The sequence below is a fragment of the Loxodonta africana genome, unplaced genomic scaffold (assembly GCF_030014295.1).
Source record: "Loxodonta africana isolate mLoxAfr1 unplaced genomic scaffold, mLoxAfr1.hap2 scaffold_155, whole genome shotgun sequence".
In the NCBI taxonomy this organism is placed as follows: domain Eukaryota; kingdom Metazoa; phylum Chordata; class Mammalia; order Proboscidea; family Elephantidae; genus Loxodonta; species Loxodonta africana.
Window position 1 is genome coordinate 22,276 of NW_026974906.1, and position 72,089 is coordinate 94,364.

The 72,089-nt window shown below is 41.5% G+C and overlaps 1 long non-coding RNA gene across 2 annotated transcripts; it reads right to left on the reverse strand.

Moving 5' to 3' along the window:
* Positions 1 to 15,596: 15,596 nt before the first annotated feature.
* LOC135229208 (uncharacterized) lies at positions 15,597 to 45,807 on the reverse strand. 2 transcript variants are annotated; one of them, XR_010319991.1, is made up of 3 exons: positions 41,351 to 45,807; positions 23,737 to 24,237; positions 15,597 to 16,977 (listed from the first exon to the last, which is right to left on the reverse strand). It is a non-coding gene; the product is annotated as an uncharacterized LOC135229208 (long non-coding RNA). The 2 variants fall into 2 exon arrangements; XR_010319992.1 differs by lacking the exon at positions 15,597 to 16,977 and having other exon boundaries at positions 19,237 to 24,237.
* Positions 45,808 to 72,089: the final 26,282 nt, after the last annotated feature.

Here is a 72,089-nt window from a genome sequence, read left to right on the forward strand (position 1 = left end):
GAACATAACTGGGTCAATTGACTGCTAAAAACAAAAAAATTCTCCATAAAATTTAAGCAGGACTTGTACTCTCAAAATCATAAGAAACAGATTTTAAAATGCTATTCTAATCCAAGAAATAACAGGGACACTTTTTAAATAAATGGAAAGATAATAGGTGCTATTTGCAAATGAAAATTTTACATGTTAAAAGTACAATTGTAGAAATCAAAAATTCAGTTGATATTTTCACAATAGCAGAATGGTGATGACAGAGAAAAAAACTAAATACTTGAAATAAGATCAGTAGAAAATATCCATTCTGCAAACAGAGAGCAAAATATGGAAAAAAAATGGACAGTGCCTCAAGAACTAGACAAAAAGCTTATTTATTGGAACTCCAGAAAAAGTGGACAAAATGTGTGGTGAAGAAAATAGTATTTGAAAAAATACTGGCTGAACACTTTCCAAATGTGGTGAAAGACATAAACTTACAGATTCAAGAAGTTCAGCAAACCACAGCAAGTTAAAGAATTCCATGCCCCAATACTGTATTTGCACAAAAATATTCTGCGGGTTATAGGTTTTTTGCCAACCCAGTGGGCCTTACCCCACATCCCAAGTATATTTGTAAGTACATTACTCTAATTTTGTTTTTTTTTTTTTTTAAACAGCAGCGTGTAAAAAGAAAAAAACAGTATACTGTACTCACAGACACACCCGGGAGGGGAGAAACAGTTGACACATATATATATATATATAGAACATGGGTTACTTGCATAAAAATACCATACATCATAATCAACTGCAGAATAACAAAGGTCAAGAAAATACTCAGGAAGGAGGTAGAGAGAAAACAACACATTTCACCTGAGAAAAATAATTTGAATGACTCTGTATTCACTATCAGAAGCCATGGAAGCCAAAAAAATAGATTGTGAAACATCATTTTTTCAACCCTGAAAGATGGAAATATTAACCCAGAATTCTATGTATCATGTATCTATGTATCATTACCTTCAGGAGTAAAGCACAAATAATGCCATTCTTGGGGGAAAGAAACCTGAGAGAATTCATCACCAGACTTCTAAGTGAAACACTAAAGGAAGTACTTCAGGTGGTAGACTTGGAATTTCAGTTGTATTTATGGAAAGCAGAAAACGTGGAAACTATGTGGTTAATATACTACGTCAACACTGTAGTTACTGCACAACATGGCGCTGGACAAGCCTCTTTGGAAAGTTTTTCCAGTCTCTTGGAAACGCTTGGAAATATGTCCTGGCAAATCATTATTAGAGAATGGAATTAATTTTGACAATACCTGAGAGATGTCTGCAGTCAAGTCTCGTGAATAAACTGGAAAATAAATTTACTGACTGAAACTAAGGTGTGGTAACAAAACATGAGCCTCAGTTCTCGTGTGGCCATGAGCTGGCTCTGAAGGCCAACCTTCCCCAGAGAGGCACTTCAAGCACATGGGGGGCAACGGCTTCCTGTTGTTATTGCTAGGTGCCATCGAGTGGGTTTCTGAGTCATTGTGGCCCAGTGTAAAAGGAGAACTGCCCCGATAGGGTTTCCTGGTTTGTAATCTTAACGGAAGCAGTTCGCCAGGTCTTTACTCCTTAGAGCCTTTTGGTGGGTTCAAAAAACTAACCTTCGGTTAACAGCCGAGTGCTCAAATTTGGCACCACCTGGGCTCCTTGGAGCAATGGCAGCACCACAGAATTTGGTAGAAACCTTCCCATAGGCCTTCTCTGAGAGGTAACCCCTTGCTTAAGGACCAAGTTTAGGTTTTATATATACTCATTCTACATAAAGTCTAGATAAGAACTACAGTGCTTCCTTGAGCGGACAATATGTATATGCCCTCCATAAACAAAATGTGTCAAGGGCAAAGTTTAATATTAAACCAAGGCATTTCCCGTCAGTCCTTACCTGAGAGGGTCTTCGTGAGAATTTCCTGAGACTCTTGGAAAAGGACTTAGTAGACACTGCTTCTTTTTACCTCTTTGCTCCTGAACAGAAACCTCTGCTAAGAGGTCATGCGTAAAGCTCCAAACGCCTCTTCTTATCCTGAATGTAAGCCGTGTAATAAGACCAGGAACTAGGCATTCAGCTGGGTGAAGAAACCCAGGAGTACTTCCTGTCTTCAACACCTTCCAGTTCCAGCGAAATCCTGTTACAAGTCACTAGATCAGCCCAGGAGCTGGAAGACTGAAATTCCTGGTCCTCTGACAACTGGGAAGGGCAGGGTGGGGTTAGGCAGAGCCTCCTTGACCATCACTTGCCCCAAGAGGCTCTGGAGGCTGCTTCATGTTATAAGTCAAAGGCCCTTCCAGCCCAGGCACATAAGAGCAGGGGAAGACTTTGTCCATTGAAAGAAAAGATGGGTACAGGAGTGGCAGGTTTTAGGGCACTCAGCATTGGTCAGCTTTGCGACTTCAGGACATCCTGGCCCATGGTCGCCTTCACGACTGGGCCTTTATAGCCTCTTCACCTCTCCGTCCTTCCCAGTTCTCTCCCAGCACCATGAGCTGTGGCTTCTGCTAGTTTCAATGATTTCAGTATTTCACTAGCTCCTCACCCCACTCAGGGGAGGCAGTTTTGCAGACTGCAGGACACAAATCCACAGTGCTGTTTACGTGTCCTTCAGCAGAAACACTTCCGAGGGTACAAGTTGGCCTCAGAGATTCTGAGACCCAGGCAGAGAGAAGCCCAGGGGGAGGGTCACTGGCTTCAGGAAGTGTCAGCACTCTCAAGGGTCATGTCCCTGGGGTCGTGCCCAACTGCAGGAAAAACAAAGTGGGCTCTGAGGCTCCGTGTGCTGACCGTCCAGTACACAGGCCCTGGAAGCCTTGGAAGGATTCTGTCTTAGTCTAACCCAGCACTGGGGAAATCCTCACAGGGTAACAGTAGTGATATGCCTGGGGATCTTTATTCTAAAAGTCTCAAAGCAGTTGATACAGTCTTGTGAGGTGGGAGATGAGAAAGCTTGGGACCACCGAGAGAGGGTGGAAAAGAAGGAAGACTTTATCACTCCCCCTGTTCAAGTTTTTTTTTTTTTTTTAATTGCAACTGGGGCTCCAAACAGGTCTTTGTTGTTAAAGTTGTATTTCTCTGTGTTAATTTATGATCCTTAACTCAAATCTAGAGTTTCGAGCTCATTTTGATAATTCCTCTTTAGTCTGTAGAGACAGGAGTCTGCCTTCAGCCAGTGGTGAGAGTGGAAGAAATAAAGTCCCTAGTCCAGACTGGGGCAGGCTCTGCTGCTCCGCAAACTAGGGGTGCGGTCCCTGAAGAGCCCTTCTGAGGACAGCACAGGAGGGGCGTCCAGCCTGGAGAAAGGGCAGAGGGGGGTGGGGGATTGTTTGTGTGAGCAGTGTGGCCTCTGTGGCTTCGCCTTCTCCTCCTGGAAGTGCAACCTGGGGCCCTTCACGTGCGGAGCCAGAGTCCTAGGGTGACCACAACTCTCCCACCCTTTCTGGGTCACCCTCTGGACCCAAGTCCCCATACGCCTCCTCTGCCCTCCTATCCCAGCATAAGCACTGTGACTGGGCTCAGGGGTGTACCCTGGGACTTGACATCGGTAGCCTCAGGCTTCCCCTAGTTCTGGTGGGACCTGTGAGCCTAGCGGGTCTGAGTTCAGGGCAAGGCTGGGTGGGCTGGGACTCTCGCGAAAGGCTCCTGCAGCCAGCTCCTTCCTGATGCACGTGAGATTGTGGTGGGGCAGCCTCCGACCTGGCACCTCCCCTAGGCGCCCCTCTCCACACAGCCCTGCCCAGTTCCCTCCCCCCCCCAACAGCCCAACCACCTCCTCCTGCCTCCTAGTTCTAGAGGAGTGCTCTTTTGATGCGCATTTGCAACTGGCACCCCATGGCCCTGCACAGAGTCAATCCAGCTAATGACCTCAACCTGAAGTGCACAACTTTGAAACTGCTAGATAGGTGGGAAATGAACAAAAAAAAAAAAAAGAGGAGAAACACTTAACAACAGTTACAAAAAAAGTTATATGGGACTGTATTCTCACATCATGGACTCAAAGATGCTGGGTTGTATTTTTGTTTGCAAACAAGTCTTAGATAAGGGAATTGGTGCCAGGAAAAGATGTAGAGTCTGACTTTGGAAAAATGAGGGAAAATCTGGGATTGAGTAATTGACGTGGATGAGACTGAAAATCGTGATAACAACATAACATTTAAAGATGAAATCCTAGCAGCCTAGAACATGCAGTGGAAATTTTTCTAAGTAGCACCAGAAAAGACCTTTAATCACTACACAAAATGGATCAGTAGTTCAAGATCTCCCTAAGAAAATAGGAGGCCGAGACCACTTTCATTCAGGTTACAGCAAACAGGCAAGAAACAGAGCATTTTAATCTTGTGCAAAGTCAGAGAAGAAGAGAAAAAGATGAAATGCTCCTCTACTTCATCCTTAAGGCTAGTTTAATATTGACACCAAATTAGACAGGGATGGTAGAAGAAGAGTTACAGGGCAAGCACACCAAGTAACTGGGATGCAAAAACCTACATAAAATACTGGCAAAGGAAATCCAGCAAAGTATAAACCAGGTAATACGCCATCATCAAGGGGGTTTATCGTCAGCATGCAAGCTTGAGTGAACATTAAAGATTTAATAATTTAATTCACCATAAGCATAGATGGAAGAAGAAAAGACATGCTCACCTCAAGAGATGGGGACAAAGCAGTTGATAAAATCCAATCACACTGAGAGATAAGGACTCTGAGCAATCATGGACCAGAAAAGGAGTTCCTTAAGTTGGAAAGATACAACTGGCATGATAGTTCATGGTGAAATGTGGGACATTCTCTTTAAAATTAATTAGCATTAAAATAAGGATGCTTTCCCAATTTGAAGACTGGCGTCTGGCGTCTTAAACATTAGAAAGCAGCCATCTAAGGTGCATCCATTGGTCTCAACCCACCTGGATCAAAGGAGAATGAAGAACACCAAGGACACGAGGTGATTACGAGCCCAAGAGACAGAAAGGGCCACGTGAATCAGCTACTACATCATCCTGAGACCAGAAGAACTAGATGGTGCCCGACTACTACCAATGACTGCCCTGACAGGGAACACAACAGAGAAACCCTGAGGGAGCAGGAGAACAGTGGGATGCACACCCCAAATTCTCATAAATTCATACTTAATGGTCTTACTGAGACTGGAAGGGTCCCAGTGGTCATGGCCCCCAGACCTTCCGTTGCCCCAGGAAAGGAACCATTCCCGAAGCCAACTCTTCAGACATGGATTGGACTGGACAATGGGTTGGAGAGGGATGCTGGTGAGGAGTGAGCTTTTTGGATCAGGTGGACACTTGAGACTATGTTGGCATCTCCTACCTGGAAGGGAGATGAGAGGGTGGAGGGGGTCTAGAAGCTGGCGAAAAGGACACGAAAAGAGAGAGTGCAGGGAGAGAGCAGGCTGCCTCATTAGGGGGAGAGTAATTGGGCGTGTGTAGCAAGGTGTATATGCGTTTTTGTGTGAGAGACTGACTTGATTTGAAAACTTTCACTTAAAGCACACAAAAAAATATTAAAAAAATAAGGATGCTTTCTATCATTATTTATATTAAATATTTAACACTGGAGGTCCAAGCTAGAACAAAATGACAACAAAAAGAAGGAAAAGCTGCAACTGCTATTATTCATAGATTACAGAAATGCCTCCACAGAAAAATTTACAAACCATTGAAATTAATGCCAGTCAATCGTAAATATAAACTAAAAAATAAACTGCATTTCTATGCATCAGCATCAAGCCGACTCTGTTGTAGCTCTTAGTGAAAGCAGAGGACACTGATAGGGAAATAGCAGGATTTGGGTGGGCTAGACAAGGAGGGGAGAACACTATTTTACACCAGGCTTCATGTATAACCATGGGTATTTGTTAGTCATCTAGTACTGCCATGAGAAAAAAATAACACAATTGGGTGGCTTTAAAGAACAGATATTTATTTTCTCACAGTTCGGGAGGCTAGAAGTAGGAATTCAGGGCATGGCTCATGTCTACTTCAGCTTCTAGCAGCTTCCAGCCACCCTTTCCGTTCCTGGCCTTGTAGATTATCTTCCCCTTTGTCTGTCTCCCTCTTCCCCTGTTTGTGTCTGTGTCTATTCTGCTCTTTTTGTAACTCAGAAGGGATTAGGTTTAGGACCCACCCTACACTGGTATGGCCTCATTAAAATAATTTTAAAAATCCCCTATTTCCAAATCAGGTCACATTTATAGGTACAGTAGTTAGGATTTCAACGTACCTTTGGGGTTACACAATTCAGTCCATATAGTACCCTCACCAGATATTCTAGGCTGAGAGTACAAATATGAGCAGCTGAGAGTTCTATTTTTTGTCTATATTAGTTGGCTATCACTTGTCTGAGTCCACCCATATAAACTTTGGAGCAACTTATTATGAAGGACCAGGCCAACCTTTATTAGCCATGTCCATTATGTGGAAAAACACACACATTCCCATCAGTGAAGCCCTGAGAAATTCATCGATAAGGGTGGAACGGGGTTGGGACCAAGAATTGTTTCATGGCGTTGGTAACATGGCATAGCTGTCAGACATCTACGTAAAGATGTCAGGTAATAATACTGACAGCTAACACTTACTGGTGCCAGGACTCTTGTGAGGGCTTCTCCTTTCTTAAGATACTTGCTCTGCATGATACCCATGTGAGGAATGTATCATTATAAGGCACATTTTACAGATGAAGAACTCAGTACAGAGAGTTACGCTGACATTTGAATAGAAGTCATGAACCAGGAGGAGTTGAAATGGATGGAGGTGTAAACATCACATCCTCAGCTACAGACAGACAGCAACCGACTCCCTGAGGCATCCTAGAGAGAGGGTGTCAATAGAGAGAGAGGACTAAGCACTGAGCCTGGGGGCACTCTGACATCTAGAAGCCGGACAGATGAACGGCAGCCAACAAAGCTCTCTGAAGTCCAGTGTGGTTCCTGGAGCATGGTCTGTCCTTTCTCTTGACTGCATTTTACCAGTTCCCCTCCCACCCGCACTGGGTGTCCCCTTCACAATGGCAGGGACAATGGGTACTTTCACCATTGCGTCCACATGATGTAGACTATTCCTGGCACATGGAATCTTTATCTGAAATTCCACAGCAAATCTCTAGAGGCTGACGTTCTCATAGCTTCTGTCGCCTCTGCAGCCCCTGCTTCTGTCTGTCCATCTGCTGGGCTGCACCACACGGAACCAGTTATGAAATTCAAGCCCATCTTGCACTCGCCAAGGTCCTACTCACACAAAATTTGTATTAGCTTAAAAGAAAAGGTGTGTAGATAAGATACACAAGGGATTTAATTGCAGAAAACGAACCTTAAAATGAAATGGCTGGGAATGGTGGCCTCCCTTTATAAAAAGGCGTCTCTGTACGGACTACGGGAAAATGCAGTGAAGATATGGGTCATGGGAAAAGGAGCGTTTGTAGCAATCTGGTAATCACTCAGACCACCTGTAAAAATGTTTTCATCCTTTTTCTCATACCTTACACAAAACGAAATTCCAGATGGATAGAATATTTAAAATTAAAATATGCAACCATAAAAATTTTAGAAGTTTTTATTTTCTTTTTATTGATAAAAGAGAAAGACTTTTTAAAAATCCCAAAATATGAAGGCTAAAACTGTTAAGATCTATAGATCTTTGGCATATCAAAAAGTATATGAAGGGAGTAAAAATACAGGCAAAAAGCTGAAAAAAGGTTTGCAGGCTAAGGATTTGAATAGAGATTTCTCAAAAGCAGATACAGAAACTGTCAACAAGCACAGGAAAAGAAGCGTAACCTCATTAGTCATCAGGGAAATGCAAATCTAAACTAAAGTGCACTACTATTTCAAAAGCAGTAAGATGGCTAAACTCAACAGGATGGACAAGTGTCGGCGACGATGTGCAGAAGCTGGAATACCGCTGGTGGAAATGTAAAATGATCCAATTGTTTTGGAAAACGGTTTGGAAATTCTGCAGAAAGTTAAACATAGAATTACCACACAACACTGCAATTGCACTCCTAGGTCTGCACCCCGGAGAATCAAAAGCATATTCACATACAAACTCACACAGAGGATTCCTAGTAGTGTTATTCATAACAGCCAAAATGTGGAGAGAACCCAAATGTCATGACCTGATAGACAGGATGTGGTATATTCATAGACTGGAATATTACTCAGCCACAAAAAGGCACCAAGTACTGATACATGCCACAACATGGACGAACCTTGAGAACATTACGCTAAATGAAAGAAGCCAAACACAAATGACCGCAACGTGCATGATTCCATTTACATGAAATGTCCAGAACAAACCAACACAGACAGAAGTAGATTAGTGGTTGCTACGGCGTGGAGGAAAGGAGTAATGAGGATGACTGTTAATACGCCTTCATTAACAAGGGCCTTTATTTACTGGGCACTGAAAATATTCTGAAGCTAGACAGTGGTGACTGTTGTGCCAAGTCTGCCCATATACTAAAAGCCACGGTATTGTGCATATTTTCAAAGGCAGTGTTACGGCAGGTGAATTGTATCTCAATAGAAGTATTTGTGATTCCTAAAAGACTAACTTTTCAATTAACATATAGAACCTATAAATCAGTAGGGAAAAAACGATCCAATTTTAAAATGTCTCCCTCCAAAGCAAAGGGAAGGGGGTACATTCCATCCACACAGCTTATTTTTTTATCTCTTCATTATTCAACTTCTATTCTCACCTTATGTAACTCTAAATTATACAAATAATTGTCTCCATTTTCCTTATCCCTGTTTTCACTATTTAACTAAATAAAGACAGCAACACAGTGTTTTTTTATAAAAACCCACCCACATTCACTCAAATAATTTTTTAGCACTTCTTAGGCACCAGGTACCAGGATACTCTGACAAACACAACAGACAAGTTCCTGCCTGCATGGGCCTTCTATTTTTGTGAAGCAGGCAGATCATAAACCAGCCAACCAGCTCTTAATGTAACCTAACATTAAGGAGGGAAACGTAATTTTGGAGCTATCTCAAGCTGTTGTCTCTCTCACAAAGATTTCTCCGAATCTAGTGAAAAGTAAACACCTCGAAGGAACTCTGTGGGGCCAATAAATGTGAAAAAGCCATTACATTTCAGTTTTGTTTTGTTACTTTCACCTGGTACTTTGTCATCATTTTTTAATAACACGATTATGGAGCTGACATCAAACTCTCACCACTTGGCTGAAAGAAAAAACCAAACCTGTAGCCATCTAGTCAATTCTGACTCAGAGACCCTATACGACAGAGTAGAACTGCCCCATAGGGTTTCCAGGGAGCAGCTGGTGTTAGGACACAATTCCCTCTTATAAGAATCTGAAAGCTGTTCACTGTGGATGTGGGAGGGACTCAGTAACACTTGCAGAGATTTCCACGTGGGTGGGGTGCTCTAGTGTGAGCATCGGGGGAATGGACCCCATGTGCACTTTGCAGCCTTCTGCAGATTATGACACAACAAACATTCACTCTTCATCGTCCTACATCTTGGAAGAGAACAGAGGGAATTGTTAGGCAGGACCCTTCAAAAATGCAGGGCAAGAAATTTTATTGCAACATTAAATGGAAAATAAAGTCTTCCTACATTTTTCCTCCTTCCCTACCTCATTTCAAGGAGATAGCTGGACTCACAGTGTTGAAGTTCTGAAACTTCAAGACTCTGAAGAGTCTGTGGTAAAAGCCTCAGCTCACTGAGGTGATCACACTGAGTGAACTGGAGCCCAGGGGAAGAGTGACAGTCAGATAGTAGTGTCCTAGACATTGGGAGGAGTAGGAGCTCCTTCTTGATAGTGCCCTGGGGTAGGTTACAGCACCTCAAAGGCTGATGCAGGCACATAAGTAGACAAACCCTGTTATGCTGTTGACAGCCCCACCAAGGTTCTCATGCTCCAGCTGAGAATGGAAACAGCAGAACGAATGCTTCTAGAGAGATCACCCACATAGGCTGAGGCAATGGGTGTGTTGAAGGTCTTCTCCAAGCACTGGTCCTTCATTAGACCCTGGGAATTACTGCATATCTGGATGAGGGAGTACCCTAAAAGTAAGTGAGGTTAAAAACTCCCCTCAATTTTGTAAGCAGGTAGTTCTGAACCTCAATTCATTTTATTTTTTAAAAAATCATGCTTTTTTTCATACATGATTTTGTGCAGACTCGCACATAAAATTCGTATTACTAATTCATGCAGTAAGTCAACAAAGATTTCCTGTATAAACAGCTACATGTCAGACCCTAGGCCAGATGCTCTTGGTGATGAAATGACTTAGAGAAGTTGCCTCACTGCCTGGTAAGAGAAACGGCAAAGTCAACAGGTGTATCAGTCACGTATTGCTGTGTAACAAATGACTCCAAAAGGTAGTGTCTTAAAAAAACAACCATTTACTAAGCTCACAATTTTTCAGGTTGTCACTTTGGGGTTCTTCTGATCTGGGCCAGCCACAGTGGCTCGCAGCAGGGCTTACTCATGTGTCTACAATTTGATTCCAGGTCACCTGCGAGCCAGTTTCATAAAATCAACTCAGTGAAACCGCTGGATCCTGTTTCCAATGGTCCCTCATCATTCAGCAGGCTGGCCTGGGGTCATTCCCACAGGTTCTCAGGGTTTAAGAGCAACAAAAGGGCAAGACTCAATGTAAAATCTTTTCAATTCTCTCCTTCTATCATCTCTGCTACTATTTCAATGGCTGAAGCAACCGTAAGGTCGGCCTTCAACAGGTAGAAGAAGACTCCTACTGCTAATGAAAGGTGTTCTGGAGTCTCATAGAAGGCATGGGCACAGAGAGGGGAAGAATGTGTAGTAAATGCAATTGTGTTTTATGCTGTGGTAAAGGGTTTCCTGGGTACAATGGAGTACAGAGCAAGAAGTGGACTCATCTACCAGGAGAAGATTCAGGGAAGACTACAACCAGGAAGTCATGCCTGAACCAAGTTGGGAATATGACTGAATAGTTAAGGGATGAAAAAAGGCCGAGCATCCAGGAAGCCCCAGGTATTTTCCACAGGCTTCAGTAAAAGGGGAAGGATGGCTTGATGAGAAAAGTCTGAGGAAACAGGGTAAAAGCACTGGGGGATTTGTTACATTTGTGAACAGGCACAGATTATCTTTTCTTCTATTGTTTCCCTACCATTCCTGCCTCTTCTGTCCTTTTCGGTCACACAAAACAAACCCCTACCATCCCCATGTTGGAATTTTTATTTTCCTTGGAGAAGTCTCCTCCTTCCTCATCACCACCCCAACCTTCTTAATTTCTTCCTCAAATGGTCTCCCCATTTGCTGGTTTCTCTTCTAAATGGCCTCCTAAACAAAAGCAGAGTCTGTCATGGGCTTTCCCCAAGTCAACTCCCAAACTTCCCATTCTGGCTGACCACAAAATTCCTGAGTCTTAGGGCTTTTTGGTAAGTCATAAACCTCATCTGTTCCAGTGGGGTCAGTTTTCTTCACCTCCACGCTTCACCAGGGAGAGTAGGCCAGCAGATGGGAAGGGAGAGAACATCTCCTAGTCAGAGAGCAGAGCCTGTGTGAAGACTCAGAGACTAAGGAGACCTAAGAGGGGCTCAGAGTGGACATTTTATAACCAGAGCTGGAGAGACATGATTCCAACAGAGTCAAATGAGAGGACTGGGAGAAAGCAGCTGCCCATGATACTGTTATCATTCCCTGTGCTCTCTTTACCCACCAAGGGATAGTAACTCCTTACACGGCACCGAAAAGTTTCAATTCATTTTTAGTATCTAATCTCCTTCTTCCCACATTGGCACTAGCACTTCTCAAGCGCCTACCTGACAGTTTCATGTTTTTCTGGTTGCCGTGTTTAGCTTCAAACTGGGCCCATGGAACTCAGCAGTGTCAGCAATGATGTCACACAGGATTACGGAAGCCTTGGTGCTAACTCAGATCTCAGCTGCTTTTTGAAAAGGGTGCCAACCTCAGGTCTTGTGGGAGAGAAACTGTAGCTACTGAATCAAGGAAATTCAGGAGCAAGCCAGAGTCCCCAGGTTATTAAAGCTTCCTGCTGGGAGAAGGGATAAAGGTCCTTCAGACCATTATGTTTGGACATCTTCACCCAAGCAGGATGAAACAGTGATACACGAGGAAAAGGCCTTTCTCTAAGACTCCAGATAAAGGTGAGGAAAAGTTGTCCCCGATTGATGAGTGCTACAGAACAAAAGGTCTGACTTCCACCAGAAAAGAGAGCCATGGTAGGACAAGATGAAGGATTTGGGGTGAATGGATAAGGTCATAAGGAAGATTCTCCTGAGAAAGCACATTCTGTCATTTAGTGGATAATTAACCAAAGTTTATTTTGTCAATAAGAAATGTAGGAATAAATGAGGGATGAAATGAAAGAATTCAATTGTAAGTTTGAGAGCTTTCCAGAATAGCTGCAGAAAAGGCACTCTTTTGTTCTGGATCTGAACATGGTGGAAGGGAAGGAAGCCAGTGGGCAACTGGGGCAGAGAGTATAGGATGGTGGAAAGGGTGGGTTGCAAGAAGCGTACTTCATTATTATATTTTCTAATGAGATGGAATTAATATACCATGTGAAGAACTAAGGAAATTTCTCAGGAGGTTCTGGGAGTGGTAGGTTGAAGAGGCCAGAACCCACATCATTGAGGGCAGAAGAAGGGCTGTAGACTCCTTCCTAGATCCAGGAACTCCCCTTCCCCTCCTGTGTCTCCTGCCCACCTCCCTCAAGAGCCTAACAACCCCTAACCACAAACATGGCTACAGGATAGAATTTTTTATTTTCCTACTTTTCTCAACCTGAGCTTCATCTAGGATCAGTCATGTATCACTCTTTTCAGGCCAGTTTTGTTGCCCTCCCTACTACTATTACCTCTGCTGTCCTCCTCCACCCAGTGCTGCCCTCCACTGGCCCTGCTTCCTGCTGCTTCCTGCTTTTCTGACTGGCCTCTAATACCCTTTGAGAGATCCCCCACCCCATCTTCTGTCTGTCACTGGAGCTTACACTCCCCTCCCAAACTCCTTCTCTTTCTTCCTTAACTCGCCAATCCTTCCCTCAAACTCAGAAAAAAACTGACCCTTAAGCTGACATATACAAGCCCCGCTCGCCCACACAGGAGGCATGGTTGTGATTCAGCTACTAAGGTTTGTGCCATCAGACTCTCAAATACGGACATCTGTTTCTGCCTCACGCTGAAGGACATGGTAATGGGCTTCTGTTCAGAGAAAGGCAATCTTAATCTCCTGGTGTAGGCTAGTTAAGGGTACGAGGAGAAGTTTTAAATCACACATAAAAGTACAAATTACGCTGTCTCTTTAAGTATAATTCCTTCTGTGAAAATCCTTCCCTTAAAAGGAGTATGAAAACAAGTTACAAAGAGGAGACCGATTCTCCTGTTTCAATGTTTACACTCTAAATTTACTAAAAAAAATAACTTTCATAGAAAACACCTTTTAGAGAAACCATGTATTATCATGAAGGTGCAGAGGATGAGGTAACTTCCATATTCCACAGGAGCAAATTCACTTCCATCCAACAAACGCAAAAAAAAAAAAAATTTTTTTTAATGTGGCGATCCTCTGTTTATATTATAAACTATCACAGGATAAACCTTCGGCTGCTAACTAAAAGGTCTGGCAGTTGGAATCCACCAGCTGCTCCTTGGAAACCCTAAGGGGAGTTCTACTCTGTCCTATAGGGTTGCTATGAATTGGAATCTACTAAAAGAAAACTGGGAGTTTTATTTTTAAATCAATGTATTATAATTTTTGGAAAAACGATAGACTTTTGCTATAAGGTAGTACCATCGCTGAAATTTTCTGGAGGAGACATTATTGCCCAGAGTAAATTCCCTAAAGTATGGTCTGTGCCTGGGGAAGAAGAAAGAAACCATGGGGACTGTGGAAGTGGAGGATGGTGGTGATGGAGAGGCCTCCAGGGATGCCTAGACCAGAGACTTAGGTCACAGTTGAGACACCAGAGCCCAGAGGGCTCATGTAAATTAACTCTCCATTATTGCAAGTCTCAACCCAAGAGGAAAGTGTCACTCAGGGTAGAACATGAGAACAAAAAGCCCAAGTTCCAAGCCCAGGAGGATTCCCCAAGTATCAGCGAGGCCTTTTGCATCAGCTTCCACTAGGCAGAATTCTCACTCATCAAATTACTCCAGAGATCCATAGGTCAAGTATGAGTATTCTACCCAAGTGTGTAAGGTCAAGGGGTTAGCCATGGTCTGGCAGACCAGACCAAAACATCTCACACTCCTGTCGGCAAAAGGCCCCTGGTCTTGAGGCCGAGTTTTTGAAGAAAGTGAGTGCCATCAGGTCTGCCCTCAGTCTAACCAACACTGAGTCCCTGGTCAGCATCCTGGAGTCCTGGCAAGAAGAGCCAGGCACCTCCAGGAGCATCTGGAGGAGGAGACAGGGGCTGAACAGGCTACCACACCTACTGGTGCTGCTACACATGTCGGAGACCTGGCTGCAGAGGGTGCAGGCATGGCCTCAAGGTCAAAGGAGAAAGCACCTGAAGACGTGCTAGGACACTTAGACTGAGAGGAGCAGGATGTCTGGACTGCAAAATATGCACCCTTCAGGGAAGAACTTCATTCAGGCTTCTTAAACCCACCTCACCTGGAAGATCCACTCTTTTAGCCTTGTGCCCCTTCCACGACCCCTCAAGTACATGGAGAGATCCAGCCCTAGAGCACCAGGGTGGAAGAAGCCCCAGGATAGCTGTCCAAAGACATGAGGTCCACTCCAAAGCTCCCCCCGCCAAGGAGAGAAGAGGACAAGACTCACCTGCAGATGAGGTCTCAGGGCCCTGAGAATGAGCACAATGTTTGTAAGGAAAGAGAAATGGGATTTCAGTGGGACATGGAAGTCTGAGAAAGAGCCTCTGCAAAGATAGCTCTAAGGGAGGTGTGATTGTGAAGGTGGGCTGGTCACTGAGTTCTTTGTAGTACAAGGTAGCAGACAGAAGCCAGACTCTGGGGGGAACCTGCCTGCCGGTGAGCAGTGGGCTTAAAACCCTAAACCAATGAGAATCGAATCCCTTCCCAGCAGCTTCTGCACAGATCAGTGATGTTTGCTTGGTCTTTCTCTTTTCTGTGGTCTAACCTGATGTGTCCTGAGATCAGAGAGTTGGAATAGAAAAGCCTGACTGAAATGAAATGAGCAAAGAGAAGACAAGGCCTCCTAAATCTGGTGAAGACAGAACACAGATAACCAAAGGTGAGGATGGGAAGAAACAGATTGAGTTCCAAGTCCCATCCACAGTATCCCAGGGCCTGGGAATCCCTGGAAGTGCCAGAGGTGTGTACTCCCTGGGAGATGTGACCCCAAGTGTCGGAGGAAGCCCTACGGAGCAAGGAAGGGAGGGCAGGGACTCTAGGATGGGCACTTCCATACAGGCTGCCCATGTGAATTTCTCAGAGTGACCATGACAGATCCTGAGAGGGACAGTTTGAGGCAAAGGAAAGTAAGTTTTCTGAAGAGGGGTGAATTCCACAGTCTCCTGATAATGAAACAGAAATCCCGTCCTGCTCAGAGGTACTGAGTAGGAGGGATTGTGAATTCCCATCCTGCACAGAGTCTGGCTGGGAAGTTCGACTGTCTAAAGACAATGTGGCCAAAGTCTTCTTTATCTTTCAAAGATGTATCTTCAACTTCCTGCAAATTCAATCCTGGAAAAAAGCCTAGAATATACAAGTGTGGGTTTTTCAGGAGAGCAACAAGGGGAGAAGGTGATAGTGGCATATCAGAGAAGGAGAACAACAGTCTAATAGTCCCTGTGTTACTTAATGAATCACACATGGTGTCCAGCATTATTCCTTATCTGTAGACATGTAAATGCAGTAGATGTTTTAGCAATAACTGAATTAATCCTCACAGAATTCTTTTTGGCCATTTCCAGGTACAGAGACCAGAAGAAGTCATTAGTTACAAGAGCAAGCAATAATTCGCTGGTCTGAATTTTGTTCAATTTCTGTGTTTGCCCTTCATAGATTGATAAAAGTCTCTGAATCTGGCATTGAAGACAGTGTTTTCTCTGTTGTTATGGATTGAATAGTGTCCCCCAAAACGTGTGCCAACCTGGCCAGACCATGATTCCCAGTATTGTGTGGTTGTCCTGCATTTTGTGATCTGATGTGATTACTTATGTGTTGTAAATTCTAACCTCTGTGATGTAAATAAGGCGGGATTAGAGGCAGTTAGGTTAATGAGGGAGGACACAATCTACAGGATTAGGGTGAGTCTTGAGTCAGTCTCTTTTGAGATACAAAGAGAAGAGTGAGCGGAAATGAGAGGGACCTCATACCACCAAGGAAGAAGTGCCTGGAGTGGAGCACGTCTTTTTGACCCAGTGTCCACGCGCTGAGAATTTCCTAGGCCAGGGGAAGATAGATGACAAGGACCTTCCCCCAGAGCCACAAAGAGAGAGAGCTTTCTCCTAGACCTGGTGCCCTGACTTCAAACTTGTTGCTTCTTAAACTGTGAGAGAATAAGTTTCTGTTTGTTAAAGCCATCCACTTTTGGTATCTCTGCTATAGCCACACTAAAAAAAAAACTAGATAACTAAAAAACACATATATAAAATAGTCAAAAGAAAAAAAGTTTCAAATACACACACATACACGTATGATGTTATTAAACTTTAAAAGCTTTTACATTCTTATAACACATTTAACAATAGAGATTTGTATATAGAAGTTATAATAAGAGCCATCCCCACATAAGTATATTATACCTGCTCCCCTGAAGTGTCCAGTGTCCAAAGATACATATGTACCCTTTTACACACTTCTTTTTGCCGGGACACATGTAAGTACATTCATTTGTTTGTTTTTATGGAAATTAGGTCACACTCTATCCATGTTTTTCTCTGAATCACTCTTCACTTGGTCAATATCATGAGTCAGAATCAGGGCAGGGGCTGACTGCAGAACAGATGATCAGTTGCTCATATTCACGTTCAAGTTGAAGCTGAAGAAAATTAAAACAAGTCCATGAGTCAAAGTATGCCCTTGAGTATATCAAACCTGAATTTAGAGACCATCTCAAGAATAGATTTGATGCACTGCACACTAATGATCGAAGACCAGATTAGTTGTGGGATGATAGCAAGGACATCATATATGAAAAAAACAAAAAGTCATTAGAAAGACAGGAAAGAAAGCAAAGACCAAAGAGGATGTCACAAGAGACTCTGAATCTTGCTCTTGAATGTACAGTAGCTAAAGAGAATGGAAGGAAAAATAATGTAAAAGAGCTCAACAGAATACCTGAAAGGGAAGCTGGAGAAGACAAAGTATGATAATATAATGTGAACAGATCTGGAGTTAGAAAACCAAAAGGGAAGAAAACACCTGGCATTTCTCAAGCTGAAAGAACTGAAGGAAATATTCAAGCCTCTAGGCGCAATACTGAAGGATTCTATGGGCAAAATATCGAACAACAGAGGAAACATCAAAAGTAGATGGAAGGAATACAAAGACTCAATACACCAAAAACAATTGGTCGACGTTCAACCATATCAGGAGGTAGCATAGGATCAAGAGCTGATGGTACTGAAGGAAGAACTCCAAGCTGCACTGAAGGCATTGGCAAAAAACATGGCTCCAGGAATTGATGGCGTACCAAATGAGATGTTTCAACACAGGGACGCAGTGCTGGAGGTGCTCACTTGTCTATTCCAATATATTTGGAAGACAGCTACCTGACCAAATGACTGAAAGAGATCTATATGTGTGCCCATTCCAAAGAGAGGTGGTCCAACGCAATGCGGAAATTATCGAGCAATGTCATTAACATTACATGCAAGAAAAATTTTGCTGAATTTAATTTAAAAACAGTTGCAGCAGTACACAGACAGGAAACTACCAAAAATTCAAGCTGGATTCAGAGGAAGACATGGAACATGGGATATCATTTCTGATGTCTGATGGATCTTGGCTGAAAGTAGAGACTATCACTAAGATGTTTACCTATTTTTGTTTACTATACAAGCACACTCAACTGTGTGGCTCATGACAAATTATGGATAGCTTACCAAAGAATGGGAATTCCAGAACACTTAACTGTAGTCATGCGGAATATCTATGTAGACCAAGAGGCAGTCATTTGAGTAGGGCAAGGGGATACCGTGTGGTTTAAAATCAGAAAGTTATGTGTCATGGTGGTATCCTTTCACCATACTTACTCAATCTGTATGCTGAGCAAATAATCTGAAAAGCTGGTCTGTAAGAAGAAGAACATGGCATCAGTTTTGGAGAAAGATTCACTAACAACCTATGATATGCAGCTGATACGACCTTGCTTGCTGAAAGTAAAGAGGACTTGAAGCAGTTACTGATGAAGAGCAACCACTACAGCCTTCAGTATGGATTACACCTCAACATAAAGAAAACAAAAATTCTCACAACTGGACCAGTAAGCAACACCATGATAGAGAAAATACTGAAGTCATCAAGCATTTCATTTAACTTGAATCCATAATCAATGCCCACAGAAGCAGCAGTCAAGAATTCAAACAATGTATTGCATTGGGCAAATCTATTGCAAAAGACCTCCTTAAAGTGTTGTGAAGGAAAGATGTCACTTTGAGGACTAAGGTGTGCCTGAGCAAAGCCATGATATTTTCTATCACCTCACATGCTTGAGCAAGTTAGACAATGAATACGGAAAACCAAAGAACTGATTCATTTAAAATATGGTGTTGGCAAAGAATACTGAATATACCATGGACTGCCAGAAGAATAAACAAATCCATCTGGGAAGAAGTACACCAAGAATGCACCTTAGAAGCAAGGATGGCGAGACTTCGTCTCACGTGCCTTGGACATATTTTCAGGAGGGACCTGTCCCAGGAAAGGCTCATCATGCTTGGAAAAGCTGAGGGTCAGAAAAAAAGAGGAAGGCGCTCAACAACATGAACTGACACAATGGCTGCAAGAATGGGCTCAAACATAGCAATGATTGTGAGGATGGTTCAGGATCAGGCAGTGTTTCATTCTGTTTTACACAGGATCGATGGCCTCTAACAGCCACAACTAACATATGTAAGCATATATGGGTGGGTGGGTGTGTGTGTGTGTGTGTACCCATTGCCGTCGAGTCGGTTCCAACTCATAGTGACCCTACAGGACAGAGCAGAACTGCCCCACAGAGTTCCCAAGGAGCGCCTGGTGGATTCGAAATGCTAACCTTTTGGTTAGCAGCTATAGCTATTAACCATTATGCGACTAGGGTTTCCATATAAAAAAAAAAATTTTTTTATATATATATATATATATATATACACACACATACACACACGTATATATACACACACTCTTTTTTTTTATATATATATGTGTGTATATATATATTCTGTTCACCAGTTTTGCATCTCTAGAGATCCCAGGCTAAGACATTTGGTACCTACACTGGTTCCAGAGGAACCAAATCTTAAGGATGAGTTTTCTGAATTGATTCTCAAGTCTGGCTAATCTTAAAGGCACTGATGACTGTCTCCAGTAGTAAATAGGCTATTGCTAATCCATGGTGGGAGGTGACAATAGAAATACGCAAAATACTACTACAACTGGATCAAATATTTGTGAGAGACAAGGCTCTGCCTGATTACATATTTGATACTTTTCTATAATTTTGTCAGAATAAGAATAATAAGGAAGCTGCTTGGTTGGTCCTGCTTTTGCTAGCCACACTGGTGAATGAAAGAAATGGACTCAAAGCTCAAGCACCACATACAAGATCTGAAAGCTGCCACTTGTGCCCAGAAAGAAAACCATATTTCTTATACTAACAAGGCTAATGCTGCCAAAAATAAACTCAGATTCTTATCATAAGAGTGACTGAATTAAAGCACCAGTTGAATATCCAACCTCAAATGGTTTCTGAAGTTAAAGTAAGGGCACTGATTGGGAAGAAATGGGATCCTGAAACTTGGGATGAGGACATATGGGCAGATAGTCAGGAAGCGGGGGACAATGAACCTCCAATTTCTGTTGAATCGCTCTTCCTAACAGAACCAGACCTCTTACTCCCATCTAAAGAGATTCTCTAACTTTGCCGGCTAAGCCACCCTTCCCAGTAAAACAATTATCCCTTCCACCTCCATCTGATGAGATTACCCCAGCTGTGCCTGAAGTGTCTTGTTTGAGTTGTCTCCTGGGGTGGTGTCTGGGGCATTGCCTGGGGCATCACCTTAGGCAGATGCCTTATAAGACACGGCTGAACATCCCACTGCCTCTGCCCATTTTTGCTTCTAGACCTATACCTAGACTTCAGTCCCAACAAGCCCCAAAAGGTGAGCTATGAAGTGTGACCCAGGATAAGCTATGCTAAACTCCAAAAGAACTGCTTGATTTTTCTAATATATACATACAGAAACCTGGTGAATATGTGTGGGAATGGCTATTTTGGGTGTGGGATAACGGTGCAAGCAACATAAAGGTGGATTAGTCTGAGTTTATTGATATAGGCCCAGGAAGCATAGATTCTTCATTCAGTGTTTCAGCTTGAGAGGTTAGAAAAGGATCTCATAGTTTATTTGGCTGGTTTACTGAAGCATGGATTAAGTGGTGGCCTAAAATAAATCAAGTGGAAATGGCAGATCTGCCATTGTATACTGTAGGAGAAGGTATCCAAAGGCTGAGGGAAATTGGAATGTTAGAATGGATTTATTAGGCTGGACCCACAGACCCACACACGGAGTGCCCAGAGGGCTCTCTTTTTACCATAGCAGTGAGGTACAAATTTGGGAAGCAAGCCCCAGCATTATTGAAGACTTCTGTGGTTGCTATTTTATGTAAGTAAGAGTCCACAGTGAGAACTGCCCTAACTGAATTAAGACACCTGACTACAATGCAGTTGACTGGACCCCATGGTGGTAGCATCCAAGTGGTGGCACTCAATCAACAAAGACAAGGTGGGTGTGGTTACCATAACAGACAGTAGAGTCAAAGCAGTAATCAGAACAGTCTGCTCGCATGGATTTATGGCATTGGCTACTTAGTCATAGTGTCCCTGGGAGCGAAAGAGCTGGGAAATGTACATCTCCTGGTACCTAGCGTCTTAGATATCTAGTGCTCCTGTAACAGAAATACCACAAATGGATGACTTTAACAAAGAAAATTATTCCCTCACAGTCTAGGAGGCTATAAGTCCAAATTCAGGGTGCCAACTCCAGGGGAAGGCTTTTTCTCTCTGTCACTCCTACGAGAAGGTCTTTGTCACCAATCTTCCCCTGGACAAGAAGGTTCTCAGCACAGGGATCCTAGGTCCAAAGGATGCACTGCTCCTGACACTTCTTTCTTGGTGCTACTGAGGTCCCCCTGTCTCTCTGCTCTTTTCTCTTTTATATCTTAAAAGAGATTGACTTAAAACACAACTTAATCTTGTAGACTGAGCCCTGCCTCCTTAACATAACTGCTTCAAATCCTCGATCATTAACATCATAGAGGTATGATTTACAATACATTGGAAAATCACATCAGCTGACAAAATGGTGGATAATCGCACAATACTGAGAAGCATGGCCTAGTCAAGCTGATATATACATTTTGGGAAGACAGAATTTAATCCGTAACACCTAGTATGCAGCTATCGACCTGTTAATGCCTTTTTCTCCATACCTGTTTCAAAGTATCACCCGAAACAGTGTGCCTTCTCTCTGACCTAAGTATATAAGGACCAAATAATGTACAGGAATCTCTGTTACATTTTCTCCATCTTACCATTATTTGGCCTCATACGCAGACCCAGTCACTTAATTGTGCAGCAGAATGAAGAGATTAAAGCCCCAACATTCTTGCCAGTGGACCAGGAAGGTAGCTGCTCAGACATCAGAGAGCCTCAGAGAGACAGAGACCAGGCGGCTCAAGAGGGGGATACCATAAAGTTGTTTTTCATACCCCTCCCCACTCCCACAGTTGCATATGCTTTGCTCTGACCCTAAGAAGTAGATCAATCCTTTGAGAACTGCATTATGGGTTAGAACACCAACAAGGTCCCAGACTGAGTGACACTCCCATAGATTACATCCAAATATCACTGCAAAGTCTTCAAAATCTGAACTGACATCTGAGCCACAGCACACAGAAGTTGGGAAAGAACCTGCAGCCTGAACATAACTGGGTCAAGTGATTCCTAAAACAAACAACATCGACATTTTCTGTAAGATTGAAGTAAGACACAGTCTTGGAATCACAGACAAAAACTTTAAAAAGCTACTTTAACCATGCTCAAAGAAGTAACAGGCACAACTTAGAAAAATAGAAAAATACATAGAAACCATTCACAAATGAAAATTTTAGACAGGAAAAACAGAAAAATAGGATAAAAAATTCACTTGATCAGCTCTACAGCGGAATGCTGTTGACAGACAAAAGGATCAATGAGATGAAAACAGTTCAATTGAAAATATCCAATCTGAAAACAGAGAACAAATATTGAAAAAAAATGAACAGAGCCTCAAAAAAATTCAAAAATATCTAACATTTATTTATTGGAATTCCATACGGTGTAGAAAAAATATGTGGTGTAGAAAAAAGTATCTGAAGAAATACTGGCTCAACACTTTCCCAATTTGTTGAAAGACACAAACTTACAGATTCAAGAAGCTATGCAAACTCCAACAAGTTAAACTCACATAATTTTATGCCCAAATGCCTCATTGTCAATTGTGGAATAACAAGGACCAAGAAAATATCTTCAAAGAAGCTAGAGAGAAAACAACTCATCTCACACAGGAGAAACAATTGGAATGACTCTGTATTCATCATCAGAAGCCATGGAGGCGAAAAGGCTGTGAAAACAACATTTTTTCAACACTGAAAGAAAAGAAACATTAACCCGGTGTTCTATAGGCTGTTATTTCCTTCATGAGTAAAGGAAAAATATTGACATTCTCAGGTGAAAGACGCTTAAGAGAATTCATCGCCACCAGACTTGCTCTAAATGAAACACTAAAGGAAGTTCTTCAGGTGGCAGGCTTGGAATTTCAGGAATTATGGAAAGCAACAAAGTGGAAAGTATCTTCGGAAGTTCGCCCTCCACCAAAGATTAGACAGGTCTATAAAACAAACAACAACACACGTGAAGAAAGTGTTTCTTAGTTCAATCATGTGTATGAGACCAAAAGTACAAAACCAGCCCAAAAGCACTGAAAAGAGGGCAGGACAGAACAGGAATCATGGCGGATGGAAACGGGGAACTGGAGCATAGGAGAGGACAATATTGACACATCATGAATATTGCAACCAATGTCACAAAACAATTGTGTATAAATGGTTGAACAAGAAAGTAATTTGCTCTGTAAAGTTTCAAATGAAGCACAATAAAAAATTAAAAAAAGTGGTAGGTATCTCGGTAAACATATTATGCCAACCCTGTTGTCACTGCACAACATGGCGCAGGACTCCCCTCTTTGCAAAGACTTTCTAGCCTATTGGAAAAACTTTGGAATATACTCTTGGTGGCACATTAGTATTAGAGAATGGGGTTAATTTTGAAAATATGAGATGTCTGTACTCATGCCTGGTGGATAAACTGGATAATAATATTTTCAGAGCGAAATGAGATGTTCTAACAGAAAAATAGGCCTGAATTCCCACGTGGGCCATGAGCCTACTACTCTGAAGGCCTTTCCCAGAGAGGCATTTCAGGCACTTCTAGAGCAGCAGGAGCGCTGGGGAATGCAGGTGTCAACCTCCCCCAGGGCCTTCTCTGAGGGGTAAGTACCTGCTTTAGTACTGAGCTTAGTGGTTCATAAATTGTCATTCTGCATAAGGTCTTCAGGTTCAAGTCTGTAATCCAGCTGGGATTCTGTGTGTGCTGCATCTCTGCATCAAAAGAACATGCTTCTAGAAGCAGAATGCCAGGAGAGAGGCGGTTGGGCAGTTGGCGTTGGGGGGTGCTGCGCAGACAGGGGTGCCCGAGGGAGGCACAATATAGTCATTCTGCAGGAGGTCTAGTCCTTCTGCACAAGAATTAGAATGCTTCTCAATGCACAACAGTTTACATGCAGGACATAAACAAAGTTACTGAAGGACAAAGTTGAATAGTAAACCAAGCCACTCCCTGTCAATCCTTACCTGAGAGGGTCTTCATCAGGACTTCCGGGGATGGAGAAGGAAACAGCAAACGCTGATTTATTTTACCTCTTCCTTCCTCAAGAAACAGGAACTGGTGTTAAGATGTCAGGTGTCAAGCCCCAAACTCCTCTTCTGGTCTGTATTTAAGCTGTATAATAAAACTGGGAATCAGGCAATCAGCCATGAGCAGACAGACCCAGAGTATTCCCAGTGCCCCACATCTTTGAGCTCCAGTGAGATCCTGTTCTTAGTCCCTAGATTAGCAGAGGAGCTGAAAGACTGAAATTCCGTGTTTTCAGGCAACTTGGGCTTCAAGCAGGCACTTATTGCTAAAGTCGTATTTCTCTGTGTTAATTTATGATCCTTAACTCAAATCCGGAGTTTGGAGCTCATTTTGATAACTCCTCGTTAGTCTGCCTAGACAAGAGTCTGCTCACAGTCAGTGATGACAATGGAGGAAACAAAGTCCCTAGCCCAGAGGAGGGACTGTTCCCCAAATTTAGGGAAATGCCCCTGGGGAGCATCAGCGAGGTGCACTGTGGCCTCTGTGGCTTTGCCTTCTGCTCCTGGAATTGCACCCTGGGGGCGTCCATATGCAGACGCAGAGTCCGTGGGTGACCACAACTCCTGCCCTTCTGGGTCATCGTCCGGACGCACGTTGCGATATGCTTCCTGCCCTCCTTCCCAGCGTAAGTGCTGCGATCACACGTGGCAGAACCAGTTCCCAGGTCCAGACCCTAGGTCTTGTCCTCCTTGGCCTCAGGCTTCCCCTAGTCCTGGGGGAACCCGCAAGCCTGGCGGGTGCGAGGTTAGCACCCGGCTGGGCGGGCTTGGGCCTGTCTCAAAAGGCTCATGGTGCACGCAGGTTCCGCCTCCTTGGAGTCTGCGGGCTTGCGGTGGGCAGCCCGGCATCTCCTGCCTCCCTCGGGCGCCCTCTCTGGGCAGCAGCTCCCCTCCCCCCGCCCCGCCAACCACCGAACAGTCGCACTGCCTGCTTTCTGCTTCTAGAAGCGTGTTCTTTTGATGCACACATGCAGCACACACAGAATCCCAGCTGGATTACAGACTTGAACCTGAAACGCACAACTTTAAAACTACTAGACTGGGGTGGGGGGCGGTATTGGCAGTGAAAAAAGGAAAAAAAAAAAAAAAGAAAGAGAACAATTACAAAAAAAGTATTAGAAGACTGTAACCTCACGTTATGGACTCAAGAAGGCTGCGGATACACAACCGCGTAGATAGCATACTGTTGTATCTTTCTTTGCAAATAAGTCTTAGATGAGGGAATTTGGTACCGGGAATAGTTGCAGAGCCTGACTTTGGGGAAATCTGGGATTGATTAATTGGCTTGCATGAGGCTACAAGCCCTGATAATCAATATTTAAAGATGAGATTCGAGCAATCTAGAACATGCATCAGAATTTTTTACAAGTAAATTAGCACCAGAAGAGGCCTTTAACCACTAAATAAAATGGGTCAGTAGTTCAAGATCTCCCTACAAAGAAAATGGCAGACCTAGATCGTTTCCAGTCAGGTTCCAGCAAACATGCAAGAAACAGTCATTTTAATCTTGTACGCAGTCAACAGAGATTAGAAAACCATGAGACACTCCCCTAACTTGATCCTTATGGCTAGTTTAAAAATGATAACAAATTAGAGAAGGAAGGTAGAAGAAGAGTTAGAGGACAAGCACACTCAGTAACTGAGATGCAAAACCCTACATAAGATGCCAGCAAAGGAAATCCAGCAAAGGGTAAACCACGTAACATGCCATGATCAAGGCGGTTTATTGTAGGCATACAAATTTGAGTGAACATTAAAGATTTAGTAATTTCATTCACCACATGCATAGGTGAAAGAAGAGAAGACATATGCTCACCTCAAGAGATGGGGGCAAAGCAGGTTGATAAAATCCAATCACACGGACAGATAAGGACTAGGTGCAAACATGGAACAGAAAAGGAGTTCCCGAACGTGGAAAACTACAACTAGCATGATAGTTCATGGTGACGTGTGGGACATTCTCTTTAAAATTAATAAAAAATAAAATAAGGATGCTTCTATCATTATTTTTATTAAACATTTAACACTGGAAGTGTAAGCTAGTACAAAAAAAGTATAACTGCTATTCATAGATTATAGGACTGTCTCCATTGAAAACTGTAGAAAATATTGGAATTAATAGTAATCATAAATAAAAAATAAATTGAAATTTCAATGCGTCAGCATCAAGCGGACTCTGTCATAGCTCTTAGGTGAAAGCAAAGGACACTGATAGGGAAAGAGGAGGTTCGGGTGGGCTAGACCAAGGAGGGAAGAAAATTATTCTGCACTGGGCTGAACTTATAAGAACGGGTATGTGTGTTAGTTACCTAGTCCCTCCATAACAAAAAATAACACAACTGGATGGCTTTTAAAGGACAGAAATTTATTTTCTCACAGTTTAGCAGGTAGTAGTTCGAATTCAGGGCATGGCTGTAGTGGGAGGTCCTTCCTTGTCTACCTCAGCTTCTAGTAGATGCCAGCAATCATTTGTGTTCCTGGCCTTCTAGAAGCATCTGTCTTCTTTGTCTGTCTTCCTTTTCACCTGTTTGTGTCTGTGTGTATTCTGCTCCTTTTATAACTAAGAAGAGTTAGGCTTAGGACCCACCCTACATTGGTATGACCTCATTCACATAATAAAAGCAGGCCCCTTATTTCCAAACAAGGTCAGAATTACAGGTACAGGGGTTAGGATTTCCACATACATTTTGGAGGGACACAATTCAATCCCTAACAGTTGATTTACCAGATATTCTGGATTGAGAGTACTCACATGAACAGCTGAGAGTAGTTCCAATTCTTTGCTACATTCAGTGGCTGAAACTTGTCTCAATGGTCACCCATAGGAATGTTGGAGCAATTTATTGTGCAGGACCTGGCCTACCATTCCTAATCATGTCCATTGTGTGGAAAAACACACACTCCCATCACCGAAGTCCTGAGAAATTCATCGATAAGAACGGAATGGTGGTTGGAACCAAGAATTGTTTCATAGCCTAGATAACATGGTGCAGCTGTTAGATATCCACATGGAGATGTCCGGTAATAAAACTTCACCCCACACGGAGATGTCAAGAATAATACCAACAGCTAATGCTCATTGAGTACCTACACTGGTTCCAGGCACTCCTGTGCTTTTCCTTTCATGTTTGCTTTTCATGATGGCCATATGAGGAATGTATCATTATAATGCATAAAGAGGTCAATACAGAGAGTTAGGCTGACATTTGAATATATGAGTCTGGACCCAGGAGGAGTTTGAATGGATGGAGGTATAAACCTCAGGTCCATAGCTACAAATAGACAGCAGTAAACTCACTGAGGCATCCTAGAGGGAGGGTGTCAATAGAGAGAGGAGCAGGCACCAAGCCCAAGGGTACTCTGGTATCTAGAAGCCTGCCAGGTGAACAGCAGCCAACAAGCCTCTCTGAAGTCCAGTGTGGTTCCTGGAGGGTTGTCTGTCCTTTCTCTCAGCTGCATTTCCCCAGTGCTCCTCCCACCTGCACTGGGTTGTCCCCTTCATGACGACAGGGACAGTGTGTACCTTTCACCACTGTATCTGCATAACATAGACTACTTCTGGCCCATGGAATATACTGACTGAATGAAAAATAAACAAAGGATAAGTACGTAAAATCCTTCGTAGTTGATACCTTGAAATACATTAAGGGGCTTCATGAGTAAGAGGGAGAAAAATTGATCAGGGCTGCTTCTGAGACCATCCCTTAGGCGTAATGAGTGTTAAACAACACTTAAACAAAGAGATTTAATGGCAGAGATGTATGTTAAAAAGAGGTAAGTATAGGTTGAAGATTACTAGAAACATGTACATTATTGCAACTATAGTCAAATCGCTAAAAACCATATACTACATGCACACAGAATATTACAAAGTAATTTAATGCCCTCATTAAAAAAAAACAAAAAAAAATTACCATGAAAAGACTAATGTTGAATGAAAATATCAGGATGTAATATCTGTGTTAATATACATAAATGTGTGTGCTAATACACACATAAAACCAGTTGCCACTGAGTCAGTTCTGATTCATGATGACACCAGTGTGCCAGAGTAGAACTGTACCCCATAGGGGTTCCAATGGCTGAGTTTTCGGAAGTAGGCTGCCAGACCTCTCTTTCACAGCAATTCTGGGTGGACCTGAACTCCAACTTTCTGTCAGCAGCTCAAGATATTAACCATTTGCATCAACCAGAGACTCTAATACACATACATGCCAATATAAGCAAGAAAATAGACATATCGGAACGTTAATAATTTATTCTATGCATTACGTATGTTTTCTTGCTTTTTTTTTTTTTTTTTTTGCATACTTTCCCATTGCTTCCAAGTTTTTGAGGAATAGAATGTACTTCTGGAAAAATTCATGAGAGATTTTTAAGTAATGAAATAATTAACAGAAACAGAATGAGTAAATCTGTGGCAAGGCAGCCCATGAACCCAAGATTACAGTAACACTGGTATGAAAAGCAGAATTGTGGAGTCCTGAAGCTCAGTGGTTCCATGCATCCATCAGGAAAGAGGGAAGAGCAAATAAACAAGGAGAAAATACAGTGAGCCAGAGGAGTGGGAGCCCTCTGTTGTGGGCACAGTTTTCTCATGAAACTTTAGATGGACACAGTGGGTGGGATTATCCACTTCCATCATACAAACATTTTTATTACCCTTGATTTTAACAGAACTATGTTATAAAAACAAATAATAAAATAAAGTATAATAAAAGAATAAATCTCATCAGTGGACTACTATCATTTTCCCCAGCCACTGAGGAGGGCAGGAGACACACAAGGGAAAGAAGATGGACCAGTGTGAAAACTCATGCTAAGTGGGGAGGAGAGTGTTTCTGAGACAGGCCTTAGCTGCTACCACCTAGGGAAGTAGGCAGCCATGCACAACCAACTGGAAGAAATGGTACATTATTTCTGAGACCTACTCCAGCTCATAACAAATTATGGATAACATGGGGAAGAATGAGATTTCCAGGACACTTAACTGTTTTTATGAGAAACCTGTACATAGAACAAGAGGCAGTCATCTAAACAGAACAAGGAATACAGCATGGTTTAAAGTCAAGAAAGGTGTGCATCACCGTTGTATCCTTTCACCATATGTATTCAACCTGTATGCTGAGCAAATAATCTGAGAAGCTGGTCTGAAGAAGAATAAGGCATCAGGATTGGAGCAAGACTCATTAATAACCTGAGATATGCAGATGATACAATCTTGCTTGCTGAAAGTGAAGAGGCCTTAAAGCATTTACTGCTGAAGATCAAAGACTACAGACTAACAGCCTAACAACTGGACCAATAAGCAACATCATGATAAACGGAGAAAATGTTCACGTCATTAAGGGCTTCATTTTTACTTGGATCCACAATAAACACCCATGGAAGCAGCAGTCAAGAAATCAAACGACACATTGCATTGGGCAAATCTGCTGCCAGAGGCCTCTTAAAGTGTTCAAAAGTACAGATGTCACCTTGAAAACTAATGTGCGCCTGACTCAAGCCATGGTGCTTTCAGTCGCCTCATACGCATACGAAAGGTGGGCAATGAATAAGGAAGACCACAGAAAAATTGAAGGCATTGAATTACGGTGTTTGCAAAGAATATTGAATATACCATGGACTGCCAAAAGAATGAACAAATCTGTCTTGAAAGAAGTACAGCCAGAATATTCCTTAGAAGCAAGAATGGCGAGGCTTCATCTCACATATTTTGGACATGTTGTCAGGAGAGATCAGTCCCTGGAGAAGCAGGTCATACTTGGTAACAAGTGGCCACAACAATTGGCTCAAACATAACGACGACTGTGAAGGTGACGATAGGTAGTTTAACATACATTTTGACCCATATGAATTAAAATTTAAACAATTATTTCATGCCTTTTTGTAGGGGTTTTAGAATATACAATTAAAATAAATGTAAACAATTAATAGAAAAAATCTCTGAAAATAAAATTTAATTTTTTTAAATCACTGCTCCATACCCCAGATCTAAATGGCTTGATATAAAGCACTGGTCTTTGTGATTCACAAAAAGGAGGTGCCAATTCCTGGAGGGGGGATGGGAGGATAGAGAGAGTTGGAAGCTGGCAAAATTGTCACGAAAGGAGAGACTGGAAGGGCTGACTCATTAGGGGGAGAGCAAGTGGGAGTACGGAGTAAGGTGTATACAAACTTATATGTGACAGACTGACTTCATTTGTAAACGTTCACTTGAAGCTCAATAAAAGTTAATATAAAAAAAAAGCCCAGCCCTGACCAATGTTTGCTTAAAAACTTTGAAAGTTTGTTCCTCTCTAAAATAAAGCAGGATCTAACTTTAAAAATAAATAAATAAATGTAAACAATTATTAGAAAAAATCTCTGAAAATAAAATTTAATTTTTTTAAATCACTGCTCCATACCCCAAATCTAAATGGCTTGATATACAGCACTGGTCTTTGTGATTCACAAAAAGCAGGTACCAATTCCTGAACAAGAACTGAAGTGACAGGAGAAACCCCCCATGCTGTTAGAGCCCTGAGTATGGGCCCTAATCCAATGATCTGTCTTCATTAATTCCTTTTTATTTCATCTCTGTGAAAGAGGGGAGGGAGAAGGTGAGAGAGGGTTACATGTGCCTATTCTGTTCTTTAGCATCCAGTTCACTGCCAGGAACAAGTATTCGTAAGAGTCTAAAAAACGTTAAAGTACAAATAAGGAGGAAAACCTCCTAGTATATATATGTATTAGGTGGCACAAAGAGTTAAGTGCTCAGCTACTAACTGAAAGGTTGGCAGTTTAAATACACTCAGAGTTGCCTTGGAAGAAAGGCCTGGCAATCTACCTCCAAATAGTCACAGCTATTGAAAACCGTATGGAGGGCAGTCCTACTCTGAAAACTCACGGGGTCGTCATGAGTGAAAATCTACTCAATGGCAACTGGATTGGTAATCTATATATGGCATAAATGTTCGGAAAATTAGTTTCTGAACATATACACGGCATACAGAATACACTGCACATTAGTATTATGTGCCAAAACCCACTGTCATCAAGTCGATTCTAACTCACAGTGACCCCAAAGGACAGAGTAAAACTGCCCCATAGGGTTTTCACTGAAGCAGACTGCCACATCTGTCTCCTACAGAGAGGCTGGTGGGTTCGAACCACTGACCTTTCAGTTAGCAGCCAAGTTCTTTAACCACAGAGCCACTAGGGCTCACTGCTGTCATGTACAGTGATTACATAAGCAAATTCTGAAACAAACTGCCTGGGTTTAAATCCTAACTCAATTTATCAGCTGGGTGATCTGGGCACGTTACTTTACCTCTCACTGCCTCAGTTTCCCATTTCTAAAATGGGTCTTATTCAAAAGGTTGTTACGCAGGTTAAAGAAAACACACAAGGCACTTAGAAAAAGGCCTTACACACAGAATGAACACAATAATTGTTAGCTTTCATAATTATTAAGGGAATACAAACAAACGGCTAGGTTGAAGGAACTTCCATTGAGAAAGAGTTGAGTTCCAAAATTCATGTGTAAAGTCATTTACATCAACTGTTAAAGTTGTATGTTTAGATTCAAGTGATTACTGAGGTGTGTTATGATCTTGAACAGAGTTCTGGTGACTATACAGGCAGACTCTGCATGCCCTTCTCCTGCACATCCATTCCATCTCCCTTGGAGCCCAGACATCATGTTATCAATTAAACCCCTCCCACACTGGTGGTGTACTGTTTAAGAGCTATGGCTGCTAACCAAAAGGTCATCAGTTCAAATCCACCAGGCGCTCCTTGGAAAGTCTATGGCACAGTTCTGCTCTGCCCTATAGGGCCGCTATGAGTTGGAATAGACTCAGTGGCAATGGGTTTTTAACGGGTGTGAGGTAACTGTTCAGTGCTTAAAGACGTACCAAAAGCAACCACTAACACAAAAGTATAGTAAAAGGTTCTTATTTCAGAGTAGCAAAACCTTAGTTTCTAACACAGTGGTGAATTAGGGTGGACTGTGGATCAAGAGGAGCCCTGGTGGCATAGTGGTTAAGAGCTCAGCTGCTAACCAAAAGGTCAGCAGTTCGAATCCACCAACTAGTCCTTGGAAACTCTATGGAATAGTTCTATTCTATGCTATAGGGTCTCTATGAGTTCGAATCAACTAGGGTCTCTATGAGTTGGAATCAACTTGATGGTGACAAGTTTGGTTTGGTGGGTGTCATGGATTGAATTATGACCCTAAAAAATGTGTGTCTCAACTTGGTTAGGCCATGATTCCCACTATTGTGTAGTTGTCCTCCATTTTGTGATTGTAATTTTACTTTAAGAGGATTAGGGTGGGATTGATTGTAACACCACCCTCACTCAGGTCACCTTTCCCTGGGGTGTGGCCTGCACCACCTTTTATCTCTCCAGAGATAAAACGAAAGGGAAGCAAGCAGAGAGTTGGGGGCCTCAGACTATCAAGAAAGCAGCACCAGGAGCAGAGCATGTCCTCTGGACCCAAGGTCCCTGCACCTGAGAAGCTCCTTGACCATGGGAAGGCTAAGGACAAGGACCTTCTTCCAGAGCCGAAAGAGAGAGAAAGCTTTCCCCTAGAGCTGATGCCTTGAATTTGGACTATTAGCCTACTTTAGTGTGAGGTATTACATTTCTCTTGGTTAAAGCCATCCACTCATGGTATTTCTGTTATGGCAGCACTAGATGATGAAGACAGTGGGTCAAGGTGGAAGGGGTGGATGAAGGACAAAAAAAGAAAAATGGACAACAGGAGAAATATAAGAATTCAGAGAACTGTGAAAATTTAATTCCTGAATATACTTTCTTTCTCCTCCCTATAACTGGAAGGACTTTTCTCATATACAGCGTATATAAGTAAATCCTGGCAATATTTAAAACACTTAGATTTTTGTAAAACTCATTCTCTGAAAATTCATGGTGGCCCCATTAATTTATGGCTTAAAAACAACTCAGAACTAAAAAGAAGCATGAATAAATAAATAAAGGCACTGCTGTCATTTGCGGGTGATGTTCTTTTCCTGCTATCCACAACCCACACACTCGGGTTAATTTTCCAGGGTCAGTGTTCATAGACCATCCTCTTCTCTTACCACCACCCCACCACCCTTAATTATTTAGAAAAGGCAGGGCCAGTCAGTGTTCCAAACATCAAGTTTTCTCTCCAAACTGCCAACTGGCACTTGGGGAGCAGGCTACATTCTCAGCTGTCAGCACTTCCACTAGCCCGTGCAGATAAGGAATGTGTCTCCACTGAACTGTTCATTGTAATTAAAAAAAAAAAAAAAAAAAAAGTAAAAAACTGTTTCTTAAAAAAAAAAAAAAACAAAACAGGCATTTCCCTATTACCCACCCACCCCACTCTCCCACACCCAGTGCACTCCCACCACACACACACTCAAATATTTCCTACCAAGGGTGTGTCCCAAGCACGGGGTCTGGCTCCACTCTTCTTTTACATCCCTTGGAGGCCTCTGGAGAAACCATACCTTTGGTTGGCAATTCCCTGAACCCTGCCTATTCAAGCTGGCACTTATTCAAAAAGGCAGGTGAGTCTTCAAGTCAGGTTTTTATAAGGAGTTTAAGAGGAGCCAGGTGATATGCCTACTCACCCTCAAATTTCTCAAAGGTAATAATTTCTTGAGATGTTTACAATGTCTCAACTATGGGTTAATTAAATCCCTTAGGATGGTGGGCATAGGAAAATCCTCCATCTCAATGCCCCCCATTTCGAAAAAAAAAGAGAGGAATCTCCAAAATTACAAATTTCAATTTCTACATACTTGATTGAACTAAGGAGTAAGTTCCTCACATGTGTTATTCTTGGTCTGAGTCCTGGTGGTGCAGTGGGTAAGAGCTAAGCTGCTAACCAAAAGGTCTGCTGTTTGAATTCACCAGCTGCTCCTTAGAAACCCTATGGGGTAGTTCTACTCAGTCCTATAGGGTTGATAAGAGTTAGAATTCACTGGATGACAATTGGTTTGTTTGCTTTTCAATCTTTGGCTGAAAGGTGGACTTTGTTATCAATTTATTAAATCAACTGGTAATTTGCTGGATATTTCTCATACAGGAACTTATGATGTCTTCAAATCCAGCTAATCAGGTTTAGGGAGAGAGAAACTTCTCTACCTTAGCTTCCCTGCCACTCCCACACCTTTTTCATTGATTTCCATGCCCTGTTTAAGTAACATCACTCATCACTTCTCACTGTCTAGGTTATCTGAGCCAATTCATGGCAGTCAATTCCACCTGAGCCCTAGGATACCCTCATTTACATACTCTGCCCTGTTCCTTCACCAATGGCTGACCTCACATCTCCACTGGAATGTCTACTAGGCATCTCAAACTTAATGTGGTTCAAATAAAATTCTTCGTCCAAGTGTCTTATCTACCTCCCAGTCTTCCTTATCTCAGCAAATGTTCTCACTATCCTCTGGGTTGTTCAGGACAAAAACCTAGAAATCATCCTTCATTTCTCTCCTTTATTCAAATCTTGCATCCAATCCATTGACATATTCTGGACTCTTGGCACTACCTTAACATAAATCCTGACTCTATCCACTTCTCACTACCTCCACCTTACATCCACCATCATCTCTTGGTTAAAACTGGACTCCATGCACCGATCTTCCCTCTTACAATCTACATAACAGCATCATTTCAGTGGCTTCTCATAGCAATTAGGAAAAATTCCCAAATCCTTCCCATGGTCTTTCATGATGCGGGGCTTGCTCACCATACTAACCTCATTTCCTAACAGTCTTCCCTCGGTTCACTCCACACTAGCCATGACTTATTTCCTGAGCTTCCTCAAATGTGCCAAAACACTTGGTTATTTAAGGGCCTCAGAAACAACTCTTTCCTTTATTGGCAATATCCCTCCCTTCAGAACTTCATAAACCTATTCTCTCCTTTGATATAGGTCAGTTATCTCCTCAAATATCCTGCTCCCATAAGCCTTTACTATTAATCTAAAACAGCTCACCCCACTCATTCCCTCACACGCAACTCTGTCTTATTTTCAAAATATTTAGCTCTCCTTGACATTTTTTGTTAATTATTACCTGTATTTTTTCTGGTTGAGAATATATGCAGCAAAACATACACCAACTCAACAGTTTCTACCTGTACAATTTAATAACACTGGCTACATTCTTGAAGTTGTGCAACCATTCTTACCCTCCTTTTCTGAGTTGTTCCTCTGTCATTAACATAAACCCACTGCTCCTTAAGGTTCCTATCTAATCTTTTCAGTAGCTGTTGTCAATCTGATGCCATGTAGACAGTTCTTAAAAGAGCATATGCTCAAGGTAGACCATTTTTATTGGTTAAGTAAGCTAATGTTCTGGAGCCCTCATGGCACAGTGGTTAAGTGATACGGTAGCCAAGCAAAAGAAGAGCAGTTTGAATCCACCACCTGCACCTTTGAAACTCTATGGGGCAGTGCTATTCTGTCTTACAGAGTCTCTGAGTTGGAATCAACAGCAACAGTTTGGTTTTTTCTTTTTCATACTTCGGTTTTAAGACGATTCAAGGGAATGCTTTTGGTGTAATGTTTAAAGATTATCTCACGGCAATAGTTTCAGGAGTTCATTCACCCTCAGTGGCTCCAAAAAGTCTAGGGTTCATTTGAAATTCTGTTCTGCATTTTCCCCCTTTTGATCAGGGCTTTTCTATGGACTCTTTGATCAAAATGTTCAGCGACAGCAGCTGGGAACCTTCTGGTTCTTCTGGTCTCATGGCATGCTAGATGTTCTTTTAAAAAACATGAGTGGATGCTGAAGGTTATCAAATACTTATTTTATTACACCTATTAATATAATCACATTTATTTTTCCTGTACATATGGCAAATTATACTGATTCATTTTTGAATGTTAAACTAACCTTGAATTCTTGGGATAGACCCAACTTGGTCATAATATATTCTTCTTTAGAGTATTGCTGGATTTGTTTTGCCTATTTCTTTTTATATTTTGCATCTATGTTCATCAGTGACATTGGCCTGTAATTTTCCCATCTTCTGCTGCTCTTGTCAGGTTTTGGTATCAATATTCATTCTACAAGCTTTATAAAATGAGTTTGGGTATATATTTCCTTTTATATTGAAGAATTTGTGAAATATTTCTTGAATATTTGGCAGAATTTGCAGGAAAAGCCATCTGATATGAAGTTTTCTTTTTGAGAATAGTTTGAGCTCTAATTCAATTGTATTAACAGTTGTGGAATTACTTTTGCTTCCTGTTTCTTCCTGAATCGTTGTTATTAACTTACATGGTATGATACGTTTGCCTACTTTACCTAAATTTGCAAATTTATTGGCTAATACGGTTCATAACATTCTCACATTATCTTTATGTTCTGCAAGATCTGTAGTCATTTTCTTTCTAATTCCTGATATTCGTTTTTTATATCTTCATTCTTTTTCACTTGATCAATCTTGCCTAAAGTTTGTCAATTTTACTAGCATTTTCTAAGAATCAACTTTAGTCTTTGTTGATCATCTGTTGCATGTATTCAATCATTAATAGAAACAAAAATTCCTATGAATGTTTGTTTCTGGTTTTTTCCCAACATTTTGAATGGATGTTTAACTCACTTATTTTTCAAGATTTGTTCTTTCCAATTATATTTTTAAGGCTATAAGTTTCCTATATTATATTGTCTGTACTGCACAAATTTTTGTATGCACTATCTCCATAATTGTTTACTTCAAAATGTATTCTAATTTTCATTATGATGTCTTTTTTGACTCATAGTATTTTAAAATATCCAAGCACATGGAGATTTTGTATTTTCATTTTCTAAGATGGTTTTTTTTTTTTTTTTAATTATGGTGTACTTACATAAAAAAAAAATGGAGATTTTGTATTTTCATTTTCTAAGATGGTTTTTTTTTTTAATTATGGTGTACTTACATAGTATCCTCTATATTATTACAGACTCTTGAAATTTGTTGAGACTTGCTTTATAACACAGTATACAGTTAATTTTTATACACACTATGTTATGTATGTGCATGAGATGAATGTATATTCTTTCATGGTTAGATAATACACACAAATACACATATAGCAATTTGGTATTTTTTTACATGTTAAATCTTCTGTATCCTTGATAATTTATGGACTTCTATGTTTCTGAGGGGTGTGTTAAGAATCTATTATGATGTATGATGTCAAAAGGAGCCCCAGTAGTGCAGTGGTTAAGCACTCAGCTGTTAAACGGTTTGATTTGATCCACCAACTACTCCACAGGAGAAAGATATGACCGTTCCCTTCCATAAAGATTACAGCCTTAGAAACCTTTGGAGAAGTTCTACTCCATCCTATAGTCACTATGAGTCAGAATTGACTCAACAGCACACAAGAAAAAATGTATGATGTGATGGAAACTCAGAAGTACGAAGCTAAAAAGAATTGGTCCTACCTCCAGGGTCAAAGGATGAAGGACAGAGAAAACAGCAGAGACATCCAAAAGCTTGGAAAAAGGGCTGAAAGGACAATGGTTGGTGGTTTAAGGGCTTTGAAGGGCTACCATATATACTGAGGAATCTGAAGTGCAATGTTCTTGCCTAAGGATGAAGACATGCTCATAAAGATCCTGACAAAGCTTTAGGCTTGCATCTCTGGCTGATCTTTGGGCTCCATGGGGGCAGGAAGTGAAGGCTAGGGCAGAGTTTTAGGCACTCTTGCTTAGCATTGAAAGAACGTGCCAGTTCAGAGCCAATCTGCAAAGACTGGGATAATGTTACTTTTTCTTTTTGGCTACAAGCATTTAAAGAAAGCACTGTCAGGTCATGAACTGACTGCTGAGATAACAGAACAGAACTTCAGTGTCCACACATGAGAAGACATACAATCTTTGCAGAAATAGTTTGGAAACATCACTAAGCAAATGGATGACTGGCCCTCAACAATTAAAAAAAAAAAAAAAAGCAAACCCTAATGACAGGAGGGAATCTTATTTCCAGAGTCACATTATAATATCTAAGATATCCAGTTTGCAACACACTATTCTAAGTCATAAAAAGAAAAAAGAAAAGGATGGTTCATTTGTTAAGAAGAAAGAAAGAAGAGAAATGAACAGAAAGCATCCCTAAGGAAACACAGATATTGGGATTACTAGACAAAGATTTTAAACCAACTGTCTTAAATTTCCTCAAAGAGCTAAACAAACCATAGACACACACACAAAAAAAGGAAACCAAGAGAAGAATGTATGAACAAGTAGAAAACATTAATAAAGAAATATTATACAAAAGAACCAAATAGAAATTATAGAGCTGAAAAGTTGAATAGCTGAAATAAAAATTTCATTAGAGGAGCTCAACAGCAGATTTGAGCAAGAAAGCAGGAAAATGTAAGCTTGAAAAAGCACAACTGAAATTGTTCTAACTGAGGAGCATAAAGGAAAAAGAATGAAGAAAATGAATAGAGCCTAAGGGACCTGCGGGACAACATCAAGCATACCAATATACTCATTAAGGGAGTCCCAGAAAGGAAAGAAAGATGAAAGGACAGAAAGAATATTTAAAAACGTAATGACTGGAAGTTTCCCAAATGTCATCTAGATATCCAAGAAGCTCAATAAACTCAAAGGACAGTAAATACATAGATATCCACAGACAGACATAATCAAAATGTCAAAAGACGAAGACAGAAACTTGAAAGCAGCAACAGATAAGTGACCCCTAATGTACAAGAGAGTCTCAACAAGTTTAACTGTTGATTTTTCATCAGAAACCATTGAGACAAGAAAATAGTCGGATGATGTATTTAAGGTACTGGAAAAAAAATACAGAAACAAAACTATGAACCAAGATGTCAATATCTAGCAAAACTATCTTTCAAAAATGAAGGTGAAATTAAGACATGCCCAGATACACAAAACCTGAGGGAGTATGTTAGCAGCAGAACTGCCTTATGAGAAATGCTACAGGGAATCATCCTGGCTGGCACGGAAGGACACTAGACAGTAACTTGAAGCCATAAAAAGAAACGAAGACTCCGTAAAGGTAACTACTTAGATAAAACAAAGTCAGTAATATTTTTATATCACGACTCTTTTTTTCATATATGATTTAAAGCACAAATGCATAAAAATACTTACACATCTCTCTTAATGGACACACAATGTATAAAGATGCAATTTTTGTAACAGCAACGTAAGTAGGGGAGGTAACTGAGCTGAATAAAAGCAGAATGTTGTATACTGTTGAAGCTAAATTTGTATTCATTAAAAGAAGATTGTTATAAACATAAGATATTAATTGTAATCCTCATGGTCACCACTAAGAAGTTAAAAAATATAAGGAAAGGAAATAAGGAGAGGATCAAAATTGTACACTTGAAAAAAATCAGTCAAACACAAAAGTGGACGGTAGTGAAGAAAATGAGAAACAAAATACATATATGACCTACTACAAAGTAGAAGACATAAGTCCTTCCTTATCATTAATTGCTTTAAATTTAAATAGATTAAATTCACAATTGGGATCATTAAAGTTGTGTGTCAACTTTGTTGGACCATGATTCTCAGTGCTTTGGCAGTTATGATGTAGTTTAGCAGTCGAATAACGATGCAATCATTTCCATGATGAGATGTGATATAATGTGATTACCTCCATGATGGAATCTGCTGTGAGTAGCCAATCAGATCTAAGGTAGTTTCCTCGGAGGTGTGGACTGCATCCAATATAGGTGGACTTTCTGGCAAGGCTCTTGAGCTTTTGCTCACTCTGAATCCTGCAGCTGGCTCCTCTTCATCTGATCTCAAGTTTTTGGGACTTGAACTCTCAGCTTACCTTCCAATTTGGGGATTCACCAGCCTCCGCAGTCTGTGAGCCGCAGCCTGCCAGCTTACCTGCCGATCTTGAGATCTGTCAGCCTTTGCAGCCTGTGAGCCACAGACCTGTTGTATGACCTGCAGATCTTGAGTTCTGCAGTCCCTGCATCTATGTGAGTCAGGAGAAGCCACAAGCCTGACCCATGGACTTGAGACTTACCAGCCTCTACAGCCTCGTGAGCCATTTTCTTGATATAAAGCTATTTATATATAAATATATATATATACACCTCACTGGTTTTGTTTCTCTAGAGAACCCAGCCTAAGATACCAATTAAAAGACAAACATTGGCAGAATGCATAAAAAAATCATTCGATTGCTGTTAAGCTGATGTGACTCATGGTGACCCCTCCCCTCATGTGTGTCAGAGTAGTACTGACACACAAGTGTGTCAGTTCAATGGCTAATTTTTCAAAAGTAGATCACCAAGCCTTTCTTCCAAAGTGCCTCTGGGTGGACTCAAACCTCCAACATTTTGGTTAGCAGCTGAATGCATTAACCGTTTGTACCTCCCAAGGACTACAACATGTATCTATGTTTATTTCTGTATTACTTCTCTTTATACTATATACATACATACACACATACACACACATACATACACACACACATAGACATCCATGAGTGGTTCATACAGATGCTTTGGACTTCAACTAGCAGGGCTCTATTAATTATTGATAGAAAAGTACTGATACCAGTTATAAATGCGTATTTGTCCATTTCCCCTTTCAGATTTATTAGTTTTTGTATTTTGGAGCGCTGTTGTTAGACACGTACACATTTAGGAGTGTTGTATCTTTTTGGAGAATTGAACCTTTATTATGTTATGTCCCTACTTATTCCCAATAATACTCCTTTTTCTGAAGTATAATTTGTCTGATATTAATACAGCCACTGCAGTAGAACTGGATAATTTTCAACCATTTCAATAGGTAGCATAAGATCAAGAACTGATGGTATAAAAGGAAGGAATCGAAGCTGCATTGAAGGCATTGGTGAAAAAACTACCCTCTCTCCACCATCTTCACTAACTCTGACACCAACTGTCCCTCACACAGCACTCCCTACTTCTCTGCCGGGTTCAATAACTCATTGCAATGGCCACACAGAACTCATAGTCCATATTCACGATTATGGGGTTTATTAGGGAAGTAACAGTTATAGCTCAGGCTCAAAGACACTCAGAACACAGTTTTTCTATCAGGACAGCCTCTTCCCTCCTGTGCTCATAGGCGTGCCTCTGCCTGGCCTTGGGCCGGCCTCTCTCCAAAGGCACTCAGCTTTCCTTCTCCCTGGGCCATCATCTCCTATAGCCAGGTCCCTGTTGCTCGGTCTCTCCTGCCATGGCATCTTACCATCTTCAGGGTTACAGCTTCCTCTCTCTATCTCAGTCTCCTGCTTCTAGGAGCTTCTCAGTGCAGGGATCTCAGGTCCATAATATACGCTCGGCTCTTGGCTGTTCTTCCTTGATGGGAGTTGAATCCTCCTCTTTGCTCTGGAACTGGTTCTCTTTGAAGGCAAAATAAACAATCCTCTTGGTGAGCCACAATTACCCTATCACACAGTCCTGCCCAAGCACCAGGGTGGATGTTATAAGACCATGGCTAGAAAGGCCACACAAAGTAAACAATCACATCACAGTACCTTGGACTCATTTTTCAAGTGAAGTACCAAAAATCCCATACAAACAGATTGGTAAAGAATATAATCAACAGCAAGAACATTTTCATACTTATGTTTTCTGTATTTGGAAGAAATCTATAGCACTATTCTTATTTTGCCAATTCAAAGGGATCACAGAGATTAGTGGTAGATGTTGCAGTACCAGAAAACTCTCTGGTAAAACAGTCTGTGAGCAGTCTTACAAACATGGATATTCCACCAGAGTCAAAAGAATGACGTTACATATCATCAAAGAGAACATTTCAAGATCTAGCCTGAAGTACAATGTTGTCACTGATAGGCTAAAATCCATACACTTACAAGGAAGACTAGTTTATATGACTATTCAAATTTATGCACCAACCACTAATGCCAAAGATAAAGAAATTGAAGATTTTAAACAACTTCTGCAGCCTGAAATTGATCAAAGATGCAATCAAGATGCATTGATAATTACTGGTCATTAGAATGTTAAAGTTGGAAACAAAGAAGGAAAAGTAGTTGGAAAATACAGCATCACTGAAATAAATGACGCCAGAAATCTCATGAAAGAATTTTGCAAGACCAGTGACTCATCCACTGCAAATATTTTTTTTCACCAACATAAACGGCAGCTATACACGTGGACTTTACCAGATGGAATACACGGGAATCAAACTGACTACATCTGTGGAAAGAGAAGATGGGAAAACTCATATCATCAGTCAGAACAAGGCCAGGGATCGATTGTGAAACAGACTGTCAATTGCTCATATGGGAGTTCAAGTTGAAACGGAAGAAAATTAGAATAAGTCAAAAGGGGCCAAAATATGACCTTGAGTATATCTCACCTGTATTTAGAGACCACCTCAAGAACACATTTTACGTGTTGAACACTAACGACTGAAGACCAGACGAGTTGTGGAATGACATCAAGGACATCACACATGAGGAAAGCAAGAGATCCTTTAAAAGACAGGAAAGAAAGAAAAGACCAAAACGGATGTCGGAAGAGACTCTGAACGTTGCTCTTGAATGTCGAGTAGCTAAAGTGAAAGGAAGAAATGATGAAGTTTTGAGTATTGAGACGCCACCAGTGATCCCTCTTACAAAAAAGACCAGAAAAAACAAGTGAAGCGATTATATTTATGACAAGCTAGGAGCCCTGAACATCAAAGGTAAAGTTAGAAAATGGACTCAGCGGCAGGGGGAGGGAGAGACTATTCAGAAGTGGAGAGGAGTTACTGGACCTGAACAGCCAGGAACCCTCAGGCACCGTTCCCTGGAGCGACTGCAGCGGGGCTGGCAGTAGTGTTCCAGAGGCGTTTAGCTCAGGGAAGGACAGCAAGTTGCACAGACTACTCACACCTCCAGAACAAGAGAAGAACGGCACTCTCAGCAAAAGCTAATTACTTGTGTTTATTTTACCACGCCCCCAGCCCCCAAGCCGGCTTCAGTGGCTGTCAACTTCCCTGGGCCTGAGATAGGCCCTGGTACCACTCTGAGCCATTTTTCCATCCTTGAAGAAGGTATAAGTTCACAACTGGGGGAAAGATAATCTGCCAGCTCAATTAAGCTGGGGAGCTCAGGACAGAAGCAGCTCTTGTTCAGGCACAAACAGTCCATGGGCTTTGAATACCTTTCACCCCAGCATGGACCTGTGTGGGCCCATTTCAGGAGAATAGGCCCTTGTCGCCAGACTGCAACTGTTTCAGCTGAACGGTGGAAAGATGGGTGTTTGATGTTTGACACTGCTTTGCCTATTAAACGGCGTCTTCACCTACCCACATCAGGGGCCTAAGGACTGGTGGCTCCACCCACAATACCTAGCCTCCTGTGACAGGGCTCCAAGGGTAAGTAGTACCTCCCAGAACTTACAACCAAAAGCATTGGGTACCCATCGCCCTTCTGCAGAACCCACCCGTGTGCTCTACAGAACAGGGATGCACTTTCCTCACAGACACTCAGAGGACAGCTGTCAGACCCCTGCCTTGATCAGAGCCTGACCCCCTACTGCAGCCAGATACTTCTGCCTACACCAATAACCCCTGCCCCTCTAAGACGGTAGGACAGAGCCTGTACCACACACTTTATGACCAACTACCTGGGCACCTGAGTTGAATGCATACAAGAAAAGTAAATGAACTCCTAGGCTCATATACCTGGTAACAGTGCTAGCCATCTGGTGATAGTACATTAGAGCTTCAAAGGTGAAAATAATCAACCTAGCGCACTCAAGCAGCTTATTTGGGAATACCAAAACTAAACAAAGCAAGAAGCTAGGATACAAAAAGCAAGCATAAAATAAACTAATACAATAACTTATAGATTGCTCAGAGACAACAGTCAATACCAAATCACATAAAGAGGCAGACACGGGGGCAGGACCAAGATGGCTGACTAGGTAGAAGATTCCGCTTATACTTCTTGAAACAAAGACTCGAAAAAACAAGTGAACTGATTACATAAAGGACAATCTACAAACCCTGACCATCAAACACAGAACTAAGGAGTTGACCTGAGTGACGGGGGAGCGAAAGCCACGCTGCAGCAGGGACCGCTTCCAGAGCCAGTGTCCCACGCCGCAGCCTTGAGCCCTCGCGGTTTCCTGGTGTCAGAGTGGTGGGGCTGATTGTGGTTTACTGAGACAGGGAAGAACAGATATAGGCCTAACCCTCAGGACCAACCTCAGAGGGGACCCAGGCAGCACACGCAGGCTCCACACAGACGCGGCTGACAGGGAAACGAAAAACTATAGGGAAGCAGCGACTGGTTTTGGAGCCTGGAGTGCAGCGTCCCAGAAAGGAAACCTTGGTGCTGGGCTTTGGACTAAGTGTGGGGGAGCCGATTGTGGCTTCCTGAGACAGTGTGAGCATGGATGCAGCCCTAACCCTCTGGGACAGTCTCAGCAGGGATCCAGCCAGCACACACGAGCGACACAATGCTCTGGAATCTCAGAAAAAACAGTTCTCACCAAACAACATAAGTAACTTTGTATATTTTGCCAGGCTACTCTCTTCTATATATCTGATTCCACCCCTCATTGCCCCAGCCAGCTTCATTAACATTGGAATCCTCTGTGCCAGAGAGTGAAGTGCACTGCTGAATTTTTTTTCTTCTTTCTTTTCTAACCCATTCTCCTGGCCTGAGAAAAGCAGCATTTAACAATCAAAGAAAAAATCCTTCCCTGACTTCCCTAAACTGAAATAACAGTACAGAATCAGCTCCATCCAGGCATTAACAGACCCATAGTCTTTGGCTTTCACCCTACAGGTAACTAGGTGGCTATTACAATGTAAAGGCAATTCTGATAGAGATCTGACCATAATTGTTTTAGCTCAGCAGTGGAAAGGCAAGTTTTGGAGGTCAGATACCTCTCTACCTATTAAACAGAGCCCTCGCTGATCCACACCAGCGAACTGAGGGCTGAGACTCCACCCACATCACCTAGCCACCTGCTAGAGGGGTCTGAGAATAGTGACGCCTACCCAAGCATTGGGTGCCTAAGATACAGCTGCAAAGCCCACCCACCAGAGTGCTCTAGAGAATAGAGCCACACCTACCTCACTGACACTTGAAGGAAGGCTGTCAGCATCCTGCCCTCCTCGAAATGTGACCCCCTGCCACTAATAGAAACTGGTGCATACAACCATCACCACTACTCCTCTAAGATAATAGGTGAGAGCCTACACCACACACTAGGTGACCAGCTATCAGGACACCTGAGCTGATTGTATTCAAGAATAGTGAATGGACTCATACACTTATATACCTGGTAACAGCTCAGGCAAGCTGGTAACAGGACGTAAGTGATTCAAAAGCTACATCAATCACGATACCACAATCTAGTAGCCCATCTGGGTGTATTGTAACAAAACAAAATAAGAAGATAAGACTCAGTGAGCAAATATAAAATATTACAATATCTTATAAATGGCTCAGAGACAGCAGTCGACATCAAATCACATGAAGAAGCAGACCATGATTCCTTCTACAAACCCCCAAATCAAAGAATCAAAATCATTCCCAGATGTAGATACATTCCTAGAATTGCCAAATGTAGAATATAAAAAAATTATATACAGAATGCTTCAAGACATCAGGAATGACCTCACAAATGAAATAAGGCAATCTACAGAAAACACCAAGGAATACGCGGATAAAGCAGTTGAAGATATCCAAAAGATTATTCAACAACACAGTGAAAAAATTAATAAGCTGTAAGAATCCATAGAGAGACAGCATTCAGAAATCCAAAAGATTAACAATAAAGTCACAGATTCAGACAACTCAATAGGAAGTCACAGGAGCAGAATCAAGGAACTGGAATGCAGAGTGGGGGAGCTGGAGGATAAGGCAATTGACACAAATATAGTTGAAGAAAAATCAAATAGAATTTAAAACTATGAAGAAACCCTAAGAATCATGGGGGACTCTATCAAGAATAATTTGCGTGTGATTCGAGTTCCAGAACAGGGAGGGATAACAGAAAATACAGAGAGAACAGTGGAAGATCTGATGGCAGAAAAATTCCCTGGCATTGTAAAAGATGAAAAGATATCTACCCAAGATGCTCATCGAACCTCATACAAAATAGATCCCAAAAGAAAATCACGAAGACATATCATCAAACCTGCCAAAACCTAAGATAAAGAGAAATTTCAAAAGCACCCAAGGATAAACGAAAAGTTACCTACAAAGGAGAATCAATAAGTTGCACTACTCGGCAGAAATCATGCAGGCAAGAAGACAATGGGATAACATATATAGAGCACTGAAAGAGGAAAAACTGTCAGCGAACAATCATATATCCAGCAAAATTGTAAAACATGAAGGTGAAATTAAGATATTTACAGATAAACACAAGCTTAGAGAATTTGCAAAAACCAAACCAAAACTGCAAGAATTACTAAAGGAAATTCTTTGGTCAGAAAATCAATAATATCAGATACCAACACAACACAAGGTCACAGAACAAAACATCCTGATATCAACCCAGATAGGGAAATCACAAAAACAAAATAAGATTAATTAAAAAATTGCTCAAAACAGGGAATCATTGATGTGATTATGTAAAAGATTACGATAGTGAAAAAAGAGGGACTAAATACAGGAGGCTTAGAAATTACATATGGAGAGGAAACCAAGGCGATACAGGGCGAAACAACTTAGGTTTTTACTTACTCAAACCAGGGTAAATATTAAGATAACCACAACAAGGTCTAACAATTCCATACTTCAAAATAAAAACCAAGATAAACATAACGACTCACCAAAATAAATTCAACTACTATAAAAAGGAGGAACACACATTCTACAAAGAAAAACTCAGCACAAAAAAGTAAATGGAAAATGAAATTGTCAAAAACAGGCATCAAAATGACAGCACTAAACTCATACTTGTCTATAATTACACTTAATGTAAATGGACTAAATTCACCAATAAAGAGACAGAAAGTTGCAGACTGGATAAAAAAACACGATCAGTCTGTATGCTTCCTAAAAGAGACACGCTTTAGAGTTAAGAGACACAAATAAACCAAAACTGAAAGGATGGATAAAAATATATCAAGCAAACAACAATCAAAAAAGAGCAGGAGAGGCAATATTAATTTCCCACAAAATAGAGTTTCAATTTAAATCCACCACAAAGGATAAAGAAGGACACTACATAAAGATTAAAGGGACAATTTACCAGGTACATATAACTGTATTAAATATTTATGCACCCAATGATGATAGGGCCGCAACATTCATAAAACAAATGTTAACAGAATTAAAAAGTGAGATAGACACCTCCACAATTATAGCAGGAGACTTCAACACAACACTCTCGGTGAAGGATAGGAAATGCAGTAAGAAGCTCAATAGAGACACGGAAGATCTAATTGCTACAATTAAACAACTTCACTTCATAGACTTATACAGAACACTCCACACAACAGCTGCAAACTATAATTTCTTTTCTAGTGCACATGAAACATTCTCTAGAATAGATCACATATTAGGTCATAAAACAAGCCTTTGCAGAACCCAAAACATTGAAATATTACAAAACATCTTCTCTGAATGAAAGACCATAAAAGTAAAAATCAATAACAGAAAAACCAGGGAAAAGAAATCAAATGCTTGGAAACTGCACAATACCCTGCTCAAAAAAGACTGGGTTATGGAAGACCTTAAGGAGGGAATAAAGAAATTCACAGAATTCAACAAGACTGAAAACACTTCCTATGAAAACCTTTGGGACATGGTGAAAGCAGTGCTCAGAGGTCAATTTATATCAATAAAGGCACACATATTAAAGAAGAGCCAAAATGAAAGAACTCTCCCTACAACTTGAACAAACAGAAAGAGAGCAACAAAAGGAACTGTCAGGCACCAAAAGAAAGCAAAAAATAAAAACTACAGCAAAATTAAATGAATTAGAGAATAGAAAAACAATTGAAAGAGTTAACAAGGCCAAAAACTGCTTCTTTGAAAAAATTAACAAAATTGATAAACCATTGGCCAGACTGACTAAAGAAATACAGGAAAAGAAACCAATAATCTGAATAAGAAATGGGATGGGCCATATCACAACAGATCCAACTGAAATTAAAACAATCATATCAGATTACTACAAAAAATTGTATTCTAACAAATTTGAAAACCTAGAAAAAATGGATGAATTTCTAGAAACACACTACCTACCTAAACTAACACAAACTGAAGTAGAACAACTAAATAGACCCATAACAAAAAAAGAGATTGAAAAGGTAATCAAAACACTCCCAACAAAAAAAAAGCCCTGGCCCTGATGGCTTCACTGCAAAGTTCTACCAAACTTTCAGGGAAGACTTACCACTACTACTGAAGGTATTTCAAAGCATAGAAAAGGACGGAATACTACCTAACTCCTTCTATGAAGCCAGCATAACCCTGATACCAAAACCAGCTAAAGACAACACAAAAAAAGAAAATTACAGACCTATATCCCTCATGAACATAGATGCAAAAATCCTCAACAAAATTCGAGCCAGTAGAATTCAACAACATATCAAAAAAATAATCCACCATAACCAAGTAGGATTTATACCAGGTATGCAAGGTTGGTTCAATATTAGAAAAACAATTGATGTAATCCACCACATAAAAAAAGGACAAGAACCACATAATTTTATCAATTGATACAGAAAAGGCATTTGACAAAGTCCAACACCCACTCATGATAAAAACTCTCAGCAAAATAGGAATAGAAGGAAAATTCCTCAACATAATAACGGGTATTGATACAAAGCCAATACCCAGCATCATCCTAAATGGAGAGAGCCTGAAAGCATTTCCCTTGAGAACGGGAAACAGACAAGGATCCCCTTTATCACTGCTCTTATTCAGCATTGTGCTAGAGGTCCTAGCCAGAGCAACTGGGCTAGACAAAGAAATAAAGGGCATCCAGATTGGTAAGGAAGAAATAAAATTATCTCTATTTCCAAAGACATTATCTTATACACAGAAAACCCTGAGGAATCCTCAAGAAAACTAATAGAAGGGTTCAGCAAAGTTTCAGATTACAATACAAACACACAAAATCAGTTGGATTCCTCTATATCAACAAAAAGAACATTGAAGAGGAAATCATCAAATGAATACCATTCACAGCAGCCCCCAAGAAGATAAAATACTTAGGAATAAACCTTACCAAAAATGTAAAAGAGCTATACCAAGAAAACTACAAGGTACTACTGCAAAAAAACCAAAAGGGACCTACGTAATTGGAAAAACATATCTTGCTCGTGGATAGGAAGACAACATTGTAAAATTGTCCATTCTATCAAAAGCCATCTATAGATACAATGCACTTCCGATCCAAATTCCAATGACACTTTTTAAACAGATGGAGAAACAAATCACCAACTTCATATGGAAGGGAAAGAAGTCGCGGATAAGTAAAGCATTACTAAAAAAGAACAAAGTGGGAGGACTCACTCTGCCTGATATTAGAACAAATTATACTGTCACAGTAGTCAAAACAGCCTGGTACTGGTACAGCAACAGACACATAGACCAATGGAACAATATTGAGAATCCAGATATAAATCCATCCACATATGAGCAGCTGATATTTGCCAAAGGCCCAGTGTCAGTTAATTGGGGAAAAGATAGTCTTTTTAACAAAAGGTGCTGGCGTAACTGTATAGCCACCTCCAAAAAATGAAACAGGACCCCTACCACACACCATGCACAAAAACTAACTCCAAATGGATCAAAGACCTAAACATAAAATCTAAAACGATAAAGATCATGGAAGAAAAAATAGGGACATCAGGAGACCTAATACATGGCATAAACAGAATACAAAACATTACCAAAAATGATGAAGAGAAACCAGATAACTGGGAGCTCCTAAAAATCAAACACCTATGCTCATCTAAAGACTTCACCAAAAGAGTAAAAAGACCACCTACAGACTGGGAAAACGTTTTCAGCTAAGACATCTCCACCCGGTGCCTGATCTCTAAAACCTACATGACTCTGCTAAAACTCAACCACAAAAAGACAAACACCCCAATTAAAAAATGGGCAAAGGATATGAACAGACACTTCACTAAAGAAGACATTCAGGCAGCTAACAGATACATAAGGAAATGCTCTCGATCATTAGCCATTAGAGAAATGCAAATCAAAACTACAATGAGATTCCATCTCACTCCAACAAGGCTGGCATTAATCCAAAACACACAAAATAATAAATGTTGGAGAGGCTGTGGAGAGACTGGAACACTTATACTCTGCTGGTGGGAATGTAAAATGGTATACAACCACGTTGGAAATCAATTTGGTGCTTCCTTAAAAAGCTAGAAATAGAACTACCATACAACCCAGCAATCCCACTCCTCGGAATATATCCTAGAGAAATAAGAGCCTTTACACAAATAGATATATGCACATCTATGTTTACTGCAGCACTGTTTACAATAGCAAAAAGATGGAACCAACCAAGGTGCCCATCAATGGATGAATGGATAAATAAATTATGGTATATTCACACAATGGAACACTGCACATCAACAAAGAACAGTGACGAATCTGTGAAACACTTCATAACGTGGAGAAACCTGGAAGGCATTATGCTGAGTGAAATTAGTAGCAAAAGGTCAAATATTGTATAAGACCACTATTATAAGATCTTGAGAAATAGTTTAAACTGAGAAGAACATATTCCTTTGTTGTTATGAGGGGGGGAGGGAGGGAGGGTAGGAGAGGGGTATTTACTAAAGAGATAGACAAGAACTACTTTCGGTGAATGGAAGAACAACACTCAACACAGTGGAGGTCAGCACAACTGGACTAAACCAAAGCAAAGAAGTTTCCTGAATAAACTGAATGCTTCGAAGGTCAGCAAAGCAGGGGCAGGGGTTTGGGGACCATGGTTTTAGGGGACATCTAAGTCAACTGGCATAATAAAATCTATTAAGAAAACATTCTGCATCCCACTTTGAAGAGTGGCATCTGGGATCTTAAATGCTAGCAAGCAGCCATCTCAGATGCATCAATGATTCTCAACCCACCTGGATCAAGGGAGAATGGAGAACACCAAGAACATAAGATAATAACGAGCCCAAGAGACAGAAAGGACTACATGAACTAGAGACTACATCATCCTGAGATCAGAAGAACTAGACAGTGCCGGGCCACAACCAATGACTGCCCTGACGGGGAACATAACAGAGATCCCTTGAGGGAGCAGAACAGTGGGATGCAGACCCCAAATTCTCATAAAAAGACCAGACTTAATGGTCTGACTGAGACTGGAAGGACCCCAGTGATCATGGCCCCCACACCTTCCGTTTACCCACTACGGGAACCATCCCCAAAGCCAGTTCATCAGACATGGGTTGGACTAGACAACGGGTTGGAGAGGGATGCTGGTGAGGCATGAGCTACTTGGTTTGGGTGGACACTTGAGACAATGTTGGCATCTCCTGCCTGGAAGGGAGATGGGTGGGTAGAGGGGCTTAGAAACTGGCAAAATGGTCACGGAAAGAAAGAGTGGAAGGAGGGAGTGGGCTGTCCCATTGGGGGGAAAGTAATTGGGAATATGTAACAAGTTGTGTATAAGTTTTTATGTGAGAGACTGGCTTGATTTGTAAACTTTCACTTAAAATACAATAAAAATTATTAAAATAAAAAAAAAAGAAGCTGACCCATGATTGCTTCAACAAGCTCTCAGAACTAAGACTCAAGGAATCTTCTCGATGAAGGTGTAATCCTGGAATTACCGGATACAGAATACAAAAGATTAATATACAGAGCTCTCAAAGATATCAGGAAGGAAATGAGGCAAAATACAGAACAAGCCAAGGAACACAAAGATAAAGCAGCTGAAGAAATTAAAAAGGTTACTCAAGCACATAATTAAAAATTTAATAAGCTGCAAGAAACCATAGAGAGATTGCAATCAGAAATTCAGAAGATTAACAATAAAATTACAGAGTTAGAAAACTCGATAGAAAGTAAGAAGAGCACAACTGAAGAACTGGAAGGCAGAATTACTGAGATAGAAGATAAAACTATTGGGACCAATATATTTGAAAAGAAACCAGATAAAAGAATTTTAAATGAAGAAATCCAAAGAATCATGTGGGACTTTATCAAGAGAAATAACTATGAGTGATTGCAGTACCAGAACAGGGAGGGCTAACAGAAAATACACAGGGAACTGTTGAAGATTTGTTGGCAGAAAACTTCCCTGATATCATGAAAGATGCTCATCAAATTCCACATAAGGTGATCTCAAAAGAAAGTGACCGAGACATATAATAATCAAACTTGCCAAAATCAAACATAAAGAGAATTTTAAGAGAGGCTAGGGATAAAGGAAGTCACCAAAAAAGGAGAGTAAATAATAATAAACTTGGACTACTCAGCAGAAATCATGGAGGCAAGAAGGCAATGGGATGACTTATACAAAATATTGAAGGAAAAAAATTGCCAACCAGGAATCAAACCATAACCCTGGCCCTCTGGCCTTAGCCCTCTAACTCTAGCCCCTAAGCCCTAAGCCCCAAAGCCCCTAAGGCCCTAAGCCCTTAGGTCCTAACCCCCAAGGCCCTAAACTCTAACCCTAACCCAAACTCTAACCCCTATACCCTAAACCCTAAATCCTAACACCTAACCCCTAACCACCCTAACCTTAACAACCCTAACCCTAACCCTAACCCTAACACTCGAACCCTAACCCTCTAACGCTAACCTGAAACTCTAACCCTCTAACCCTAGCCCTCTAATCCTAGCCCTAAACCTAACCCCAACCCCCAAACCCAACGCCAAACCCTAAACCTCAAATCCCTAGCCCTAAACCTAAGAATGGGTCTAAGCCTAATCCTAAACTGTAAACCCTAACACTTAAAACCCTAACACACAAAACCCTAACACCCTTAGCCCTAACACATTCAACCCTAACATCCTAAATGCCAAAACCCTAAACACTAACACCCTTAACCCCAACCCCTAAACCCTAAACTTAAACGCTAAACCATCTAACCCTCTAACCCTAATACCCTAACACTAAACCCTAAACCCTAACCCCAGCCCCCAGCCCTAACCCTCACTCTAAGCCTTAAACCCTAAACCTTAAGTCCTAAACCCTAGGCTCTAAGCCCTAAGCCCTAAACCTTAAGTCCTAAAACCCTAAACTCTAAGCCTTAAGCCCTAAACATAACCCTCTAACCCTAAACTCTAAAACCTTACCCCAGACCCATCCCACACCCCTAAACCTGAACCCCTAAACCCTAGCCCTAACCCCTAACCCTAAACCTCTAAACCATACCCCTAATCTTCTAACCCTAAACCTCCAACCCTAACCCTCTAACCCTAACTCTCTAACCCTAACCACAACACCAACCCCAACCTCTGAACTCTGAAACCCTAACCCCCAACCCTAAGCCTCTGAACCCTAAGCCTAAACCCTCTAACCCTAAACCCTAACCTTCACCCCCTCACACCCTCACCTTCTCACTCCCTCACTCTATAATCTTCTCAACCTCTAACCCCCTCACCCTCTAACCCCTCACCCTCTAACTCCCTCAATCTCTAACCCCCAAACCTCTAACACCCACCCTCTTACCCCAAACCACATATCCCAAACAAACCCAACACCAACCCCAACCCTAAATCTAAATCCTGACCCCTAAAACTTAACCCAAACCCTAATGACTAAACCCCAAAACCCTAAACCCCCAAAACTGTAAACCCCAAACTGCAACCCCTAACACCTAACCTGTAAATCCAAACTCTAACCTCAAACCCTAAACCTAAGCCTAACACCTAACCCCAACCGAAAAACCCTAACCCAAACCCTAACAACCCTAACCCTAACATCCCTAACCCCAAAACCCTAACCCCAACCCCTAAACCCAAACCCTAACAACCAGAACTCTAACAACCCTAACCCTAACATCCCGAACCTCAAACCCTAACCCTTTTTGTTAGCAGCTGTAGCACTTAACCACTAGCCACCAGGGTTTCCATGAGCAGTCACAGGAATAGACATATGCACACCCGTGTTCACTGAGATATTATTCACAGTAGCAAAAAGATGGAAACAACCTCAGTGCTCGTCCACAGAGGAATGGATAAACAAACTACGGTACATACACACAGTGGAACACTACACGACAATGAAGACCAATGATGAATCTCCGAAACATCTCACACCATGGATGAATCTGGAGCGCATCATGCTGACTAAGTCAATCACAAAACGACATATACACTAAGAGACCACTATCATAAAAACTCATGAAAACATTTACACACAGAAACAATCCTTGATGTTCACCAGGCAGACGGAGAGTGGGTAGAGAAAAGCTAACTAAACAATAACCAAAAAAAACAAACCCACCGCCGTCGAGTCGATTCCAGCTCATAGAGACCCTATAGGACAGATTAGAACTGCCCCATAGAGTTTCCAAGGAGCGCTTGGTGGATTCGAACTGCAGACCTTTGGTTAGCACTGGTGGGTCTTAACCACTATGCCATCAGGGTTTCCAACCAAACGACAGATATGTGGTAACTCTGGTGAAGGAAGAGACGGTACACAAGACTGGGAATCAACCTCAGCCTCACTCTAACCCTAACCATAACCCTAAACCACTTGTGCCCTAGCCTAGTAACCCCAGCCCTAACCCCAACCCCCAGCCACCTAAAACCTATACCCCTAAACCTAACTCCCAAACCTCTAACCCCCCAACCTGAACCCCTAACACCAAACCCTAACCCCTAATCCTCTAACCCTTCTGCATCTCTGGGCCTCTCGACTCTCCGTCTATTTTCTCCCTCCAAATCCTACTAACACTCAGTGGAATTTTGAAGTTTCAGCTGTGCTTTGCTTCTTGTTGTCTCCACCGGTCCCATCAAGGCACTGCATCATTTATTTGCTCTGCTTCACTATTGAGTTCCAAAACCATGGCTTAGAATCACCTGACACTGAACCTCAGCGATTCGGCGCAAGGCCGCGAGAGGGCGTGCGCACCGCCGGTTCTGTTCTGCCCACCAGACCCTCCGAGCATGGGAACCTCCTGGACCTAAGCCGGGACGACCTGGGTACCACTCCAGTGGCGACAGCAGAGGCTTTTCTTCCCGAGGGACCCAACGCCCCAGGGTGCTCTCTCAATACTCCCATTAATGCTATGATTATCCTAACCCACTCCTTCTGCGAGACCTAGTGGGTCCTCGACCAGGCCCAGCCTTCAGGACCCGCAGCCCCCTGCCGTGGTCATGTACAGGAACCTGCAGGGCCGCGCCCTCCCCGCCCAAGCTCTGCCCCTCCATACCCTGATGCCCTGCAGGCCTCTACTAGGTCCCCGCCCAGGGGAGAGTTGTCGCCCCGCACGGGGGGGGGGGCCACGAGGAAACATTCGGAAACCACCCCCCAGGCACGAAGCCGACTACCCGTATTGAGACCGTGTGAGCAGGGCTGCCCCGCCGACTGGAGCCTGCAGGGCATCACTCACGTTTGTCAGCTTCTCACCGCCCTCTGGGCTCAGGGTCCCAGAGCAGCCAATCCCCCCCGGGGGGGGGGCGGTCCGTCCGCAGGGGCTGGAAGATCGGGTTGGTGCCCATGGCCGGAGCGCTTAAAAACCTAACAAACCCTCATAAACCGTCAGCTCCAGACCTTCAAATGTCAGCCCAAGAGACACCTAATCTCCAACCTAAAAAAAAAAACCACACCTGTTGCCATCGAATCAATTCTGACTCATAGCGACCCTATAGGACAGAGTAGAACTGCCCCACAGAGTTTCCAAGGAGCGCCTGGTGGATTCAAACTGCCAACCTTTTGGCTAGCAGCCTTAGCACTTAACCACTACGCCACCAGGGTAACCCACTGAACCCACTGCCACCAGGGTAGAGGCTCCAAATCCCACCAGTTTGAGGAACCCTCAAATCCCCTCAGCACCAGAGACCGCGTCCACAGCTACCGCTACACAGCGCCGCACAAACGTTTAAGTTAACGAACAACATGGGCGCTCAGGACCCCTTCCTGCTACCCCCACCCCGCCACCCAGAGGGGAGCGGGACCCGGCATCCACACTGTTAACAGACACTGAATCGCTGCTGCTTCCACAAGGAGTAGGATCCCCGCGCTGCTCCACAGATTCCCAGGACCCCTTCCTTTCCAGGTGGGGCCGGGGCCGCGCCGACGCCCCAGCCCCGAGAGTAGACCAGCCGGCGCGGGCGAGGGCGCGGGGTGCCTCAGCCTCCCAGGCACAGCGCCCAAAACAGTAAGGGGCAGCGGGGCCTTGGGCGGGGGATCGCTCTCTCCCCGCCCCTGGCACCCTACGGAGTCTGGTGGGGGTGGGACGACGAACGGGGGCGAGTGCCCCGTCCTCAGTCTGGAGTCTCACCCCCCTGGGCGAACTCTGGGCCTTGGTTTCCCCCCCTGGCAGAGGGAGCAGGTGGGGGGCGGGGGGGCAGGAGCCCATCACCCAGCTTGGCCCGCAAACCCGCCCCGGGCAGAGGAGGGACCTTGGCGCAGCCCTGGACACGGCCTTTCTCCCCAAGCCCTTCAAGCCCCCAGGCCCGAGGGCACTCCGCAGCCGGATCCCGCGGCTGGACCCCCCCCCCGCGCAAATCCATGGGGATGCAAATTTCGCGGACCAGCTGCGTCCCCCGGGCCAGAGGCTCCCTCTCGCAGCCCCTAGAGTGGCTGCGTCCGCCCGGCCCCGCGCCGCGTCCGCCCCAGGGGATCACTCGGGACGGGGTACGCCGGAGGGGGCGATGCCAGCTGCTAACCCAACGTCCGGACTCCCCAACCTCTGGAGCCCAGGGGATGCTGGCACTGGAAACCACCCTCCTGGCGCCTTCCCTCCACACCTTCGAGGGGCCGGGCTTGTTCAGTCTGGGAGCGGGTCCCTCCACCCACCTGCCGGAGTTTCCTACCTTTCAGAAACCACTGCACAGAAAGCAGCACGAACACCGTCCGCTCTAAGGCGCGCCATCCGGCCCGGGCCCCTCACCACCCGTCCGGGCGCTTCCGGGAGTAACTGGCTGGACGGCGAGGAACATGGCTGCCGGCCCCGCCCAGCGGCCCGGGTGTGGGGCGGGCGTGGGGGGGTTGGGCCTCCAGAGGGGAGAGTGGGGTCTAGAAGCAAGGACAAGGCCAAGGTGTGCGGGGTGAGGAGACGGGAGACGTCAGGAGAGGGCCCCCTCGCGTGCAGAGTTAAGTATTGGAGGTGCAACGGTTAAGTGCTTGGCTAACTGAAAGGTGGGCCGTTGGAACCCACCAGCTCAGGGGTTGAAAAGATCTGGAGATGGGCTCCCATAAAGATTCTAACCAAACAAAATCCAAACCAGTTGCTATTGAATCAATTCCGACTCATAGTGACCCTACAGGGCAGAGTAGAACTGCCCCATAGGGTTTCTAAGACTATAAGTCTTTACAGAAGCAGACTGCCATGTCTTTCTGCAAATAACCAACTGGTGGATTTGAACTGTCCACCCTTTGGTTAGCAGCCGAGCTCTTAACCATGGTGCCACCAGGGCTGCGCCATAAAGACTGCAACCTAGGAAACCTTGTGAGGCAGTTCTAAGTTGTCATACAGGGTTGATATGAGTCAGAATCTCTTGATGGCACACAACCATGATTGTACTAAGAAAAATTCCTCCAAGCATCTGCCTACATGACCCCTGAAGCACATATGCATGCACGCTATCAAAGCAGTGCGGCCAAAGACAGGAAATTGGGATAGAGACATTATAGACTGCACACTGAAAAGTGATTTCTGAGGGGCGTGCAGCTCAAGCGGAGGAGGTAGCATACAACTAAATGCCCTTCTACTTCTATTGTTCAATGGTCTTGAGAAAGAATGTGTCCCAGGAATTAACTGTAGCCCAGGAGAACTTGAAGACAGCAAATACAGAGGACCGGTCAGGATGCTTCTGCAGTGGTCAGGGTGAGCAGTGATGGTGGTAGTGCAGGTGGGAACAGTGGGCAGGCTTGAGGTGTACTTTGGAGCTTGAGCTGCCAAGAATTGCTGGTCAATCAGACGTATGGGATGAGGGGAATGGAGAATCAAAGGAGACTTCTAGAATTCAGGCTACCATGAGCGCATGGTCACCAGAGCCATTCTCTACCATGTGGAAAACCATGGAGGAACAAACTTGAGAAAATAACCAAAAGATTTTTTTCTGGACATGTTAGATTTGGATGTCTGAGGTCATCCAAGTGTGGAGAACAGTTCCCAGCTGTGGCTACCACTCTGAGGTAGAGTAGTTTTCTGGGTTCTAAGAATTTGAAGATCATCAGCCTATAGCTGATTTGAAAGCCACTGGTGGTGCAGTGGTTATGCATTTGGCTGCTACCAAAAGGTCTGCAGTTTGAATCTACCAGTCGCTCCTTGGAAACCCTGTGGGGAAGCTCTCCTCTGTCCTATAGGGTCCCTATGAGTGAGAATCCACTCAATAGCGACTTTTTTTTTGTTTTGTTTTAATACTAAGCTCAGAAAAGTTGTGTGTCAGGATTGTATTTTTTCACAATACTTATTCAAGCAGTTCGAATCTACCAGCCACTCCTTGGAAACCCTATGGGTCAATTCTACTCTGTCCTTTAGGGTCGCTGTGAGATAGAATTGACCCAACAGCAATGGACTTAGAACTTGGACTTAGAGGAGCCCTTTCTTTGTCAAAGCTGAAAGTTTTACTTCATACTTTTTAAAAACTGCCATGTCTCATGTTACGTGGCTACCCTTACAGGAGCATTTTTGGTGCTAACTTGACTTGTCCTTGGTGAAGGGCTCTGTATTCATTTTCTAGGGCTGCCATAGTAAATTACCAAAAACTCAGTGTCTTTAAAAAAACATATAATCCATACAGTCCAAGAAGCTGGACTCTATGAAGAAGAAGGGGCACCATGATTGGAGGAAGACTCATTAACAGCCTAGACATGCAGATGACACAACCTTGCTTACTGAAAGTGAAGAGGACTTGAAGCACTTACTGATGAGGATCAAAGACTTCAGCCTTCAGTATGGATTACACTTCAACATAAAGAAAACAAAAATCCTCACAACTGGAACAATAAAAAAATCACAATAAACAGAGAAAATACTGAAGTCGCCAAGGATTTCATTTTACTTGGATCCACAATCAACACCCATGGAAGCACACTTCGAGAAATCAAATGACATATTTTATTGGGCAAATCTGCTACAAAAGACCTCTTTAAAGTGTTAAAAATCGAAGATGTCACTTTGAGGACTAAGGTGTGCCTGAACCAAGCCATGATATTTTCAGTCGCCTCATGTGCAGCTAAAGCTGGACAATGAATAAGGGAGACAAAAGAACTGAAACTTGAATTATGTTGTTGGTGAAGAATAATGAATATACCAAGGACTGCTAGAAGAATGAACACACCTGTCTTGGAAGAAGTACAGCCAGAATGCTCCTTAGAAAGGTGGTGGCAAGACTTGGTCTCACGTCCTCTGGACATATTATCAGGAGGAATCAGTCCCTGGAAAAAGACATCGTGCTTGGTAAAGTAGAGGGTCAGTGAAAAAGACAAAGATCCTCAGTGAGACAGATTGAGACAGTGGCTGCACCAGTGGGCTCAGACATAGCAATGAGAAAGGCCCAGGGCTGGGCACTGTTCCATTCTGTTGTACACAGGGTCACTATGTGTTGGAACTGACTCAACAGCACCTAACAACAACATCATAAACTCACTAGATCTCCTGGGGATAGAATGTCATATTCACTGTGGAGTAGATAGTTTGTCTGTTTACCATATTTACTAATACTATGATTTACATTTGATAACTTCCACAATCAGTTGGATCGCTTTTCTTTGGAATGGACACAAACATGCATCTCTTGCAGTCTGTTGGCCAGGTACCTAGCTTCCAAATTTCTTTGCATAGTGGAGTGGGCATGTACAGGGCTGCATCTGTTTGTTGAAACAACTCAGTGGGTATTCTGTCAGCTCCTGGAGCCTTGTTTTTCGCCAGTGCCTTCAGTGTAGCTTGGACTTCTTGCTTCACTACTACCAGTTCTTCATCATATGCCACCTCATGAAGCAACTGAGAGTCGACCATTTCTTTTGGTACTGTGACTCTGTGTATTCTTTGCATCTTTTGTGTGTGTGTGCTTTAAGTGAAACTTTACAAATCAAGTCAATCTCTCATACAAAAATTTGTATACAGCTTGCTATGTGCTCCTAGTTCCTCTCCCACTAATGAGACAGCACACTCCTTCTCTCAGCCCTGAATTCCCTGTGTCCATTCAGCCACTTTCTGTCCCTCTCTTCCTTCTCATCTCCCCTCCAAACGGGAGCTGCCCACATAGTCTTATGTGTCCACTTGAGACCAGAAGGTCACTCCTCACCACTATCATATTCTATCCTATAATCCAGTCCAATCCCTGTCTGAAGAGTTGGCTTTGGGAATGGTTCCAGTCTTGGGCCAACAGAAGGTCTGGGGACCGTGACCTCCAGGGTTCCTCTAGTCTCAGTCAGATCATTAAGTCTGATTTTTTTATGAGACTTTGAGGTCTGCATCTCACTGTTCTCGTGCTCCGTCAGGGATGCTCTGTTTCGTTCCCTGTCGGGGCAGTCTTCGGTTGTAGACGGGCACCATCTAGTTCTTCCGGTCTCAGGCTGATGTAGTCTTGGATTTATGTGGCCATTTCTGTCTTTTGGACCCATAATTACCTTGTATCTTTGGTGTTCTTCATTCTCCTTTGCTCCAGGTAGGTTGAGACCAATGGATGCATCTTAGATGGCCGCTTGATAGTGTTTTTAAGACTGCAGACGCCACTCACCAAAGTGGGATGCAGAATGTTTTCTTAATAGATTTTATTATGCCAATTGACCTAGATGTCCCCTGAAAACATGGTCCCCCAACTGCTGCCCCTGCTACTCTGGCCTTCGGAGCATTTGGTTTATTCAGGAAACTGCTTTTGATTTAGTCCAGTTACGCTGACCTCTCCTTTATTGTATGTTGTCTTTCGCTTCACCTAAAATAGTTCTTGTCTACTATCTAGATTTGCAAATATCCTTGTCCCTCCCTTTCTCCCCACCCTCATAACCATCAAAGAATATTTTCTTCTCTGTTTAAACTATTTCTTGAGTTCTTATAATAGTGGTCTCATACAATATTTGTCCTTTTGCAACTGACTAATTTCACTCAGCATAATGCCCTCCAGATTCCTCCAAGCTATGAAATATTTCACGGATTCATCATTGTTCTTGATCTGTGTGAAGTATTCCATCGTGTGAATGTACCACAATTTATTTATCCATTCATCTGTTGATGGGCACCTTGGTTACTTCCATCTTTCTGCTATTGTAAACAGTGCGGCAATGAACATGGTTTTGCATATATCTGTTCGTATAAAGGCTCTTATTTCTCTAAGATATATTCCAAGGAGTGGGATTGCCATATCCTATGGTAGTTCTATTTCTACCTTTTTAAGGAAGTGCCAGATTGATTTTCAAAGTGGCTGCACCATTTTAAATTCCCACCAGCAGTGAATAAGTGTTCCAGTCTCTCTACAACCTCTCCAACATTTATTATTTTGTGATTTGGGATTAATGGCAGCCTTGTTGGAGTGAGATGGTATCTCATTGTAGTTTTGATTTACATTTCTCTAATGGCTAATGATTGTGAGCATTTCCTCATGTATCTGTTACCTGCCTGAATGTCTTCTTCGTTGAAGTGCCTATTCCTATCCTTTGCCCATTTTTTAAATGGATTATTTGTCTTTTTGTTATTGAGTTTTTGCAATATCATGTAGATTTTAGAGTTCAGATGCTGATCAGAAATGTTATAGCTAAAAACTGTTTCCCAGTCTGTCGGTAATCAGTTTACTCTCCTGGTGAAGACTTTGGATGAGCATAAGTGTTTGATTTTTAGGAGTTATCTAATTTCTCTTTGGGTACTTGTACATTGTTAGTAATGTTTTTGTTACAATCCCACCCTAATCCTCTTTAACATAAAATTACAATCACAAAATGGAGGACAGCTACAGAACACTGGGAATCATGGCCTCACCAACTTGATACACACATTTTTCGAGGGGGACATAATACAATCCATGACATCCACCTTTTAGTATATTTTGGGGACTGGCTCTTTTAGTCAGAAACAGGTTGAATAAAAGTGCTTCCTTACCAGCAGTTTCCCAGCAGTGTTGGTGACGGATCCCCAGTTGGATACACACAATCACACTGACTGCATTTGCGGTGCCTCAGCAAGTCCCACTTGCCTTCATAACACTGATCTCTAGAACAAAACACAGCTCTGTAAGCAAGTCAATTAAAAATAAAGGCATTGGCTATTGAACATCACTAAAGACATAAGTGCATATTGGTTCTGTGTTGGTTGCCGGAATCTAATTCTCTTGATTAATTCATATTTTTTGTAGATATTTTTCTTGCTCCATATACCCAGAGCTCTGTGTACATATAACGAACATTCTACACGTAGGTTTCTCACAAATATTACCCAATATCATTCATTTTTTTGACCATTCACTCAATGTTCAAGAATAAATTGAAGTATAGGAAATATTCTTACGGTTATTTAACTCTAAGGATGAAGAAATTGCATAGTGGGTCTTGGCTCCCTTTAGAAATTCTCTACCTGATGCAGTTCCACACAGCAACACGGACCTTCATCTCAGCACAGGAAGAAAGACAGACAGCTTTGTCTCAATATTTGCCACTGCTCTTCACCTTCTACTAAGGTAAAAATTCTTCAGCCTGCCAAGAGCATTGTTCAAGAATTGGCTCCAAATCTCTCCTTGAAAAGTACAGTGAAAAATCTTATAAAAATGTTAAGTTTTATTATTAGGCAAACCACTATTTCATCAAATCATCGTCTCTATATAAATTTTTCACCACTATGTTTTTTTTTTATGTGGCTTAAGACAACAATCAGGTGTGTAATAATGTGTATATCATTACATTTCAAATTATAAAGTGATGTTCCAATGGTTTAAAGAGTTGGAGGGACTATTGTGGCTACAGAATACTGAATCAAAAAATATTTTGACATGAAAGTTTCAACAACAAATATGTTCCATAACTATAGGTGTACTTGTAGGTAAATGTTTAATGTAATAATTCGGATGGTTAAAAAAGACAAAAACAAATAAAAACACATTAAACAGCAGAATAAGTCAATAGATACCTATTGTCATGACAGATACAAACAGAAAACAAAGAATAAAAAATAAGTGCAGCAGAGGTTACCAGCGTTATGTAAAAGAGAGGAGCATCTTGACACGGAAATAAAATAGCTAGATGCTTCAAAATGTGCATCCAGCAGCTTTTCCCTTTAGCAGGTGTTGCAATTTCTGATTTATTGGAATTAAACTAGTTGTCCATGTCATTCAAGTATTATTTTAATGCAATAAATCATTTTACAAGTCCCATGCTGTAGAAAAAATGCTTAAATCATTACATAAACATAGCTTTGCTCACAACTCTTCCCATTCTGAATGCTTTACCACTTCCTAAATAGCTTTGAAAATCTTCACAGTGCTGTAAACCCAAGTTCTAGTCCCACCACCATTTTATGTGATACTGATCACTGTGTGTCCCTGTGAAGTCTTTTTTTTTTTTTTTAACATCCTATATATATTTTTTTTTTATAGCACTATGGTCACTATTGTCGACTCAACATGTTTACTGCCTTATTGCGCTCTTTACCTGTTGTTGAAGCCTTGTTATTTACTTTTAAATGTCTTTCTTATTTCTCTACCTTAACACTTAAAACAGTGTTTCATTTTATTTGCTGTTGTTTTTTTCTTTTATTATATTCTTGTCCACTCAGAGTTCAGGCATGATTAAAAAGTAATTACATTTTTGTGGAGACAGAATGGGATTTAGAATCAAGTTTCAATTACCTGGGTTTTACTTCCTTCATTGACTAGCTGTATATCGGCAATACTTACTGACTATAAAACTTAATTTCAACATTTGTAAAACAGGTTACAATCTATCTATGCTTTTTTTAGATATATACATTTCTTTTTAATTTCAAAATATAAATTCACCAAAAATGATGTTAACATTTAGATTTTTCTTGTGTTAAAAAAAACTAAACCAAACCTGTTGTCATCAAGTTGATTCCAACTCATACCGACTCTGTAGGACAGAGGAGAGCTGCCCCATAAGGGCTTCCAAGGAGTGGCTGGTGGATTTGAACTGTAGGCCTTTTGGTTAGCAGCCAGGTTGGAATCCGCTACATCACCAGGATTCCTTTCTTGTAATAAGTCAGATAAATTGATAAGCTTATATTCCAGCTATGTATTTAGTGCATGAAATATGTCAAAGAGAATTATGTAATGTTTAAAATTTTAAATGTGAATTGATCAAAAATTATAATAAATTCCAAATAAGTAAGATAAAGTGATTAGCTCCAGTTCTCAGTAGGGGTTTAAATGCCTTTGAGACCAGTTGGTGCTCCTGTTTTCACCCATTCTCAATGGCACAAACTCAGCATCAGTCTCTGAATAGTGATTATGATACTAACACAGTAGACAGTCAGGAGTGGTTGGGCTACTATTTTCACATGTTTTGCTGGCTAATAGATTTAAATTATCTTTACTGTCTAATATTTCTTATCTTTTACTTTTGGAGAACGAAGTCAATTGTTCATGTCGTATTATGTATGGTACAGCCCAGAGTGTTTGTAGTGTTCAATACTTTAAATTTCTCACCACTTTCATCATTACTTTTTTGTATAGGAAACTCAGGAATCAAATAGGTATTTTATACTGTCCAGCAATGCTTACATTGTAAGTATAAAGTGGGAGCCATTATAACGTTAAGGGAAATATCATTGATACAATGTTGGCTTTTTAATTACGCAGATTTGTATTTGTAATCCCACTCTGCCCTTAATTGGCTGATGACTTTAAGTATGCTTCTTTACTTTCCGTAGCCTTGATTTACTCTCCCACAAAATGGGATGATGACCCTCATCTGGAAAGAATATACATATATATATATATACACATATATATATGTGTGTATATATATATATATATATATACATACGTATGAAACTTACTTCTGACAATGGATGAAACAAAGCCAATACTAACAAATATTGCTATTTCTTCTACCTGCCTTCTTTACTCACTCCAAGCTTCTAGACAGTTTGCTCAGATACGTTTCCTTCCTTCCCGTCTTCTTTCTTTCTATGCTACCTCTTTTTGTTTCCCTTTCAGTTTCATTGTGAATTCACAAACGCTAGGTTGAATTTCAGTGTTTATATGCTATTGGGGGTATGCATCTAAGTAAGCAATTTACCTTCCTGAAATTAAAATATAGATAATTCCTGCACTGCCTGCCTCACATGGCATGCGAAAGTTATTTAAAATAGTAAGAAAATATAAATATGTTACTTATTATCTATTGAATCCATACATCAGGCTAGATAATTTAACTGTCATGTTGAAGTGATAAATTTATAAATATAGATATTAATATTTTGTTATTAATGTAAGAAGAGTAAGTTAGAAACCTAATATGAAGAGCAGGTGAGGATTTCAAAAGGATTGGTTCTCAGAAGGGTAGGACTAGAACAGTAATAATCAAACAAAATGTAAAATATGTTCATAGCAGGAACATACAGAAGGTTGCTTCTACAATGGTGTTTAAAATAGAATAATGTATATTTGATTAGACAATCATTTATGGGAATAAAAAGATTAAGAAAATTTATCCTTACCTGCAAAATCTTAGAACCAAAAAACCAAACCGAACCCAGTGCCGTCGAGGTGATTCCTACTCATGGCGACTCTAAAGGACAGAGTAGAACTGCCCCATAGAGTTTCCAAGGAGCGCCTGGCAGATTCAAACTGCTGACCCTTTGGTTAGCAGCCATAGCACTTAACCACTGTGTCACCAGAGTTTCCACAAAATCTTAGAAGCAACAACATATTCATTATATTTCATCCAGAACATTCCGGATGTCCTGCAGTCATGCATTTGAACTCATTTGTGCAGAAACATTCATTTTTATAGCTACTTACCTTCCTGGTGGTTACATCATTGGCTCCTAAAGACCAGAAAAAGAACCAAATGCAATTTGGCTGTCTTGACTGGGTCCCAAAGAAGACTCTTAAAGTTAAACAAATGAACAGAAATATCTTAAACAAGCAATATCTTCTAGGTGCAACTGCTTGTGTGTGGCACGAGGAAAATAAACACTAATCAAGGTAACTTAATTCTCAGTGAAATGAAACCTCATATGGAAACATGGGAATTTTACTCTTCCTTGATAATTACATCATCTAGAATCATCTCATGTGAGATTTTTATCATAAAGAAAGGGTTCATGGAAAGGAGATGCCTGACTGGAGCCAGCTGTGGATTATTCTTAATTGCCTCTCCACTCTCAGGGCTTAATATGACTCAAGTACAGCATGAGAAAATGGAATATGTTTACAAATGTCAACACAACTATTTGTAAAATAATTCTATATTTATTAAATCTTTTTGTGAGAAATGAAGTGGCTCTAATCAGACTTAAATAAATGGGTTGACTAATTTTTTTTTTGTTAATATTTGAATGTACCATGCAACTAGGTTGATGGAAGTTGTATATAAAAGTTATCCAAATCACTCAGTAGGATGATTTCGAAGAATCTGAAAAAAGTTAGGAAAATAAATTTGAAATACTGTGGCACTATGAGTCAACCAGAATTACAGAGCGTTCAGTAAATTGGAGTAAAAAAGAACTGAAGGTATCATTTTCAAATTGATTGTTGTTGTTAGGTGCCATCAAGTCTGTTCTGACTCATAGCCAACCTATGTATCACAGGACAAAACACTGCCTGGTCCTGTACCATTCTTAAAATCGTTACTGTCCTGGAGCCCATTGTAGCACCCACTGTGTCAATCTCTCTCTTTGAGGGTCTTCCTTTTTTTCCACTGATCCTGTACTTTACCATGCATGATGTCCTTCTCCAGGAGCTGATCTTTCCTGACAACATGTCCAAAGTATGTAAGACACAGTCTCGCCATCCTTGCTTCTAAGGAGCATTCTGGTTGTACTTCTTCCAAGACAGATTTGTTCCTTCTCTTGGCAGTGCATTCAATATTCTTTGCCAACGCCACAATTCAAAGGCGTCAATTCTTTTTTGGTCTTCCTTATTCATTGTCCAGTTTTCACATGCATATTGGGCGATTGAAAACACAATGCCTTGGGTCAGGCACACCTTAGTCTTCAAGGTGACGTAGTTGCTTTTCAACACTTTAAAGAAGTCCTTTGCAGCAGATTTGCCCAATGCAATGTGTCTTTTGATTTCTTTCTTTTTTTTTTTTTAATTTTTGTTGTGCTTTAAGCAAAAGTTTACAAATCAAGTCAGTCTCTCACACAAAAACTTATATACACCTTGTTACATACTCCCAATTGCTCTTCCCCGAATGAGACAGCCTACTCCCTCCCTCCACTCTCTCTTTTCATGTCCATTCCTCCAGCTTCTAACCCTCTCTACCCTCTCCTCTTCCCTCCAGACAGGAGATGCCAACACAGTCTCAAGTGTCCACCTGATCCAAGAAGCTCACTCCTCACCAGCATCCCTCTCCAACCTATTGTCCAGTCTAATCCCTGTCTGAAGAGTTGGTTCTTGTCCTGGGCCAACAGAAAGTCTGGGGGCCATGACCACCAGGGTCCTTCTAGTCTCAGTCACACCATTAAGTCTGGTCTTTTTACGAGAATTTGGAGTCTGCATCCCACTGCTCTCCTGCTCCCTCAGGGGTTCTCTGTGTTCCCTGTCAGGGCAGTCATCAGTTGTAGCTGGGCACCATCTAGTTCTTCTGGTCTCAGGCTGATGTAGTCTCTGGTTTATGTGGCCCTTTCTGTCTCTTGGGCTCTTAATGACCTTGTGTCCTTGGTGTTCTACATTCTCCTTTGATCCAGGTGGACTGAGACCAATTGATGCATCTTAGATGGCCGCTTGCTAGGGCCGAAGACTCCAGATGCCAATCTCCAAAGTGGGATGCAGAATGCTTTCTTAATAGATTTTATAATGCCAATTGACTTAGATTTCCCTTGAAACCATGGTCCCCAAACCCCTGCCCCGGCTACTCTGGCTTTCGAAGCGTTCAGTTTATTCAGGAAACTTCTTTGCTTTTGGTTTAGTCCAGTTGTGCTGACCTCCCCTGTATTGTGTGTTGTCTTTCCCATCACCTAAAGTAGTTCTTATCTACTACCTAATTAGTGAATATCCCTCTCCTTCCCTCCCTCCCATCTCTCTTAACCATCAAAGAATATTTTCTTCTCTGTTTAAACTATTTCTTAGTTCTTATAGTAGTGGTCTTATACAATACTTATTCTGTTGTAACTAATTTCACTCAACATAATGCCTTCCAGGTTCCTCCATGTTATGAAATGTTTCACAGATTCATCACTGTTCTTTATCAATGCGCAGTATTCTGTCATGTGAATATACCATAGTTTATTTATTCATTCATTCATTGATGGGCACCTTGGTTGCTTCCATCTTTTTGCTATTCTAAACAGTGCTGCAATGAACATAAGGGTGCATATATCTGTTCCTGTAAAAGTTCTTATTTCTCTAGGATATATTCCAAGGAGTGGGATTGCTGGATCTTATGGTAGTTCTATTTGTAGCTTTTTAAGGAAACGCCAAATTGATTTCAAAAGTGGTTGTACCATTTTACATTCCCACCAACCGTGTGTAAGTGTTCCAATCTCTCCACAACTTCCCAACATTTCTTGTTTTGTGTTTTTTGGATTAATGCCAGCCTTGTTGGAGTGAGATGAAATGTCATTGTAGTTTTGATCTGCATTTCTCTAATGGCTAACGACCATGAATATTTCCTCATGTATCTGTTAGCTACCTGAATGTCTTCTTTAGTGAGGTGTCTGTTCATATCTTTTGACAATTTTTTAATTGTGTTATTTGTCTTTTTGTAGTTGAATTTTTGCAGTATCATGTAGATTCTAGGGCTCAGGCACTGATTGGAAATGTCATACCTAAAAACTTTTCCTCAGTCTGGGTAATCTTTTAACTCTTTTGGTGAAGTCTTTGGATGAGCATAGGTGTTTGATTTTTAGGAGCTCCCAGTTACCTGGTTTTTCTTCTGCATTATTAATAATGTTTCATATACTCTTTATGCCATGTATTAGGGCTCCGAACAGTGTCCCTATTTTTTCTTCCATGATCTTTATCATTTTAGATTTTATATTTAGGTCTTTGATCCATTTTGAGTTTGTTTTTGTGCATGGGGTGAGGTATGGGTCTTGTTTGATTTTTTTTGCAGATGGATATCCAGTTATGCCAGCATCATTTGTTAAAAAAAAAAAACTGTCTTTTCCCTATTTAACTGTTCTGGTGCCTTAGTCAAATATCAACTGCTCATATGTGGATGGATTTATGTCTGGATTCTCAAATCTGTTCCAGTGGTCTATGAATCTGTTATTGTAGGAGTACCAGGCTGTTTTGACTACTGTGGCAGTATAATATGTTCTAAAATCAGGTAGAGTGAGGCCTCCCACTTTATTCTTCTTTTCCAGTAATGCTTTACTTATCATTAAAAAATGTCATTGGACTCATTAGACATGGATTGGACTGGACAATGGATTGGAGAGAGAGATGATGAGGAGTGAGCTACTTGTATCAGGTGGACACCTGAGACTATGTTGGCATCTCCTGTTTGGAGGGAAGATGGGACGGTTAGAAGCTTACAAAATGGTCACCAAAAAAGAGACTGGAAGGAGGGAGCGGGCTGTCTCATTGTGTAGTAAGGCGTGTATTATAAGTTTATATGTGAGAGACTGACTTGATTTGTAAACTTTCACTTAAAGCACAATACAAATTATTTTTAAAAAGTTGGAATTTGGCTCGGAATTGCATTAAATCTATAGATTGCCTTTGGTAGAATAGACATTTTTACAATGTTAAGTCTTCCTATCCATGAGCAACGTATGTTTTTCCACATAGGTAGGTCTCTTTTGGTTTCTTGCAGTAGTGTCTTCTAGTTTTCTATGTTTAGGTATTTTACATCTCTGGTAAGATGTATTCCTAAGTATTTTATCTTCTTCGGGGCTATTGTAAATGGCATTGATTTGGTGATTTCCTCTTCGATGTTCTTTTTGTTGGTGTAGAGGAATCCAACTGATTTTTGTATGTTTGTCTTGTATCCTGATACTCTGCTGAACTCTTCTATTAGTTTCAGTAGTTTTCTGGAGGATTCCTTAGGGTTTTCTGTGTATAAGATCATGTCATCTGCAAATAGAGATACTTTTACTTTTTCCTTGCCAATCTGGATGCCCTTTATGTCTTTATTTAGCCTAATTGCTATGCATAGGACCTCCAGCACAGTGTTCAATAAGAGTGGTGATAAAGGGCATCCTTGTCTGGTTCCCTATCTCAAGGGGAATACTTTCAGGCTCTCTCCATTTAGGATGATGTTGGCTGTCGGTTTTGTATCAATGCCCTTTATTATGTTGAGGAATTTTCCTTGTATTCCTATTTTGCTGAGAGTTTTTGTCATGAATGGTGTTGAACTTTGTCAAATGCCTTTTCTGCATCAATTGATGAAATCATGTGATTCTTGTCTTTTGTTTTATTTATATGATGGATTACATTAATGGTTTTTCTAATGTTGAAACATTCCTGTATACGTGGTATGAATCCCACTTGGTCATGGTGAATTATTTTTTTTTAATATGTTGTTGAACTCTATTGGCTAGAGTTTTGTTGAGGATTTTGGCATCTAAGTTCATGAGGGATATAGGTCTGTAATTTTTTGTGTGTGTGTGATGTCTTTATGTGGTTTTGGTATCAGGGATATGGTGGCTTCATAGAATGAGTTTGGGAGTATTCTGTCCTTTTCTGTTCTCTGAAATACCTGTAGTAGTAGTGGTGTTATCCCTTCTCTGAAAGTTTGGTAGAACTCTTCAGTGAAACTCTCCGGGCCAGAGCTTTTTTGGGGGGGGGACAGTTTTTTGATTACCCTTTTCGCTTCGTCTTTTGTTATGGCTCTATTTAGTTGTACTACCTCTGTTTGTGTTAGTTTAAGTAGGTAATGTGTTTCTAGGAATTCATCCATTTCTTCTAGGTTTTCAAATTGTTAGAGTACAATTTTTCAGAGTAATCTGATATGATTCTTTTAATTTCAGTTGGGTGTGTTGTAATATCGCCCATCTCATTTCTTATTCGGGTTATTTGGTTCCTCTCCTGTTTTTCTTTTGTCAGTTTGGCCAGTAGTTTATCAATTTTGTTGATTTTTTTCAAAAAAACTAGCTTTTGGTCTTATTAATTCTTTCAATTGTTTTTCTGTTTTCTATTTCATTTAGTTCTGCTCTAATTTTTATTATTTGTTTTCTTCTAGTGTCTGTGAGGTTTTTTTTGTTGCTCTGTTTCTATTTCTTCAAGTTGTAGAGATAATTCTTTCATTTTGGCCATTTTTTCTTTTTGTATGTGTGCATTTATTGATATAAATTGGCCTCTGAGCACCGCTTTTGCTGTGTCCCAAGGGTTCTGTTAGGAAGTGTTTTCATCTTATTGGATTCTATGAATTTCTTTATTCCATCCTTATTTTTTTTTTTAATGTCTTCTATAATCCAATCTTTTTTGAGCAGGGTATTGTTTAGTTAGTGTTTGATTTCTTTTTCCTGCTTTTCCTGTTATTGATTTCCACTTTTATGGCCTTCTGGTCAGAGAAAATGCTTTGTAATATTTCAGTGTTTTGGATTCTGCTAAGGCTTGCTTTATGACCTAATATGTGGTCTATTCTATAGAATGTTCCATGTGCACTAGAAAAGAAAGTTTAGTTGGTTGCTGTTGGGTGGAGTGTTCTGTATATGTCTATGAGGTCATGTTAGTTGATTGTGGCATTTAGATCTTCCGTGTCTTTACTGAGCTTCTTTCTGGATATCCTGTTCTTCAGCGAAAGTGGTGTGTTGAAGTATCCCAGTATTATTGTGGAGC